Source organism: Ranitomeya variabilis, chromosome 3 (genome assembly GCF_051348905.1).
Source record: "Ranitomeya variabilis isolate aRanVar5 chromosome 3, aRanVar5.hap1, whole genome shotgun sequence".
NCBI lineage: Eukaryota > Metazoa > Chordata > Amphibia > Anura > Dendrobatidae > Ranitomeya > Ranitomeya variabilis.
Window position 1 is genome coordinate 695051380 of NC_135234.1, and position 72089 is coordinate 695123468.

The window sequence follows — 72089 nt, forward strand, 5'->3', positions numbered from 1 at the left end:
CTAGCACCTTTAATGTGTCTCAGCGTCAAGTACAAAGAATTAAAAAAAGATTTGAAGAGACTGGAGATGTGTTTGACAAGCCCAGGTCCGGCAGACCCCGCAAGACAACTGCTCGTGAGGAATGTTTGTTGGTTAGAAAATCCAAAGCAAGCCCCTCTCCACTGCAGCAGAACTCCAACAGGTCTGGTCACCTCAAGTCCCTGTGTCAACTAGAAAAGTTTGTAGGATTCTGTCTCGAAATGGCCTCCATGGTCGAATCAGTACCCAGAAGCCAGCACTAAACAAAAGGCAAATAAAAAACCGTGTGGCATTTTCAAAGTCCCACAGCCTGCTAAATAGATGGACGCTGGAAAAGTGGCAGAAGGTGGATTTCTCTGATGAATCTTCAGTAGAATTACACCACAGCTGCTGCAAATACTGCAGGAGACCTACTGGAGCCTGTATGGATCCAAAATACACACAGAAAACAGTTAAATTTGGTGGTGGAAAGATCATGGTCTGGGGTTACATTCAGTATGGGGGTCTGCGAAAGATTTTCAAGGTGGAAGGCAATATCAATAGCCTAAAATATCAAGACCTATTAGCTACCTCTTATATTCCAAATCATAAAAGGGGTCAAATTCTGCAGCAGGATGGTGCTAAATCTCATACATCCATCTCTACAACAAAGTTCCTCTAGGCAAAGGCCAGCCCAGTCACCAGACATGAACATCATTGAGCATGTTTGGAGTAGGATGAAAGAGGAAGCTTGGAAGACAAAACCAAAGAATCTAGATGAACTCTGGGAGTCATGTAAGACTGCATTCTTTGCTATTCCTGATGACTTCATTAATAAATTGTATGAATTATTGTTGAACCGCATGGATGCAGTCCTTCAAGCTCATGGAAGTCAAACAAAATATTAAATATGACTCTAATAGCACCACAACTTCATTCACCAATGTTATGCAACACATATTTGTATTTTAAGTTAATTATTTGTTTGAATATCACATTACTTTCTGTGGGCGACAAAACTTTTGTATAAGCTTTTATATACATAACATGGATAAGCGACATAACTTCTGTCAGGGAGTGTATATATATGACTATGGTGTGCATTACGCATTATGGAGGACTATGGAGAGAGCACTATACTATATGGATGACTATGGGGAGTGCATTATACTATATAGAGCACAATGGGGAGTGCGCTATACTATACCTAGGACTAAAGTGAGTGTATTATACTGTATGGAGGACTATGGGGAGTGCATTATACTATATGTAGGACTATGGGAAGTGCATTATACTATACAGAAGACTATGGGGTGCAGTATACTATATGTAGGACTATGGAGAGTGTATTATACTATACAGAGGACTATAGCCTGCATTATACTATATGGAGGACTATGGTGAGTGTATTATACTGTATGGAAGACTATAGGGAGTGCATTATATTATGTTAAGGACTATGCGGACTGCATTATATTATATGGAGGTCTACGGGAAGTGCATTATACTATTTGGAAGACTATAGAGAGTTAATGATACTATTTGGAGGATTATGGCGTGCAGTATACTATACAGAAGACTATGGGGCCCATTATACTATATGGTGGCCTATTATAATATTTGGATGGCTATGTGGGGGCGATTATAATATTTGGAGGGCTATGTGGGAGCCTTTATACTTTATGGAGGGCTATGTGGAGGCCATTTTACTGTATGCAAGCAATTATACAGTGTGAAGGTTTGTGTGGGATCCATTATGTGAGAGGCATTATAAAGTTTAGAGGGTAAGTGGGGGCCATTATACAGTGTGATGAGGTGTGGGGCCATTATACTGAATTTAGGAGCATTATACTGCATGAAGAGCTGTGTGGTGGTCAAAGATGGTAGGATCATATTGCATTGGGGTCACCATAGTTTGATGGAGGAGTTGAGGTGTGGTACAGTAGGTTCATCATACTGTGCGGGTCGAGGGTACTGTGGAGGAATTCACTGTGGGAGTATCATATAGTGTTTGTGTGGTACTTTTGTTGGCATAATACTTTATGGGTGCAATGAAAGGGGAATCTAAGGCTTCAGTATAAGTAAAATTACTTTGTAAAGGGGTGCAAAGTTATGAGATATGCTCTTCTGTGACCTCCCTGAATATTATTATTTTGCTGTTATTGGGGGAGGGGTCTAATTATAACTTATGCTATGGGGCCCCATGATTTAAATGTACGCCCCTGACTGTATATATTGTGTATGTACACTATATATTATATTTTTCAGATATTAAAAAAAGTAAACGTGTTTATTAGTTGTCTATTTAAAATTGAAGATAACTTGTAGTGAGATTGTCTACATCTAAATTATAATTCTCTTTAGTGTCAATGAAAGGGGGTTACAAAATGCATCCCCACTCTGAAGCTCAAAAAGCTTCTTGTTAGAGAATGCGTCTCAATTCAACTGGCACCCTGTACATTTTACTGTTTTAGGCCATGTTCACACATTGAGTATTTGGTCAGTATTTTTCCTCAGTATTTGTAAACCAAAACCAAGAGTGCGTGATAAATTCAGAAGCGGTGAGTGGTGACGTGTTTCTATTATACTTTTCCTCTGATTATTCCTCTCCTGATTTTGGCTTACAAATACTGAAAAAAAATACTGACCAAATACTGAACATGTGAGTGTGGCCTTAAAGGATTATTCCCATTTTGAAATTGATAGCATATCCACAGAACATAGCATACAATAGACAAATCCTAAGACAGAAACGAAATGAACATATACAGTGCTGTAAGTAAATGAGTAAAAGCAATAGTGCATATAAATAACATTGGGTACTTAGTAAACACTCTTTTTGATGAAAAAAAGCGTAAAGGCCATCTACAAACGTGAAGGTGTACCCTAATTCGTGATGGTCCTAACCTTCAATATTGAAGCCTAACCATGTGTCAAAGTGACATCAGTGTGAATAAGGGCTGAGCAGGAACGAGTCCCGAACATGGACACAAAGCAAATGGGAAGCTATAGGGAACCTGTCATGTCCATTGTTTTATTAAACTGCCACCAATGTCTTGTTAGTGATGCACATTGCATAACTGACATATTTTTCTCAAGCAAAACTTCCCGGTATTTCTTGACAAAAAAAACACTTTTTATACTTTGATGATTGCCCCACATACCACATACCAGCTAATATTTCTATGAGCCTGTGTTTGGGCTCTATCTGGTGAGTAAAATCTTATTACAGGTATCTCTTAATACCCAGATAAGACCCTATTGCGCTTTTACTTTCCTTCCAGCTTTTTATTGATTACTAAAGAAGCTGGCTGTTCACAGAGTGCTGTATCCAAGCAGAAGTATGGTAGAAAAAGGTACACAAGCAACCGGGATAACATCAGTCTTGAAAGGATTGTTAAGAAAAGGCCATTCAAAAATTTGGGGGATATTCACAAGGAGTGGACTGCTGCTGGAGTCATTGCTTCAAGAGCCATCAAACAGAGATGAATCCAGGACATGGGCTACAAGTGCCACATTCCTTGTGTCAAGCCTCTCATGACCCATAGGCACCAGAAGCGTCTTATCTGGACCACGGAAAAAAAGAACTGGACTGCTGCTCAGTGGTCCAAGGTGTTGTTTTCATATTAAAGTAAATTTTGCATTTCATTTGAAAATCAAGGTCCCAGAGTCTGGAGGAAGAGTAGAGAGGCCACAGTCCAAGCTGCTTGAGGTCTAATGTGAAGTTTCCACAATCAGTGATGGTTTTGGGAGCCATGTCATCTGCTGGTGTAGGTCCACTGTGTTTTATCAAGACCAAAGTCAGCACAGCCATCTACCAGTAAACTTTAGAGCACTTCATGCTTCCCTCTGCAGACAAACATTTTTGAGATGGAAATGTCATTCTCCAGCAGGACTTGGCACCTGTCCACACTGCCAAAAGTACCAATACCTGGTTTAAAAAAAACAGTTTCGCTGTGCTTGATTGGCCAGAAAACTCGCCGGACCTTAACCCCATAGAAAATCTAAAGGATATTGTTAAGAGGAAGATGAAAGACACCAGACCGAACAATGCAGACGAGCTGGAGGCTGCTATCAAAGCAATCTGGGCTTCCATAACGCCTCAGCAGTGCCACAGGCTGATCACCTCCATGCTACGCTGCATTGATGCAGTAATTGATGCATAAAGGAGCCCCGACCAAGTATTGGGTGTATTTACTGAACATACATTTCAGTAGGCCAACATTTCAGATTGTAAAATCATTTTTCAAGCTGGTGTTATAAAGTATTCTAATTTACTGAGATAGTGACTTTGGGGTTTTCATTGGCTGTAAGCCATAATCATCAACATTAACAGAAATAACCACGTGAAATAGATCACACTGTTTGTAATAACTCTATCTTTCACTTGTTGTATTGAAGACCTGAAATAAATTAACTTTTTGATGATATTCTATTTTTATGAGGAGCACCTGTAGCACCAGTAATTTCCACAGCAATATATAGACATACTCATCATCATCAAGGCAGCAGCTCTTACTTCCTTCAGATGTCTTGGATTGTTCGAAGTAAGGGAGAGTGAAACCAATGCTGATTAGCTGCAGGGATCACTTGACATCACACTGTCGCACAATCCCTGGGAACCAGTGCTGACATCACTGTAATGGCACCGACACCAGAGGTGAGTATAAGTGTTATTATTTTACTGAGGTTAAATATAAGGATTAAGAAGATGTTGTCAGAGTAATGGACAACCCCTTTAGGCAATATTGTTCACCTAATGACAGCTATAGGCAGTTAAATTGGTGATGGTCCTAATGCTCGCATACCCCACATACCCTAGAGTGGAAGAGCTCCTACCTACATAACTTTAGGATTTTCTGCTCTTGACAGCTACAGGACTCTTAGCCATCACATATTTTTATTTTCCAGTTTTGTAATTTCAGTTTCCCTTTCTTATTTTAACACACTGTTAACCAAAGGATATTAAAACGCTCAATGATACCCCCCTCACACCAATAAATACCAGAGCATCACATTCTTCAGCATTCCTATGTGCGATCAGAGGGGTGATTAAGTCTTGATTCACAATTTAATTGTGCTCCCACATTCCATTGCATCCTCCAAGTATAGACATTTCATTATTTTTCTAAGCGCTTACAAAATAGTAACATTAGGTCCGTGAACAAGAATAATGACACCATCCTGTCTGCATCCTAAAGCTGGGAAAGATCTCAAATATATTAAAGAGAATAGATCATCAAAGGGAATGATGCATCAAACATTTTGAAAAACTGAATGCTAGGAGTCCATGGTGCTTACTAACTCAAAGCAGTAGTAATTCAAATAAAAGTTAGAACATCAAGACATTTCAAAGTATTTTTATTTTAAATTGTAGTTGTAGATTTAAGCTTCATAGTTTCAAAAGGATGAAAGAAGTCATATGTCTATCAAGTTTAACATATAGCCTAACAAGTTTAGAGGTTGTTGAAAACCACATGAGACCGATGCTAATTGCCCCAAATTAGGGGAGAAATTCCATCCTGTCTCCACATATGACAATCAGACTAGTTCCCTGGATCTACGTCTCATCACTAAATTTATTGCCCATAACCTCTAATATTATATTTATCAAGAAAGGCATCCAGGCCCATCTTGTACTTTTGTAGTGAATCGACCATTACAACATCATGTGGCAGAGTTCCATAGTCTCATTGCTCTTACAGTAAAGAATCTGTGTCTGTGATAGCGATTGAACCTTCTTTCCTCTAGATGTAGAGGATGCCCCCTTGTCCTTATCACAGGACTAAGTGTAAAAAGATCATTAAAAGATCTCTGTACTGCCCCCTCATATATTTGTACAGTGTAATGTGATGCGGCTGCAGTACAGTTTAGCGCAACCTCCACCAGGGGGTGCAGGTGAGGGAAGAGAGGTTGCACACTAACAGCGTAGCAACACTGAACAGCCGCACAGGTGTCACAGGTGACGAAAGGTGGTCAGACAAGCAGAGTCAGAAACTGTCAGGAACAGAGGTACCAGATGTCACAGCATGCACAACGTCAGAGACAAGCCAAAAGTCAGAGCCAAACGGGAGCGTGGTATCCAATATGTGAGATGAAAGACAAAGTTGGGTTGCAAACCAGAAGTCAAAGCCGGTCGGGGAACGAGGTTTCAGAGACGGAAAGCAAGAGGCGGGGTTCAGAGATCAGGCCGAATCATACACTGTAAGGAAAAGCACCAGACAAACACTACGTCAAGAATAGGGAACGGGTCTAACACAAATATGGGAAGTCAGAGGCAGAAGGATCACCAGGGTATACGGATCAGCTGCTCTAGCCTGGAAGCATGAACTATCACTGACACTGGGCAGCAGACTGTAGAGGACTTAAAAAGCCCAGCCAACTCCAGAACGAGGCAGAAGGTGTTAACCCCCGCCTGACCAGTTCAGAGAGGCAATAACAGAAAACAAAATCTGGACTGCATCATGACATGTAATAAGATTGCCCCTAAGCCTCCGTTTTTCCAAACTGAATAGCCCCAAGTTTAACCACCTCAATTGATATTGCAGTCCACCCATTCCCGTAATAACCTTGGTCGCTCTTCTTTTCACCAGCTCTAGTTCAACTATATCCTTCTTATACACTGTAGACCAAAATTGTACACAGTACTCTAAGTGTGGCCGCCCTAGAGATCTGTATAGAGGCAAAACTATGTTCTGGTCATGAGCATCTATATCCCTTTAAATGCATCACATGATTTTATTTGTCAGCAGTGAGTTTCCAGAGTAAATTGTCATGTGTACATAAGGAATAACACAATTTCTGGTCATTATGTATACAGCACTTTTCACCATTTTTCCCCTGTGCAGCCTCTCTCTCTATTTTTCACTTGTCTCTGAGCTGGTGGGTGAAGAGTAGCTGCTATCTGTCCTATATACATCATACAACAACGTAGGAAGGCAGACGCGGAAATGCGCGTCGGGGCAATGCGCATCCAGGGGACTTCTCTTACTCCAGCAACAGGTAATTATCATGTGGCCCTAAGTCAGGATTTACCTTAAATCCATTTGTACACAATTAGTATTTACCTTGATCATTCACATAGCGGCAGCTTTGGCCACTTGTAATACTTGCACCTGTTCTTTATCTCTCTATCTATTTTATTATTTTATTTATTATACACATACCTGTTATATCATCCTCCTGGGTTGTGGTACTAGTATAATATATATGAATAAGTATCTGGCTATATAAATTTGCCAGTCTGTTAAATATGTTATAATTATTACTCATTACCACATCAATTTTGTATCCAATAATGTTTTCGTCCCCTGGTATAGTGCCTTTTCCTTGGTCTGCCCCCCCACCCTACGTTGTTGTATATTCCCAATAAATATTTTCATTTAGTGAATTATTGGACTTGTGTTCGGTCTTTTTCGTCTTTTTCTGCTTGTAATTACCGAGTGGTCCGTTTGATAGTCCACCTGGTATACATTGTGGCGATAGTTGCTATAATCTTGTTCTAATTTTGTTCTCATTTTTTTCTGACTAATTCATATGTATACCTTGCCTTGAGATTTGTATCTTCTATATACAACATAGCACAGATATGAAGGATTTATGCTCTCTAACCTTTCCGCAGTACCCTCCCAAAAGCAGCAGTAGTATGGAGGATACATTACAGAAGTGCTGAGCATTGTATGCACTGTGGCCCAGTTCTTAGCCCTGTAGCCTTACAGTGCTGGGGTCCTTGGGTCAACCCCTTGCAAGAACAACATATGAAACCAGTTTGAATGTTCTGGTATTTCTGTGAGTTTCCTCTGGGTTCTCCTGTTCCCTCCCAGACTCCAAAGACATAATGTTAGGGAATTTAGACTGTGAGTCCCAATGGGGACAGTGATGATGATGTCTGTAAAGAGCTGTAGAAATAAATATTGCTATATGAGTAAAATAAATAAATATCTATATATGTGGATCTGTTAAATAGAGATGATTTGTAACAAATACATACCCTAAAGAAAACCATCTACTATATAATTGTCTAAGGGTCACTTCCATCTTTCTGTCTGTCATGGAAATCCCAAGTCACTGATTGGTCGCGGCAAAACAGCCACGACCAATCAGCGATGAGCACAGTCCGACGGCAAAATGGGCGCTCCTTACTCCCTGCAGTCAGTGCCCACTCCAATATCCCCTCCAGTCAGCGCTCACACAGGGTTAATGGCAGTGTTATCGGACCGCGTTATGCCGCGGTGTAACGCACTCCGTTAACGCTGCTATTAACCCTGTGTGCCAAAAAGATCTAATGTTAAAATAATAAAAAAAAAAAAAATAGTTATATACTCACCGTCCGTCGGCCCCTCGGACCCAGAACAGGCCTTTCCCACTCCTCGCGACACTCCGATGACTGCTCCATGCATTGCGATCTTGCAAGATGATGACGTAGCGGTCTCTCGAGATCACTACGTCATCATCTCGCAAAACCGCAATGCACTCTTGGGACCGGAGCACGCCAGGAGCATCGATAAGCGGTTCACCTGGATCCGGGGGCCAACGGAAGGTGAGTATATAACTATATAACTATTTTTTATTTTAATTCTTTTTTTTAACAGGGATATGATGCCCACATTGCTATATACTACGTGGGCCGTGCAATATACTACGTGGGCTGTGCAGTATATTACATGGGCTGCGCAATATACTACGTGGGCTGTGCAATATACTACGTGGGCTGTGCAATATACTACGTGGGCTGTGCAATATACTACGTGGGCTGTGCAGTATACTACGTGGGCTGTGCAATATACTACGTGGGCTGTGCAATATACTACATGGGCTGTGCAATATACTATGTGGGCTGTGCAATATATTATGTGGGCTGTGCAATATATTGCGTGGCTGTACAGTATACTACGTGGGCTGTGCAATATACTACGTGGCTGTGCAATATACTACATGGGCTGTGCAATATACTACGTGGGCTGTGCAATATACTATGTGGGCTGTGCAATATACTACGTGGGCTGTGCAATATACTACATGGGCTGTGCAATATACTACGTGGCTGTGCAATATACTATGTGGGCTGTGCAATATACTATGTGGGCTGTGCAATATACTACGTGGCTGTGCAGTATAATATGTGGGCTGTGCAGTATACTACGTGGGCTGTGCAATATATTATGTGGGCTGTGCAATATACTATATGGCTGTGCAATATACTATGTGGCTGTGCAATATACTACGTGGGCTGTGCTATATACTATGTGGGCTGTGTTATACACTACATGGGCTGTTATATACTACGTGGGCTGTGTTATATACTGCATGCGTGGGCTGTTATATACTATGTGAGCTGTGTTATATGCTACGTGGGCTGTTATAAACGACATGGCTGTGTTATATGCTATGTGGGCTGTTATACACTCCGTGGGCTGTGCTATATACTACTTGGCTGTGCTATATGCTCCGTGGGCTGTGCTATATACTACGTGGCTGTGCAATATACTACGTGGCTGTGCTATTTACTACGTGGGCTGTTATATACTACGTGGCTGTGCTATATACTACGTGGCCGGCTGCGAACAATCAGCGACAGGCGCAGTCCGGCCGTGAATTGGCGCAGGATTTGAACCACGCTTCGCTAATTGGTCGCAGCTGGCCGAATCCTGTGTATTCAATGTGTTATTCTAAAATCTTCATAAATAAAGTACATACATATTCTAGAATACCCGATGCGTTAGAATCGGGCCACCATCTAGTAAAGCAATAAAAGTCCTGTATGTAACAATATACAAAAGCATTTTTTGCCTCCCCTTATTCCTAGAGCCATAACTATTTCGACATAGCTGTGTCAGGGGTTGATTTTTTTCGGGATGAGTTGTACTTGTGAATGAAATGTCACTCACTATCCATTTTGTCATGTGATGTACTGGAAAGCAGGAAACAATTCCATCTGTAGCGAAATAGCAAAAAAGCGCAATTCTGCTACTTTTTTTTACAGCATTTATTTTACGGTAAAAATGACCTGCCAATATGAGTCTACAGGTCAGTATCAGGTAGATACCAAATGTATACAGTTTTTATTTTATTTAAGTGGTGAAAAAACATTCTGAAATTTGTAAATAATAAAATAAATTTTTTTTGCTTGTGTTGTCGTTTTCGAGAGCCATAACATTTCACATTTTCCGGATATGGACCTGTGTGAGGATTTTTTTTGTCCAGAGTTGATGTTTTTGTTGACATTACTTTGGGGTAAATACAATGTTTTTATTGCCTGTTATTACATTTTTTGTATTGTGGAGGCTGCAAAAACTTAATTGTGGCGTTTTTATTTTTTTCTTGTTACACTGTTTGTGATCCGAATAATTTTTTTATGTTTTTATAGAAAGGACTTGCATGAATGCAGCAATATATAAAATGTGTATTTTTTATTTAATGTTAATGAGGGAAAAAGGGGGGTAATTTGAACTTTGTTTTTTTTTTCAGACTATATATATAAAAAAATTATTTCACAGTATTTTTTAGTCCTCTTTGGTGACTTGAATGTGTGATAATCTGATCGCTTGTGCCATATACAGCAATTACACGGCATTGCTGTGTATAGCAAAAATCAAGGTCTCCTGTGAATGCCAGAGTGACGACACAAAATTTACTTTCAATTATCCAGATGTAAATTCAATAGGCCAGGAGATATACGTTATTATCTTTATGGTGACTTATGTGTCTTTCTTTGGTCAAGAAGCAAAGACTATTGTTCGTACGAGTTTGGATGTTGACGTTTAAGTTGCTGTTTTGTTGTAAGTTATTGACTGCTTTCTCTGCAGACAGGGGTGCTGGATTATTGAGCAATCAGTGTTTGATAATATTATGATTGACCATTGTGTGGGACTCTGTGGCTTGTTGACCTGCAAAACAGAGAAGGATGAAGTATGCATAGTGAATAAATACTCAGACAATCTCATCACACCTTCCTCTTGGCCACTGGATGATGACTTGAATGACAGCAGTTGTGAACTATATAAAGGGGATATGCCTCTGTACCAAGAGATCCAAAGAACCAAAGACACTATTCAAAGCCACAGCCAGGAACACTCTATAGGACAGCAGCCAGGACATCATTGCTCTATCATGAGGGACACAGATTTGACATTCTACAGGATGTCAGCTAAGGGGACTACGGCCTCGGCTAAAAAGAATACAGATGTGCTCCACTGACCATCACTGAACCAATGGATACATTTGAGGATGCCAGGATTTCGACTCACCGGTCACCTGAGTTCCATGGGTACATTTGGGAAAGCCAGGATTGGTACCCCCAGTCACCTGGCTCCATGGAGATGTTCGGAGAAGCCAGGTTGTGACCCTTCAGTCATCTGGCCTTATACCTAAATAGACAGGTCAGTTTCCAAAGCTTGTCATTACCTCCTATCTGTGCATGCCACAGGTGGGGGTAGTCGGCCCTGGAAGTCGCAGCTTCTTTAATCTCGGAGAGTCAGCAGAAGAGCGAGACTCTGTAATTTTGCATCATCTTGGGTATTTTGCTGGGACTGTTCTATGTGTTATTGTCTGTTTGTGGTTCAATAAATTATTGCCACACTGTTTTGCCCTCACTCTATGTTGTCTGAGTTGTATTATGCCCATGATAAAAGAAGAGCGGGCATTCAGTGGGACGATCCCTGGTCTCGAGTCAGCAGACTAGAGCGCCTGCTGACCCTCGTATATCCACAGCAAGAAACTGGCTGGTTTTCATAGGAATATCGTGATGACAGGCACAGGGGTCTTCAGCAGACCCCTGAATACAATGGTAACCTATCAACGCCCAGAGATCATATCATGGGTGCATCGATAGGCATGTTGAATAATGCGCCCACCTGCCAGCTCATGTTAAATACCGATGTAAGAGACTGACAGCGACATTCAACATACTGACAGCTGAGGGAAGAGCTCTGCTCCCCTGGTGGCTAAATAATACAGCCATCATCTGCTGGGAAAGATGTGGGCTCGGCATGCAGGATTGCATGAAAGTCACGGATCCAGAAAATGACATACCAGTATAAGGATAGGCCATCAATAAAAATGTCCTGAACAACCCCTTTAAGTTAACAATATGCATTAGATAGCCAAAGACTGGCTAACAACTATCTCCCCCATGAACATGCATGTCCATATTGGTGGCTTTTCATAGTTAAGAAGTGACACTTCTGGCAGCTCTTCTGTCTCAGTTTTAAAAATGATTGTTAGGCTGGTTTCACATGTCCTGATATTTCCGGTACCAGAAAAACTGGTACCGGAGATATTAGTGCCCTTGTGTCTGTGTGTGTACTACGTGCGGCACACGTGTGGCAACCATGTGTCACCTGTGTGCTGCACCAGTACCACACGGACGGCCGCCAGGGAAATAGCACTATTGTAAGCGCTGTTCCACGACAGCTGGTGCTGAACGCGGTTGTCATCCGTTCTCCCTTGCTCGGCCAGCGAGCATCACGAGCAGGGGAGAATGTATGAATGAGAAGCAGCGGGCACAGGCTCAGTTACTAGCGCTGGCATCACTGAGTCCTCCTGTGACCCCAGAACTGTGGGAGAATGCAAGTGATGAGGTCACGGCAGTTCAAGCTCTGTCACAGTGACCTCATCACTTGCATTCTTCCACGGTCCTGAGGTCACGGGAGTTCATGCCGGCAGCTAGCACAGACTCTGTGACATCAGCACTAGTTACTGAGCCTGCGCCCGCTGTGTATCATTCATTCCCCAGTAGTTTACAGCCGGGCCGGTCGCATTAGCACCGCTCCCGGTTGTAAACTGTCTATCGCCTAGATATGGATTACGGCATGGGACTGACTGAATACCAGACAGGTATGGGTATATTATTGGTTTCTTATTTTTATTTTTTTTTACAGGATATCGAGGGCGTCGCTTGGATTACCAGTATAATAAAGATGGCAAAACTGTGTGGTGTATGATTTCATTAAAAGACTTTATTCTTACTGTGTGGTGTTTATTTAACCCTTTACCAACTATAGGATTAGTAATGGAGAGGTGACTTATTGACACCTCTCCATTACTAAGCCGGGCTTAATGTCACCTTACAATAGGTGCAAGTGGGAAGAACCCAGCAAAGCTCCAGAATTGGCGCATCTAATAGATGCCCCTTTTCTGGGCAGCTTTGGGCTGCTGTTTTTAGGCTGGGGGGCCCATATCCATGGCCCCTTACCAGCCTGAGAATAGCAGCCTGCACCTGTGAGTTTTGCCGGGTTGGTTTAAAAACAAAGGGGGACCCCACATCTGGTTTTTCATTGAATGGATGTCAACCGGCTGCAGCACCAGCCGCCAGGGAACAACAACGCTTACAGTAGCGCTACTTCCCCGGCGGCCATCCATGCACATGGAGTACAGTGTGTACTGTTCTCCGTGTGCACGTGTGTGGCACGTTTTGCGGCCCATGTGTCCAGGTGAAAACGGACATGTCTGCGTGCTTTGCACATGGACACACGGTCCGTGAAAGCACGCTGACATGTGCATTGATCCATTCATTTGAATGGGTCTACGTGTGTCAGTGTCTCTGGTATGTGAGAAAACCACATGTACCGGGGACACTGATGTGTGAAACTGGCCTTAAATGGAGTGTGCTGTAAACTACTTTACACTATTTAAGGGGGTCCCACAATTGAAGGTTATCCACAATCCATAGAATAAGAGATAACTTAATAATTGCTGGGGTCCAACCACTGGAATACTCAGCGATCCCGAGATGAACTGCTATATTACTGGCTATTGGCCATATTTGGAGATCTATCATTTTCATGGTCCCATGTACTGTGACTCGTATAAACTTTTCTGTAAAATCTTTAAAGAAGATTAATATTAATACATAAAATAATAGTCTTGTAATCTACATATACTTCATATAACTTTTCTAATAAGTAGGTCAGCAAAACTTTTTTCTAAATAAACATGTCAATCATGTTATATATATTTTGTATATTTTATATTTATTTCAAATTTTCTGTACTAATAAACTCTAGAAATAAATATTTCCGAGAACTAATTACATATAAAAAAAATAACTATGTCAAATTGTGAGCTGTTGAATGTTTCTTTGAATGCCTGGAGGGGAGAAAGTATACAGCAGTGGCAGAAGAGACTTTCAGAGGTGACAGAAGTCAGCCTCATTAGCTTCCCAAAGGGCAACATGGTACTTATTGAGATATTAATGGAAAAGGACATGTCTTAAGTTTTCAGTGCTGATGACCTATTATGAAGAAATACATACATAAAAATAATAATATATAAACCAGATATCTATTTTTTTTAGATTTCCAGTTTTCACATTTACTTATTATACAGTTCATATTTTAATTACCCATTTTTTTAGTTTAAAAAAATGCCATCAATATTGGACCTTTGACCTATGTTTCAAAAATTGTCAAGGTCTTACTTTTAAGGGTCCATAATTGAAATACGTAGTATTGGCTTCATTGTTCTGATCTTGTTAATAAGCCATAATAAGAAGATCAGACTCCATGGGTGTAAGTCATACTATTGTCAATAAAATATAACAAAAATCCATGATGATCCATGGTTGCCCATATGCAGGCTAAATTGTACAAATATATTCTACATTTTTAATAGTACTTTTTTTGTAATATTTTTGTTAGCAGAAGCCAAAAATTCAAAAGATGTCAAGGTTGTCCATTCTTTTTAAATGAAGGTTGTATCCAACTTAGACAGAAATATAAGCTTTAGGTATGAATGAGAATTAAAATGTTCGAATAGTCATTACTGGAAACAAGCAATTCTTAATGTTCAGATGCTCGTTTTGAGCAACGAATATAATGGGAGTTAATGGGAAATCCAAGCATTTTTCCTGCAGACGCTATAAGGAGGTCTGGGAGGCGGTCAAAATGTTGAAGTGGATGGAAAAAGTGCTGAATGGAAGGAGAACAGCATGGGGAAGACCCTAGAAGCATCTCTGACTCTCAGATTGCTGCTGAGAACAATGGTGTCACACTTCTACTCCACTTTAAGGACTGACAATAAAACATTCAAAATGAAAAAGAAATTGGAACCAGCTTTGGGTAGTGCTAGAACTTCCAACATGTAGAAAAGGGATGACTGCCTCTTGTGTCACATGCACCATTGTCTGCTCTCACATAGGAGGTGGGAAACCCCAAGGACAATCCAATCTCCCTGTGGTTGTAGCCCTGTCTCAAGCTGCCTCGAGGAGTGTTTCTGAGGCCCATTCATTTCACAAAAGGGTTCATTCTGCTCTCTTCCTTCTTGGATCACACCCACCGCATACCAGCGATGTTGCCCCTCCAGAGGTGAAGGCTGTATCCTGGGTTCGGGCCTTGGTGGTTCCGGGAAAGCGTCCAGTTCCGGACCATAGGCTCCTGCCACCTCTGATGTCTTGCCAGCTTGGTCTGGCTTTGTAATTTCTCCAGTTGCTCCCTCAGGAGTCTCGTGGGATTCTGCCATCTTTGTCGACTTGTCACCCACTAAGTACGTAACACTGTATGGATCACTAATTCAGTCCAGAAAAAAACTTTAACATTTTTTTGAGAGTGTTATTTCCCACAGTAATGTAACACAAATCATGTAATACTCTTTGGATAACAAATTCTATCCAGGATTTTATTTAATGCTTTTTTGGAGAGTTATATATCACTGAAATGTAACACAAAGCACATAATACTCTATTGATAATTACTTGAATCTAGAAAAAAATGTAACGCTTTTTTTAAGTATTACCTACCATCAAAATGTAACACAAAGCACATAATACTCTATGGATGACTAATTGATTCAAGAAACAATTTTCATCGCTTTTTTGGGGTGTTACATGCCACCAAAATGCAACACAAAGCATGTAATACTGTATGGATGACTAATTGAATCCAGAAATATTTTCGAACACTTTTTTGGAATGTTATATACCATGGTAATGTAACACAAAGCACATAATACTCTATGGATGACAATATAGTAATTTTTTTACTGCAAAAAAAAAGAATGTGGTCATGTGCAGCAGCTATATGTTTAGCAACGTACTGCAAAGCCCTAAGCACTGCCTAGAGGCTGTATTCTACCACTCTCCCTGCTCCTGTAACTGTCCCTAGGCTACATGCAGAATGTATTTTATACAAACTGCAAAGTACAATATTAGCCCTTAGAAGGACTGTTAGTATGATGGTTCAGCATCAGCACCAGTATTAACACTAGAGGACTCTGATTATTTAAACTGTGCACACACAGGCCTCGATAACTGCTCCCTCCCTCCAATCAGAACTGTCCCTGAGCTGTGCAATGGTGTCAGTGAGCCGAGCATGTTGGCGCCTGTTCTTTTATACCTCTGATGACTTAATTTGGCCAGCCAATCACAGTAATACCACTGCCAAGATTTCTGCGACATTACTGTGACTGGCAGGTAAACCCTGTATCCCTACTTGCTGTGTAACAGGCGCCAAACATGCGAGGTGTGAATTTGAGGTTCAAATCCAAGCACCAACAAATGCTCAGTGAGTGCAAAGCATATCTGAGCACCCAGATACTCAAGTGATATCCGAGTGTCATCGAGCATGTTTGCTCATCCACAATAACCTTCCATAGAATGAATATGACAACTATAGTCCACTATAAAATGTCTCTCTGCAGCAGAGTAAACATTCTGAAAAAGTTGAATAAGAGGAAAGAAGATCAGGGGAGGGAGAGGGAGAATGGAAAAGACGAAGAAAAGTGGGGAATAAAAGGGGAGCACAAAGCTCTAGTATGTGTTTTACCCCACCACAATGCTGGATTCACAGCTACAGTATACTGCTCAGCTGAGTATTGCTATATTTCATTCATGTTGCTTCTGAGCATGTGCTGCATAGACAAAGGGCAGTAGGACGCTCTTCTATCTCTGTATGGGAGATGTCATAGCAGTTAGTCTCCACCAGCTTTCTCAGAGACAACTGGAAACCAGAGATAAAACCTGCAAAGGGGGAAACTGATGAAAAATGCCAGATACAAGTTATGAAATGATCAGAAATAGTGTCATTCCTCACACGACAGCTTATTCTAAAAAGTCATGGGAAATGACATGTATGAGTCAATATGTGAAAAGTTCAGGGGTAAACAAGCCTTAGTATGATCTGTAGGTCCCCATAAAGTTTGCATGTTATGAGCAGCACATTCCTCGTTTACAAGTAGCAATAACGATGATCATTTTGAAGCATGTTGTAAACTACTTTACACAATTAAAGGGGTTTTGCACAATGGAAAATTATCCCCTATTCATAGGATAAGAGATATCTTACTGATCCCTGAGGGTCCTGAGTATGGGGCTCTGTGGATTGCCCCCAGGCGCAGGGCAGTGGGGTACTCGGTACCGGGTCCCTTCTGTCTCGGTTCTGGGGATGTCATGGTGGCCCGACCCGGTCCGTGGCCCTGCTAAGGGGCGCCCAATTAAAGGTGTAGTTAGTTGTTTGTACGGTGTTCGTGATGCCACCTGTGGTATTCGGTCAGGAACACCGACGCTGCTAGGGGTCCACTGGGGTGCTGGAATGGCAGCTAGATGGTACACCTTCACACAGGTGAAGTATGTCCCCAGTGCTTCCCAGTAAGGTAGATGATGATGGTGTAGGTCGCAGTAAATAATGAGGACACAGGGTTGCAGTCTCTTTACCTTTTACTGAAGACTTCAGCATCCACAATCCAGAGCACTGCTAACAGGTCTGGCTGAATCTGGTCGGTCCGAAGGCACATCCAGAGTTCCCTTTGCAGGTGGAAATCAGTAGCCTTCCTACTAGCGCCTGAGTGTTGTAGTACCTCCCTGCTGAGCACCACGGGATAGTCCTCACAACTGTCGTGTATGTTTCTGATATTCTCTCTCTCCGTCCCCCAGATGGTATGGATAGGACGACCCGTATGACGGGGTAGGCCTGGAGCTATTTTATAGGGACCCTAGAGACGCCCCTCTCTCACAATTTGCCTCCGTTGTCTTCATTAGGTTAAAGGTTGGGCAGCCAACTTGGAATTAACTGTCCTGCAGTAGTTTGAAGTAATGCGTAGAGCCTATTACTCCCTCGGTGTTCCGGCCACCGGCTACGCGCTTCAGAAGGATGTTGCTGATCTTAAGGCAGAACTCCTCCCGGTATTATCTCCTTGTGCTGTGATCTCGTTTCTCACTTCTCCACAATATACTCCGCTTCTTGTCCTTTCTTAGGATGCTGCCGCAATGGGGTGCAGGCGCAGCTCCGTAATGTTCTATCTCTTGCTAAGTCTCTGCCAGGATCCCACCCCAGACAGGGACCTCTGTCTGCAGCTCAGATGTTCCTCCTTCTCTCCCTGTCTGCCTGACAGGTCTTTCCTGGGTCTCACCCCGTAGTGTTCTCTGACTAACTTCCTATCCAACCCCCAGTTTTACCCGAGTGTGAGGAGTGGCCTAATAGATAGAGCCCTTTGCTCCCCCTGGTGGTTGGAGTGTGAAGTGTAGTGTGTGACTGTGATACCTGGTCAGGTGAACTCCTTTAGTGCCATCAGATGTACCATCACTCCCCCTAGTGGAAGAGCAACAATACTGCAATGACCAGGACTCTGGGGTGCTGCATCTGCATAGCCCCATCTAAATGGAGTAGTAGTCGAGCAAACACACCTCTACTTAGTTCATGGTCTATAGGACTTCCAGAAATAGCCAAGCTCTATTCTTGGCTTTCTCTCACAGGCTGCTCCAATTAGAAAAGGGAATTCACATTTTGGGGTTGCTGACGGATTATTTTATAAGGATCAATGTAAAATCTATATGAGCACATGAGCATTAATGGGATTTGCGGGACTTCATTCAGCTTCCATAATGTCAGCAGTGCATCCCCCATTTACACCAGGTAATGTCCTTAGCGCTGGATCAAGTTTCTGAACAACCAATCAAGAGGCATTTTGCTTGTGATCGCTAGTTGATGATGGAGATTCTTACTAATGCTGGTCTGGATGAATCGACCTATGGAATAAAACCATCACATACTGGTATTGTAATGCAATATATATGTCTTCAGAATTGCTCAGTTTATTCAGGCACCAAAACCTACCGGCTATATTTTCCAGGACAGGACAAGAAGGACATAACAGGCAATCAGTCATTTTGCCGTCTTTAGTCTGATTTTCATTAAAATACAGCTCTATGTCCTTAGCTTCAGAGCTGAGTTTCTGCATATTTGCAGTTAATCACAGAAGTGCCTGTTGAAATTACTTACATCTGAATGACACACTTGTGATTAATCAAGCATGTTAAAAATATCTGGCTTTTCTGTTACTCCTGAGACGAGGAAGATTATACATAATGAGTGAGTAATTTACTAATATAGACTGAACACTACATATGCAGTAACTGGCTCATGCCTTATGAAATACACACGCACATTATCACAATGATCCAGATGTATCTCAGCAGCTTCCATGCTCTTCACAGTTGAGTCCAAATAGTTTACTTAAAGAGGCCATATCACCAAGTCAAAAGTTGATGTTTTGTCTTATTTTACTGTATTCCTGATGCTCACCTGAGTATTCATTTTTCATTAATTTGCCATACAGTTCCAGACATATAGGCCTGTTTATTTAGTGTTAGTTTTCATTGTGGATTTTACAAGGAGGCATGGCTCATAGGATCGGCAGCTGAGTTTCTTTAAGCTGCTCTTCGTTATTACCCTTTGAACCACACACCCTTGGAAAAGACCAGTAAAATTAATACTAGATAAAAAGGCCCATATCGCAGTAACTGTAAGATGGATTTAAAATAGAGAAAAAACAATAAATAGCAGTATAGCAAGAATAAAATAACAGAAAAAATGTGATACTTTGAACCTGGTGACAGGTCCTCTTTAAAGGGAACTTGTCAGCAGGATCGTGCTGAGTAACCTACAGACAGTGCCAGGTTTTCACCATTACACTGATTAAAATGATACCTTGGTTGATGAAATCCGTCTTGTGGTTGTTGATTAATCTCTATTTTCAGTTTTGAGTTAAAGGGAATCTGTCACCTCATTTTTCGCATATAAGCTGCGGCCACCGCCATTAGGGGCTTATCTACAGCATTCTATAATGCTGTAGATAAGCCCCCGATGTAACCTGAAAGATAAGATAAACAAGTTAGATTATACTCACCCAGGGGCGGTCCCGGTTCGAGTCCGATGGGCGTCGCAGGTCCGGTGCCTCCCATCTTCATGCAATGACATCATCCTCCTTGCTTCTGTTGCGGCTCCTGCGCAGGTGTACTGATTTGCTCTGTTGAGGGCAGCGTAATGTACTGCAGTGCGCAGGCGCCAGGCCTCTCTGATCTTTCCCGGTGCCTGCACACTGCAGTACTTTGCTCTGCCCCCAACAGGACAGAGAATTACGCCTGTGCCGGAGCCGCGACAGAAGCAAGGAAGAGGACGTCATCGCATGAAGATTGGAGGCACCGGAATCGGATCTGCGACGCCCATTGGACCCGGACCACACCGGACCGCCCCTGGGTGAGTATAATCTAACTTGTTTTTCTTATCTTTCAGGTTACATCGGGGGCTTATCTACAGCATTACAGAATGCTGTAGATAAGCCTCTAATGTTGGTGGCTGCAGCTTATATGCGAAAAATGAGGTGACAGATTCCCTTTAATGATATGCTCGTGCTCCGGGGTGGCCTGTGTGGGGGGGTCTTCATGTGGTGCTCTGATTAGCTATTCATCTGTTTGGCTTCTGACAGGTCACTGATCCCTCAGTCACCTGAGCCTATTTTACATAATGAATATTATATAGTGATTGCATGTGCATTTAATTGTTTTCTTTTTAAAAACACGCAAACAGGCAAATTTAAATTTTGCCTTATCCATTCATCTCTACTATTCACCAATAATGGCACCAGTGATGGTTTTGTCACAGTTTTTGTCACATTTTCTTTGTGTGTTTTTGTAAAAATTGTAAAAAATATACATCTTCCTGCCATTTTTGCAAAAGAACAGCAAAACAAAAAAACTTCACATCTGAAGAATCTCTAAAAATGAGAGAAGCAGATGTATAAAGTTTGCAGGTTAGACTGTTTAGAAGTTGCACTTATTCCAGTGGCAATATAATTTATATATTTTTTTGACTTGGCACTGCAGTTCTTTTGAATTGGTTAACAAATACAGTGCAGTATAGGTACATTTTTAATCTAGTTTATGTGCCTTGGATACTGCGTTTTCTGGAGTTTTGCTGCTAATTTCTAGCTGAACTTGCCATCATTCGTCATCGGGCTGAGGAACTTTAAGATCGTTAATTTAAAGCTAGTGTGGTAAACTAACCAATACTTTTAACGTTTGCTTTAGTGGCAGTAAGGTAATGTCCTGTGTAATTTCTCCTACTGTACTCTGAAAGAAAAACTACATAGGACAGAAAATGAAGTGCAAAGAGCTGAAGTGGGCACTTCTCTCTCTAGTGGCCAGACCCTGCCAAGTGTTGCCCATGCCAGTCCTGCCAAGAATCATCTAGTGTGATTCCAGTTAGATGACATCACCATTGGACAACAGAGCAGTGGAAAACTGCTGAAGTGAAGAATTACTACTATCTTATCTGATAGATGAAAGCAGGTTGGTTCGGTATGTAGAGCCACAGAAGAATAGAATAAGAATAGAAAAAGCTTATTTTTCATGATTTGGTCTGGACTACATATAGGGGAGCCTGAAAGGTAAAGTCTGTGTTACTTTTTGGGTTAGGCAGCCCAAACAATGCTTGTTGAAAGGCTCCAGCGCAGCCAATCAACAAGCTTTTCTTGTGTGGGCTCCATCACAGCCAAAAAAAAGACATGAGATCCCCTCAGCTGTCTGGTTTATCTTGGCTGAGTATCAAAAATAGAGAGGCCCCAAGCTGTTTTTTTTAATTATTTTTGATAAACAGCCAAGGGAAAGCAGACAACTGAGGGCTGGTATTCTCAGGTATGGAAGGCCCATGGATATTTGGCCTTCCCCAGCTTAAAAATATCAGCCCGCAGATGCCCCCAAAAAGGTGCATCCATGTGCTATTTCTGGCACTTTGCCAAGCTCTTTCCGCTTGCCTTGGTGTATTAGCAAGCAGGATAATATTTTGGGGTTGATGTCTGCTGTGTAATGGCCGCTGACACCAAGCCCAGAGGTTAGTAATGGGGCAGCATATGTCAGACACCCCATTACTAGCAAAAGGAGAAAAAGCACACAGAATATAAATCTTTATTTGAAAAAAAACAACCCATTTATTTATAATAGATGAATAAATAAGATGCACACTAGTCTGCCGTAGTTCAAATGGAGGTCTAATGATGATCCCAGTCTGTGGAGCTCTGTTCAGAGAAGCAGCAGCTACTGCCAGGTCTCATGCTGTGCTCTGCAAGAACCTGGCTGCTGTAAACTGAGGTGATATTAGTAAGGTTACCTCAGGTTACTGGTGGTGTTTCTCACGAGGGCAGCACAAGTGCTGGACTGATGAGGGGTCGGTAGTCAGTAGTCTGGCACTCATATGTCTGGCACTCGTGCTGTCCTCATGAGAACTGGCACCTGTGAACTGAGGTGACCTCAGTAGAGTTATCTCAGTTCACAGCAAATGATTCTCATGAGAGCAGAGTGAGTGCCGGACTGTCACTCTGTCACTCATCAGTCTAGCACTCATGCTGTCCTCCTGAGAACCAGCCGCTGTGAACTGAGGTAGCATTAATGACGTTATCTTACTTCTCACGGAGCACAGCATGAGATCCGGCAGTAGTTGCTGTTCCATTCTGTAAACGGAGCTCCGTAGATTGGATGAAGAAGACTAGGATCATTGTGGGACCTCTATTTGGACCTCTATTGTGGGACTTGTATTTGGACTACAGAGGAATAGTGTGCATTTTATTTATATTTTATTTTAATTGTTTTAATAAATTGGGGAAAGAGGGAAATTGTTGGGGAGTTTTTCAAATATTTTGTATGTGTATCTTTTCAAACAAACATTTTTTTCCTGTGTGTTTTTTCTCTTTTTATTTACTGGGTCTGATAGATGCCACCCCATAACTACCCTCTGGGCTTCGTGTCAGCGGACATTACACAGCTAACATCAACCCCAAAATATTATACTGCTTGCCAACAAACCAGGACAAGCGGGAAGAGCCAAGACTAATTGCCAGGATTGGCACATCTAATGGATGCGCGATTTCTGGGATGGCTGCAGGAAATGGGCCAATATCTATGGCTCTTTGCAGCATAATAAGACCAGCTCACGGCTGTGTGCTTTCCATTGGCTGGTTATTAAAAATAGGGGGACACACATAGTTTTTTTTAATTTATTTAGTAGTATTTTTAATTTATTATATTAGTTATTTATATATTAGTAACAAATAAATAAATGAAAAAAATGACATCGGTTCACCCCTATTTTTAATAGCCACCAACGTAAAGAAGGCAGTTTGGGGCTGGTATTCTCAGACTGGAAAGGTCCATGAATATTTGACCCTACCCAGCCTAAAAATAGTAGCCCATAGCCACCCCCAGAAAAAGTGCATCCATTAGATGCACCAACTTTTGCCTGGCTCTTTCCGCTTGCTGTGGTCCATTGGCAAGTGGAGTAATACTTTGGGGATGATGTCAGCTTTGTAATCAGTGACGTAACTACAAAGCTATGGGCCCCGGTGCGAACTTCCAAATGGGCCCCCCCCCACATTCCCCTAGATACGCCTCGGACTGTTGCAGGAATCTCCTGCACTGCAACATGGTGTTGGGTGCCAGCACAGCCCGCACAGTGGTATATCCAGCACAGCCCGCACAGTGGTATATCCAGCACAGCCCGCACAGTGGTATATCCAGCACAGCCCACACAGTGGTATATCCAGCACAGCCCGCAGTGGTATATCCAGCACAGCCCGCACAGTGGTATATAGAGCACAGCCCGCACAGTGGTATATCCAGCACAGCCCGCACAGTGGTATATAGAGCACAGCCCGCACAGTGGTATATAGAGCACAGCCCGCACAGTGGTATATCCAGGACAGCCGGCACAGTGGTATATCCAGCACAGCCCGCACAGTGGTATATCCAGCACAGCCCGCACAGTGGTATATAGAGCACAGCCCGCACAGGGGTATATAGAGCACAGCCCGCACAGGGATATATACAGCACAGCCCACACAGGGGTATATACAGCACAGCCCGCACAGGGATATATACAGCACAGCCTGCACAGGGATATATACAGCACAGCCCGCACAGGGGTATATACAGCACAGCCCGCACTGGGGTATATAGAGCACAGCCAGCACGGGTATATACAGCACAGCCTGCACAGGGATGTATACAGCACAGCCGGCACAGGGGTATATACAGCACAGCCCGCACAGGGGTATATAGAGCACAGCCCACATCTCATCCCACCACCCCCGATAATGGCCCCACAGTCCGGTTAAAAAGAAAGAAAAAAAACACTCTCCTCACCTTTCCTTTTGCCCGCGCTGCTCGTCCCTGCTCCTGTCTCGGTGGCTGCAGTCTGCGCAGGACACAGCAGGTGCGCGATGATATGATGTCATCGCGCACCCGCAGTGTACTGTCAGAGGCAGAGCGGGGAATGATGGGAGAGGGAGCGTCAGGAGACGCTCTCTCCGACATCATTGCATTGAACTATACCGGTGTCATAGACGCCGGTATAGTTAAATGCGGCGGCGGCGGCACTGGCGGGGGGCGGGGGGGAACAGTACAGCGGGCAGCCCACTACTGGCACCGGCTCTTCTGGCATTTGCCAGAAGTGCCCGATGGCCAGTCCGGCCCCGCAGGTCAGGGGCCGGCCCTGGGCCCCTGACCTGCGGGGCCCGGTCGCAATGGCGACCGCTGCGACCAAGGTAGTTACGCCCCTGTTTGTAATGTCAGCTGACATCAAGCCCAGGGGTTAGTAATGAAGAGGCATCTGTAATACACCCCCCATTACTAACCCCGTAAGTTTAAAGGACTTTTCTCCGTGTTTTTTCTTTATTTATGCAAAGCACTCCCTGACCCTCTTTTACCCATTTATTACCTTTAAAAAATCCATCCCACGATGATTCCAAACTCTGCTGCATCCAGATGTAGTGCTGAGCATTGACATCAATCAGGTGACCACTCAGCATGAGAGCCAGAACACACTGAAAGAAGCATGTGAATCCGGCTGCTGTGAAAAGTGCTGACGTCAGTAAAGTTATCGCAGTTCATAGCCAAAATTTCTCATGCTACGATCAGTGACGACAGTCACAGTTCATTGTCTATGAACTGTGATAACCTTACACAGCCGGATTCACATGCTACTCTCAGTGCATTCTGACAGCTATCTAATGTGCATGGGGACCTTTAAGAGAACCCGTCAGGTTTTACTACCACAATGCAGATTAAATCCATACATTTGTTTATTTCAAACTTTTATTTAATTCCTAACTAATCGCTTTTACAATTTTTATGTGAATGAGCCGCAAGTGCACAGGGGTTGGCTCTGCTCTTATAGCTCTCTGTCCTCCCTACTTCACCACACAGACCGTCCTCCTCCGGTCACTGAATGATAGGTCACTGTTGTCTGAGTGACCGTCATACATTTTCAGTCCTTGGGATGGTGCATGCAGAGATCAAATAGTCTGCTTATGAAAATGTCATAAAGGCTTAACTGTGCATGTGCCATCCCAGGGAATGACAGCGCCGGCACGAAATCTCCAGCAGGAAGACAAGTCACTGAGACAAGTGTGACCTGTCATTCAGGGTTGAGAGGATGGCGGTAGGCGGAGAAGGAGGGAGAGATGCAGGAGAGCTGTGAGTTTAGGGCCAGTCCCCCTGCACTTGCAGCTCCTTTACAAATAAAATTGGAAAAGTCATTATTCAGGAATGAAATAAAGGAATGAAAAAACAAAGGTATCGGGCCAGACTCATCAAAGCATTCAAGCATTCTGGCTTAAAAGCTTTGACAATTTACAACATTTAGGGCCAACTTGGAGTTGGGCCAAGTTTTTGCAACTATTGTCATTTTCTCACCGTTTCTCACAGATCTGACAAAATGTGCGGACCTGGAGTGGCATCGGAATGGGTCATCACAGCTTATCTAGTTCATGACAAGCTGTGGTGTTCCCTACGCCAGAACTCGCACTACAATATCTGACTGGACTAATATTTCTGGCTTAGCGCATTGAGGCTCACGCCACTCATCATATACATCAGGTCCATGAAGACGCTTACACCTCTTCATGAATCAGGTGCGTCTGACTCCAGCATGCGCCCTCATCAAGAAGAACAGCCGGAACCACACCAGTCTTGAAGTATTAGGCCCACTGAATTAATCTCTATTAATTGGGGGCATTAAAATTTGCCATTTAACAGTAGGGAATTGAAAAACCCTACAAGTTATCAATAGCTCTCTGCAAGAAGGACCTGGCTTAACCTACTGCAGGTTTCTGTGGAATTCTGGTTGGGAAATGCCCTAGATATTTATGTAATAATGGTCTTCTGCTAAGTGATGGGGCTTATTGTTACTAATTTCATTCCATAAATTGCAGAATAGCAGAAGTAAGTAAAGAAGCTGCAAAATATCTTGGTAACTTCCTTCCCAGCTGCCATGGGCCTGGGCCAGTGGTCTTCATTATGTGGCTTTGCAGCTGATTTGAAACTCATGATATCAGTTGTAGTTTTGTAACAGCTGGAGAGCCACAAAATGGGAAGTTCAAACCCAGACAATTATTTATGATATTTATTGTAACTGTCATAGCAAGTGATTTTTTATTACAGAATTTCCATACATAAAAAAATCATGTAATTTATCATTCTAATGAAGAGACTACATCACTGATAATATTGTAAAAGCACAGGGTGGAAATAAAGTCAATCTCTGATGACAAGGCTCATAAATGAAGCTAAATCCGCAAAATGATTGCACAGACATTCAAACTGATGATTTTACTAACTGGTACAGATTACTAGTGTAATAAATACAGACAATTTTCCTGACATATATTGTGCCAAATTGGAAGGGTGCTTGGCAATGATACAGGAAAAAATTACTATCAAATAAAATCTAATAATTAGATTTAGTTTTGTCATTGTTTGATTTAGAGTTTGTGGGTCAAAAGAGACTGTTAGCCATTAACCTTTAACCAAAATAATGCAAAAGCTAACAAGAGACTGAATTCAAAAATGTCTAAAATAATAACGTCGGTCTCATTTGGCACTCATTTTCACGCTAATTGCTTCATAGATTTTAAACATAGGAATAAATATTTTTATCTTGACCCGCTAATAAAAACATGCAAATGGAGTTCCTGAGAGCCATCTGTAGTATAGATTGTTATTCTAATAGTGTCCAAGTAAGAGAACTGAGCCAATCAAAGAAATACCATAGAATATGCATAGATACATTGTATTATTTGGATGAACAATGATCATTTGTTCTACAAACTCAAGAAGTATTTATGAATGTTAATAAAAAGAAAAATTAAAGGAATTGTACTATAACTGTTCTCCCAAAAAATATTTTACGAAAAAAACTTTCCTGAAAGCACTCTGTATAGTTTAGTAGTGGGGGACTCAATTATTATTGGAACAGATAGGGCAATCTGTCCCAAAGACAGGGATCGTCGAACAGTGTGCTGCCTACCTGGCGATCGAGTCCGACACATCGCTGATTGGGTGGACAGATTACTGGGAGGGGCTGGTGAGGACCCAGCGGTCATGGTGCACATTGGCACAAATGACAAAGTTAGAGGTAGGTGGAAGGTCCTTAAAGATGATTTCAGGGAATTAGGCTGCAAGCTGAAAGCAAGGACCTCCAACGTGGTATTTTCTGAAATACTGCCTGTACCACGTGCCACGCCAGAGAGGCAATGGGAGATTAGGGAGGTTAATAAGTGGCTCTAGAATTGGTGTAGGAAGGAGGGGTTTGGGTTCCTGCAGAACTGGGCCGACTTCTCAGTGGGCTACAGGCTCTACGCTAGGGACGGGCTGCACCTCAATGGGGAAGGTGCAGCTGTGCTGGGGGAGAAAATGGCTAGAAGGTTGGAGGAGTGTTTAAACTAGGGATTGGGGGGAGGGTATTCAATTTATAGGAGGGGAAGATAGGGCAGATAGAGACCTGGGCACAAATAAGGAAGTTGGGGGTGGCGGTGGCATGGGGAGGTGGGGTTAGAACAGTTAATAATTTAAGAAAGAATAGAGGTACAGAGAGGAACATCAAGTGCATGTATACTAATGCCAGAAGCCTCGCCAACAAAATGGACAAATTAGAATTAATGTTGTTGGAGCTTAATTATGACATGGTGGGGATATCTGAAACATGGCTGGATGAGAGCCATGACTGGGCTGTTAACTTGCAGGGCTATAGCCTGTTCAGAAATGACCGTACATATAAGCGAGGGGGAGGTGTGTGTCTGTATGTAAAATCATCCTTAAAACCCATCCGGCGTGATAATATAGGTGAATTTAATGAAAATGTAGAGTCCCTGTGGGTGGAGATAAGGAGAGGGGAAAAAAATAATAAATTACTGATAGGGGTTTGTTATAAATCTCCAAAACTAATGGAAGCATGGAGAATATCCTCGTAAAGCAAATAGATGAAGCTGCGACTCAAGGAGAAGTCATTATTATGGGGGACTTCAACTACCCTGAAATAGATTGGGGAACAGAAACCTGCAGTTCCAGCAAAGGTAATCGGTTTTTGACAACTATGAGAGACAATTACCTTTCACAACTGGTTCAGGACCCAACAAGAAGGGGGGCACTGCTAGACCTAATATTAACCAACAGGCCAGACCGCATAGCAAATATAAGGGTTGGGGGTCACTGGGGAATAGTGATCACAAAATAATAAGTTTTTGTGTATCCTTTAATAAGATGTGTAGTAGAGGGGTGACAAGGACACTAAACTTCAGGAGGGCAAATTTCCAACGGATGAGAGATGATCTTGGTGCACTTAACTGGGACGATATCCTGAGACATAAAAATGCACAAAGAAAATGGGAGACGTTTATTAGCATCCCGGATAGGACCTGTGCACAGTATATACTGTGTATGGCTAAATAGAGCTGTAAGGGGTGCAATAAGTGACAAAAAGAAAGCATTTAGAGAATTAAAGGAAGTAGGTAGTGATGAGGCATTAAATAAATACAGAAAATTAAATAAATTCTGTAAAAAGCAAATCAAGGCAGCAAAAATTGAGACAGAGAGACTCATTGCCAGAGAGAGTAAAAATAATCCCAAAATATTCTTTAACTACATAAATAGTAAGAAACTAAAAAATGAAAGTGTTGGCCCCCTTAAAAATAGTCTTATGGTGGATGAGGAAAAAGCCAATATGCTAAATGACTTTTTTTCATCAGTATTTACACAAGAAAATCCCATGGCAGACAATATGATCAGTGATAACAAAAATTCCCCATTAAGTGTCACCTGCTTAACCCAGCAGGAAGTACGGCGGCGTCTAAAAATCACTAAAATTGACAAATATCTGGGCCCGGATGGGATACACCCCCGAGTACTGCAGGAATTAAGTACAGTCATTGATAGACCATTACTTTTAATCTTTAAAGAGTCCATAATAACAGGGTCTGTACCACAGGACTGGCGTATAGCAAATGTGGTGCCAATATTCAAAAAGGGGACAAAAACTGAACTCGGAAATTATAGGCCAGTAAGCTTAACCTCTACTGTGGGTAAAATCCTGGAGGGCATTCTAAGGGATGCTATACTGGAGTATCTGAAGAGGAATAACCTCATGACCCAGTATCAGCACGGGTTTACTAGGGACCGTTCATGTCAGACTAATTTTATCAACTTCTATGAAGAGGTAAGTTCCGGACTGAACCAAGGGAACCCAGTAGATGTAGTGTATATTGACTTTTCAAAAGCTTTTGATACGGTGCCACACAAAAGGTTGATACATACCGTATTTTTCGGACTATAGGACGCACCGGACTATAAGGCGCACCCAGGTTTTAGAGGTGGAAAATAGGGAAAAAAATATTTGAAGCAAAAAAAATATGGTAAAATATTTAATAACATAAATAACATACTATTATATGTGGTGTTATTATATATAATAGTATGTTATTATGTTGGAAGCTGCGGGACCAGTGTGGTGTCTGTACAGTACTATATGAAGACACTGGAGGGTGAGTATAAGAATGGGGGCACAGGGGCACAGGGCTTATAGTGAAAGCACCACTCCAGCACTGCAAAATAACACTGGAGTGCTGCTTTAAAATCCCATGGGAGAACTATAACTCCCAGCATGTCCTGCAGATCCTATGACATGCTGGGAGTTATAGTTCACCAAAGGAGTGGCAGAGTGCTTTATTGTGTTTTGTAAAGACTAACCTCTTAATTGTGGGAGCCAGCCTGTGGTGAGGTAAAAGCTGGAGCATCCCATGGCTGCACACACAGAGCCCTCTCTCTTGTTGCCTTTCCACAGCGCACGCGCAGGACATAAGAGGAAGCTGCAGATTCTAGGTGGGAGTCTGAAGGACCTATGATGATGTCAGAAGAGGGAGGGCTCTGAGCTGCCATGTGATGCTCCAGCCCGCCCACTTCTGACATCACACAGGTCCTCCTTGTGCACCACAGACAGCTCAGCGTCCAGCACAGGCAGGTATGCAGCGATCTCCTGGCCCCTGCTGCTGCTGCCTCCTCCCCCGGACACACAGATTCTCCCCAGAATCAGTGCTGGGGAAACTGTGTGTCGCTGCTTAAGTGCAGTATTCATTTGCTGCTCCCCGCTCACCGCTCAGCTGATCGGTGGGCGGGGAGCCGCTAATGAATATTCACTGCACTTAATCAGCGGGGCCATGTGGTTTCCCCAGCAGCTGATTCCGGCAGCGGGGACATCCTGAAGTGGGATATCATTGCGATCCCACTCGCTGCTGCCCCCCTCCCCACATGCTATATCCATACTATAAGACGCACCCACACTTTCCTCCCAAATTTGGAGGAAAAAAAGTGCGTCTTATAGTCGGAAAAATACGGTAAAATGAGAATAATGGGGATAGGGGAAAATATGTGTAAGTGGGTTGAGAGCTGGCTCAGGGATAGGAAACAAAGGGTGGTTATTAATGGAGCACACACGGACTGGGTCGCGGTTAGCAGTGGGGTACCACAGGGGTCAGTATTGGGCCCTCTTCTTTTTAACATATTTATTAATGACCTTGTAGGGGGCATTCAGAGTAGAATTTCAATATTTGCAGATGACACTAAACTCTGCAGGGTAATCAATACAGGGGAGGACAATTTTATATTACAGGATGATTTATGTAAACTAGAAGCTTGGGCTGATAAATGGCAAATGAGCTTTAATGGGGATAAATGTAAGGTCATGCACTTAGGTAGAAGTAATAAGATGTAAAACTATGTGCTTACTTCTAAAACTCTGGGCAAAACCGTCAATGAAAAAGACCTGGGTGTATGGGTGGATGACAAACTCCTATTCAGTGGCCAGTGTCAGGCAGCTGCTACAAAGGCAAATAAAATAATGGGATGTATTAAAAGAGGCATAGATGCTCATAAGGAGAACATAATTTTACCTCTATACAAGTCACTAGTTCGACCACACTTAGAATACTGTGCACAGTTGGGGCCGTTGGGCTTTAACGATAGATTGGACATGTCGATCTTTCTTTAATTGGTCCTCTGCTTATCTTTGATGTTTTCAATATGAGGTAACAGTGAATTCATTGCATTTGTGGTTGATCTTCCATTATTCCTAATAGGTATGATTCAGCTTCTAATAAGCTGTAAGATGTAGTACTATTTCCGAAGTAATTTTGTATAGTTTAATTGTCAGCCTTGGTGTAAGTGTTAATTTTATGGTTTTAATATGTGCTATTTTAAATGTGTGTTTTGCATGGTTTGTGGGAGGGGTTATAGCGGGGGGTGGTGTTATGGCCGGCACTACATTTCCGCTGTTTCGCCTGTGCACAAACTGACCTGTAGAAGCGCAAGCACAGCGCGAAACAGCTGTCGTCCTTATCTCTCCCCTGCTCACACGAGCTGCGGCTCCTTCTCCTCTGGCCATGATTTTTATCTGGATTCTTTTGTAATAAAGGACTGAAATCGTGAAGATTGGTGAGTGCCCTCATTTTCTCACAGATGGATAGTGTTTATGGACGTTTTTTTCCAGTGGAGCACCATCAAGTCACGTAATAGTGGGTTGTTCGTTGAGCCCATTTTCCGCACGCTGATTAGAGTTTGTAAAGAGCCTCCATATGAGGGACAGTGCCGCTCTTCCTGTTATTTTTCTCTTTTTTTGTGGATATTGTATCCATATAAATGGCCCACCCTGTATATACATATATACAGTATCTATATATATAATTGTCTAAGGGTTTTTCTGTCTGTCTGTCTGTCTGTCCCGTTTATTCATTCGCTGATTGGTCGAGGCCGCCTGGGCCTCGACCAATCAGCGACGGGCACAGTATCGACGTAGAAATCCCGCGTCTCTGATTGGTCGAGGCCGCCAGGCCTCGACCAATCAGCGACGGGCACAGCATGGCGACGATGATGTCATAATTGAAATCCCGCGTCTCTGATTGGTCGAGGCCGCTAGGCCTCGACCAATCAGCGACGGGTACAGTATCGACGTAGATGTCATAATGGTTGCCATGGCGACGATGATGTCAAAAAGGTTGCCTCGACCAATCAGCGACGGGCACAGTCGGAATCATCATTGTCCATATACTACGGGGACATGCATATTCTAGAATACCCGATGCGTTAGAATCGGGCCACAATCTATATAATATATATACTGTATATATATATATATAGTGACGCAGCAATCACTAAACGGGTAGGAGTACCCTCACTCAGGTGCGATGGCAGGAAAACAGGAGGCATGTTAGTTTAAAAGTTCATGTGGGTTTATTGCTTCATAAACCCCAGAAGCACAAACAGAGAGTAAACAGCCTTTAGATCAGACAAAGCAAAATAACAATGTCCATAGCAGGGCTCTGCTCCATCAGGCCTGTGGTAACACAGGCTTGGTTAGTGTCCAGTATTCAGGCTTGGTTTGGAGCCAAAAACACTCAGGGGGCCTTCTCCCTCCTAACACGCAGACCCTCAGCAGCTTTCTGGAATATTCAGGAAGCTTCAGCCAGCTCCAGACTTACACATGGCCTTTTTCTATTCCCTGTTCCCCATGTGGTCCAACTAGGATGCATATAGGACCTTTCTGAAATCACAAGAACACACCCCCTGGGAGGTATGTGGTTAACCAGACCCGCCCATCACTTTCTGGTTAACCCTTAAATCCAGCCCTTTTCAAATATACAGGCTTGTGGGACAACAAGACCCAGCAACCTGTCCTGAATTCATATCACAGCAGCCCTCTGTCTCTCTACCAAAACAACTAGTTGGGGGATGAGACAAAATGACAAAATACTGAAGCATATACCCATGTTTGTGTGGGAGGGGGGCATGTGAATAGACCAGATATAAAAGAAACACTGAATTTGAGTTTATGTTCCGCTGCTGCTATCCGGTAGTGTACAGAAGTTTGGCCCAATGCAGCCCTTGTTCATTTTGATAACAGTCAACTGTCCCCCAGAAGAAGCATAGGCAAAACGATGTCGGGTGTGGAGAGAACACAGCACCAGCTGTTCTCATCTGGTTCTCATTCAGGTATTACTGTCATTTTTTGTCGTTTGTGATCAGCTGCTTACTATTCTATGCACTTATTCTATTACAGCTTACAGTATTACAGATTTTACAAGATAATAAACTGAATGCTAAGATGGAAAAATGCATGTTTGCTCTACAGGATATGTATTTTTAGGATACCTGGTGTCGTCTTTGAGGTTCCAGATGAACCCTGAGAAACTCTGCGCAGTGTTGGAGTGGGAAAATCTGAAAGCCCTACAACGAGTGTTGAGCGATACCTTCCGAAATTCAAAAGTATCGGTATCGGATTTGATCGGCCGATATCCAAAAAATATCGGATATCGCCGATACCGATACCCGATACCAATACAAGTCAATGGGACACAAATATCGGAAGCTATCCTGGATGGTTCCCAGGGTCTGAAGGAGAGGAAACTCTCCTTCAGGCCCTTGGATCCATATTCATGTAAAAAATAAAGAATAAAAATAAAAAATATGGATATACTCACCCCTCCGACGCGGACCCTGAACCTCAGCGGTGCAACCGGCAGCCTCCGTTCCTAAGAATGCAGTGAGTGTAGGACCTGCGATGACGTCGCGGTCACGCGCCGGTCACGTGACCAATCACAAGACCGCGACATCATCGCAGGTCCTACACTCACTGCATTCTTAGGAACGGAGGCAGACGCTTGCACCGGTGAGAGCCAGGGTCCGTCGGAGGGGTGAGTATATCCATATTTTTTATTTTTATTCTTTATTTTTTACATGAATATGGATCCCAGGGCCTGAAGGAGAGTTTCCTCTCCTCCAGACCCTGGGAACCATACGCACCGCACACGCCTGGGAACTTATAGGAACTTCCGATTCCAATTTCCGATATCACAAAAATATCGGAACTCGGTATCGGAATTCCGATACAGCGAATATCGGCCAATACCTGATATTTGCAGTATCGGAATGCTCAACACTACCTACAACGCTTTCTGAAATTTGCTAATTATTGTAGTAAGTTTATCCACAACTTCTCATCAAATGTCAAACCACTGACGGATATGACCAAAAAGGGCACAGATTTTTCCAATTGGTCAGACCTTGCCCATCAGGCATTTGTTTCTTTTAAGAAATGTTTTTCCTTGGCTCCTGTAATCATTTAGCCTGATGTTTTACAACCATTTATTATTGAGGTTGATGCGTCTAAGGTGGGGTTTGAGGCCGTTTTATCTCAGGGGTCATCTTCTAGTAAGTGGCGCCCATGTGCGTTTTTCTATAAAAAATTTTCTACAGGTGAAAGAAACTATGATATTGTAAATGGGGAATTTTTGGCTATCAAGCTGGCTTTTGAGGAATGGCATCATTTTCTGGAGGGAGCAGCTCACCCGGTCATGGTGATAACTAATCATAAAAATCTGTTATACCCAGAATCTGCTAAATATTTCTCTAGTCTCTAGTCAATATTAGAGATGAGCGGTGATCGAGTGATGTTCGCCAATTTCAAATTCGAGCTGTTTTGGGCGGTGTTCGAGTTGTTCGTCGAACTCTAACAATTTGCTTAAAATTCGTCTGTTCGAGTTTCTGTTCGATAACTGTTCATTCACCAAAAGCCTAACTTGATTTGCACATTAAAACTGTTTATCATTGTTAATAGACTGTTTCAGTGTATAGTGGGCGGGGGATAGATCTGTGCTGAAATAATGCCGATCTCCATTTTTTTCATTTGCCTCTCGTTGCTTGACACTTCTCTGCTCTGGACTCCTCACTGTTGGCGTCTTCTTGCTCTTTGTGCTCCGACTGCTCAGTCAGAGGGCGCGCACTGGTGATGTCATCGCGCCCTCTGGCCTGAACGTCACAGTCAGATGATGAAGAAGCTGCAGCGCTGGAACTGGGAGAGGTAAGTATCGCAAGTGCCGGGGCCCTGAGCAGGCAGGGGGTCCACTCACGGGGGTCGGCACTATAACATGCCAGTGTCCCTAACGGCGATTGGGCCCCCTGCCTGCTCAGGGCCCCGGCACTTGCCCGGGTGCGCCGGGAGCTGACGCCGGCCCTGATATCAGCCCTTTTCAGGGTAGGTTTCAGCAGTTCATAGCACTTTTTGCCAGGCAGGTCTGTGCCAGCACTGTGCAAACGTTTTTCATAGCATTTGGTGTAATCTAGCTAAGCCAATCCTTTTGGGCTAGTAGCATTGTCTGGTAGTCATCTGAGTAGCCCGCCTGTGAAGCTAGCTACACCGCCTGTGTATCTAAATTTTGACTACATCTAGCCCAGGAAATCGTTTTGGGCTTAGTAGCAGTGTCTGCATGTCAGCGGAGTAGCCTGCCTTTGAAGCTAGCTACACTGCCTATGTATCTAAATTTTTACTGCATCTAACCCAGTAAATAGTTTTGGGCCTAGGAGCAGTGTCTGCACGTCAGCGGAGTAGCCCGCCTGTGAAGCTAGCTACACCGCCTGTGTATCTAAATTTTTACTGCATCTAACACAGTAAATCTTTTGGGGCTTAGTAGCAGTGTCTGCACGTCAGTGGAGTAGCCCGCCTGTGAAGCTAGCTACACCGCCTGTGTATCTAAATTTTTACTGCATCTAACCCAGTAAATTGTTCTGGGCCTAGGAGCAGTGTCTGCATGTCAGCGGAGTAGCCCGCCTGTGAAGCTAACTACACCGCCTGTGTGTCTAAATTTTTACTGCATCTAACCCAGTAAATAGCTTTGGGCCTAGGAGCAGTGTCTGTACGTCAGCGGAGTAGCCCGCTTGTGAAGCTAGCTACACCACCTGTGTATCTAAATTTTTACTGCATCTAACCCAGTAAATAGTTTTGTGACTAGTACCGCAGTTTGGCCACTCAGTTCTGCTCGGTTTTCATCTATCATTTTTTGTGCCAACAGCTACAGATACAGAGTTGCCAATTAGTTAAGCACCAAAATGAGTGGCAAAAGGCCTCCTGCTGGTGGAAAGGGAAAAAAAGGTTGTGTCCGTGGGGTAGGTGGAAAAGCAACAGTAACATCTGCTGAAGAAAGACCATCTTCCAGCCAAAGTAAGATGTCTACTTCTTTTCGTGGACAATCTGATATGATCCCTTTCTTACCACCATCGCTACAAGCATCGCTAAAAATTCCAGATGAGGCACAAAAACAGCAGGTGCTTGAACGGATATCAAGTACTCGTTCAAGTGGGCTCTCCTCCATGTCAACTTCAACATCACAACTACTCCAGTCCTCAGTGGTGTCACCCCAATGGCACTTGCTTCCTCACAGCTCCCAAGTCTCCAGCCACCCGTCTGAGTATGGGGTAACACAGATGGTTAAGTCTGCAGAGCTGTTTACTCATACTATAGCCTGGGAATCAGAGGTCTGCTCCAGAGCTTCTGTGAATCCAGACGAGGAAATGATCTGCACTGATGCCCAGAATCTTTGTGAGTCGGATCCAGGCCCAGATGAAGAAGGTTCCCAAACTGCAACCCCTGTTGGTGGAGACAATGAACAAGATGATGATGAGACTGAGATACCTGATTAGAACGAAAACTTGACTTTTCGGTCAGGGCAGGAAGAAGCTGGCTCTGAGGACGATGGGTGTGAGAACACACAGGATGATGATGACGAGGTTGGAGGCCCCACTTGCAGTTAACCCACAGTCTGCCAGTCCATGAGGTCAGCAGAGGAGGTGGAGGAGGATGCTAGTGATGAGTCTGATGACGAGGTTAGGTTGCGCCCTCCTGGACAGAGACAGAGTACTGGAAGCACGTCAACAACTGCATCCTCAACCCCAACTGTGCCTCTGAGCAGAAGTCATGGTGGCTCTTCAGGTCGCACGGGCTCTAAGCCTTGCATAGCCTGGGCATTTTTTGAGATCGCAAAGGATGACCCAACTCATGTTCTCTGTAAGATTTGTTACCAAAATCTCAGTAGAGGCCAAAAAATGACTAGTTTGAGTACTTCATGCATGAACCGTCCCATGGATATGAGGCATAAGTTGCAGTGGGAAGCTCACTGTGCTACAATGCGGCCTAGTGGGCCGGGTCAACCACCGTCTGCCCCATCAAGTGCATCCGCATCCTCTTCATCCTCTGTGACTGTGGGGACAGCAGTCGCACATGGTTTTGAATGCAGGCCTTCCACCTCTTTACCCGCAAAAGCCAGTGGGATTGGCAGGTCGTCAGGACATTTGCAAGTGGAAACACCTGCTGGTGTTGAGCGCTCTCTGACATCGAGACCACATTTTGATCAAGGCAACATAACATCTCCGCCTGAACCTTCTTCACAGACTAAGCACGGCAGCCAGCCCTCAGTCCCTCAGATGTGGACAAGTAAAAGACCTTTTCCTCCTAGCCATGTCAAAGCTAAGAGGTTGAATTTCACCATCTGCAAGCTGTTGGCTACAGAAATGCTGCCTTTCCACTTGGTGGACACAGAGGATTTTCGAGACCTTATGTCCGTCGCAGTGCCCCAGTACCAGATTTCCAGTCGCCACTACTTCTCAAAGAAAGCTGTGCCTGCGCTATACCAGCATGTCGAACACAACATCACCGCTTCCTTTAGAAACTCTGTGTGTGACAAGGTGCATTTCACCACAGACACTTGGACGGGTAGACATGGAAAGGGCCGTTACATGTCGGTGACTGGGCACTCGGTAACTATGGTGACATCAGAAGAAGGGGCTGCTGTCCAAGTCGTGCCATCCCCATGAGTTGCTCGTTGATCCTCTGTATCTAGAAGTTCCTCCACTGCTTCTGCCTCCTCAACCTCCTCTCAATCCTCCACCTGCACCCAAAGCCTGTCTGGTAATGCCACCCACTTTCTAACTGCGCAGGAGGAATCCTGCACACCTCCTTACTATGCTGTCACCAGGGCTCAATGGCATCAGGCGGTGTTTACATTGAAATGTCTTGGAAATGTGAGTCACACAGCTGAGGAGTTGTGGTAAGCTCTGGAGACCGAGTTCCATCAATGGTTGTCAACCTGCGGCCAGGGAAGGCCGTGTGCGACAATGCTGCAAACCTGGGTGCAGCCTTCGCCGGGGCAATGTCACACATGTTCCTTTTATGGCTCACGTTTTGAACCTGGTTGTCCAGCAATTTTTATCCAACTATCCCGGACTAGATGGGCTTCTGCAGACGGCACAGTCTCTGTGTGCTCACTTCCGCCATTTGCATCCCGCAGCTCAACGACTTACATCTCTACAGAAGTCGTTGAGCCTGCCAGTTCACCGGCTGAAATGCGATGTGCCCACACAGTGGAATTCAACTCTGCACATGTTACAGCGACTGTGGCAGCACCAACGAGCCCTGGTGCAATACGTTATGATGTATAGCCTGGGCAAACGAGATCCAGAGGTGGGGCAAATCACACTGCAGGATTGGTCTCAGATCAGGGACCTATGCACCCTTCTGCACAGTTTTCAAATAGTGACAAAGATGTTTAGTGCTGACGATGCCATTATCAGCATGACTATTCCAGTGATTTACATGCTGGAGCACACCTTAAACAGTATTTGGAGTCAGGTGGTGGAACAAGAGGAGGAGGAGGAGGAAAGGATAATATCTCCAAGGTCCAGATGGTCGGCAGCACCAAGGCGGCTGGCATTGGAGGCTGGGGGAGAGGGATTACCGAGGTCGCATGGTAGCAGCCAAACTGTTGAGGAAGGTGCAGGAGGTGAGGAAGAAGTGGAGGATGAACTGGCGCTGGGCATGGAAGACTCATCAGATGAGGGAGACCTTGATCAAATTTCTGTTGTGCGAGGTTGGGGGGAGAGGGCAGAGCATGATTCTCACCTCGCCACCACCAAGACAAGGACTTGGTCCTCCTGGATGCGCAAGACACATGAGTGCCTTCTTGCTGCACTACCTGCAACATGACCCTCAGATTGTCAGAATCCAAAATAATGCAGACTACTGGGTTGCCACACTCTTAGACACTCCCCGGTACAAAAGTAAATTTGCCGAAATAATTCCTGCCATAGAAAGGGATTTACGCATGCAGGAGTATCAGCAGAGACTGTTACAGAAACTTACATCTGCTTTTCCACAAAACACCAGTGGTGCACGTAGTGAATATCTGAGTTCTAACTTGCTAACCATGTAACTATTGAGTCATCACTCAAACCTTAACATCGTATCAGGTGGTAACAGCAATTTTTTCCAATCGTTTCAAGATTTTTTTAGACCATCCTTTGTAAGGCCACAGGAGACAAGAAGTTTGACTCATAGCCAACGCCTAGAGAGGATGGTACAGGAGTATCTCCAAATTAACATCGATGCCATGACTGTGGAACTGGACCATTGCTCATTTTGGGCTTCCAATCTTGAAAAATGGCCTGAGCTCGCCACTCACGCCTTGGAGATCTTGTCGTGCCCCGCAGCCAGCGTTCTCTCTGAACGTGTGTTCAGCGCTGCTGGTGGTGTGCTGACAGATAAGCGCACGCGGCTGTCCAGTGACAATGTAGACAGACGAACGTTCATCAAGATGAGCAAATCCTGGATCCGCAAGGCCTTTTCTACCCCTGTGTCATCCTGGGGAGACTAAAAGCTTGATGATTTTTGAAAATCACCTCACCAACCATTTTAAAAAACTCTGTTGAAATTGTAATGTCTGTGGCCGAATATTTGGAAAAAATGGAGACTCTTTTTGGAGTTCCCTTGCTGTGTTTTACATGACGTTGCCATCGTCAATTCCAGGTGGGTGGGGTCGTCTGCAGAGTTGTTTACTCATTCTGTGGCCTGGGATTCAGAGGTCTGCTCCAAAGCTTCAGTGTCTGCTAGTCAGCAGAGTACCCCACCCATGAAGCGAGCTACACCGCCTGTTTACCTAAGTACTATTTTTTAACGGCATCTAGCCCAGGAAATCTTTTTGGGCCTAGTAGAATTTTGTGCTACTCAGCACGCAGCAGAGTACCCCACCCACGAAGCAAGCTACACCACCTGTTTACCTAAGTACTATTATTTAATGCCATCTAGCCCAGGAAATCCTTTTGGGCCTAGTAGCATTTTGTGCTACTCAGCAGAGTACCCCACCCATGAAGCTAGCTACACCACCTGTTTACCTAAGTACTATTTTTTAATGGCATCTAGCCCAAGAAATCCTTTTGGGCCTAGTAGAATTTTGTGCTACTCAGCAGAGTATCCCACCCATGAAGCAAGCTACACCGTCTGTTTATCTAATTACTAATTTTTAACTGCATCTAGCTCAGGCAATACTTTGGGCCTAGTAGCAATTTCTGCTACTCAGCAGAGTACCCCACCCATGAAGCAAGCTTAACCGCCTGTTTATCTAATTACTAATTTTTAACTGCATCTAGCCCAGGAAATCCTTTTGGACCTAGTAGCATTTTGTGCTACTCAGCAGAGTACACCACCCATGAAGCAAGCTACACCACCTGTTTATCTAAGTACTAATTTTTAACTGCATCTAGCCCAGGAAATCCTTTTGGGGCTAGTAGAATTTTGTGCTACTCAGCAACAGAGTACACCACCCATGAAGCAAGCTACATCGCCTGTTTATCTAAGTACTAATTTTTAACTGCATCTAGCCCAGGAAATCTTTTTGGGCCTAGTAGAATTTTGTGCTACTCAGCAGAGTACCCCACCCATGAAGCAAGCTACACCGCCTGTTTATCTAATTACTAATTATTAACTACATCTAGCCCAGGAAATCCTTTTGGGCCTAGTAGAATTTTGTGCTACTCAGCAGCAGAGTACACCACCCATGAAGCAAGCTACACTGCCTGTTTATCTAATGACTAATTTTTAACTGCATCTAGCCCAGGAAATCCTTTTGGGCCTAGTAGAATTTTGTGCTACTCAGCAGAGTACCCCACCCATGAAGCAAGCTACACCACCTGTTTACCCAAGTACTAATTTTTAACTGCATCTAGCCCAGGAAATCCTTATGGGCCTAGTAGGATTTTGTGCTACTCAGCAGAGTACCCCACCCATGAAGCAAGCTATACCGCCTTCTTCCTTTCTCAATCTAACCCCTTGGCTCTGGGGTGTCCACTCTCCCTCCAGCTCTCTCCTTCTCACAGGTGGACTACCGCATGTTTCACACTGTGGCGAATCTTTTGGGCCCAGGCATAAGAAGTCATCGAGGTAATGGATAATATGTGCCCCCTTAGAAATGTCCATGACGACCCATTCGATGAAGCAACTAAACGCTTCAAATAGTAAGCAGGATATGGAGCACCCCATGGGCAAACAGCGATCTATGTAGTATGCTCCTTCACTGAAGCAGCCCAATAGGAGGACACTATTCGGAGACACAGGTAGTAACCAGAGTGCCCCCTCAGTGTCTGTTTTGGCCATTAGGGTGCCCCTTCCCAACTTCTTGACCCGCATAATTGCCTCGTCAAAGGAGGTACAGTACATAGTACTGTACTTGGTTCCGCGTTGATGTTGTCGTTTACTGACCTGCCCCTTGGATATGACAAATGGTGGATTAGTTTGAATGTAGTGGGTTCCTTTTTTGGCACAACTCCCAATGGGGATACCACTACGTCTTCTAAGGAAAGTGTTCTGAATGGACCCGCTGCCATTCTACCTAAAGATATTTCTGCTTTAAATTTTTTGTCACGACGTCTGGGTGTTGGTAGGGTGATTTTAGATTTTTACTCCAGCCTTTCTTGATTTTAGAAGGGCATGACATGCCTTTATCTGTTGTTCCTCCTCCTTTTACTCCTTCACCTCTTTTCTTTTCGCATGACTATATGTAGTTGTGACTTTTCCATGTGTTTGTTGTGTCTTCTGAGCAGTTTGTCAGCTTTTGGACACCTTTTAAGGTGTTTTCTATGTGTTTTCTATGTGTTTGTATGTGTTTGTGTTTGCCTGCCATTGGTTTCAATGGCGTTCGACAGTGTTCGTCGAACGCCCGACGAACATTCGTCGAACATGCCCCAATTCGATGAACCGATCTCGAACACTAGGGGGGTGGCTCAACACTAGTCAATATTTCTCGAGTCAAGCTAAGTGGTCATCTTTATTCTTCACCAGGTTTATTTTCTTTGCATCTATTGCCATGGGGATAAAAATATCAAGGCTAATGCATTATCGTGGAGTTTCCCTGGGGGAGTAGTACTGTCGACTCTTTTCCTATCATTCAAGCGGGAATGGTAATTTCTACCCTATCTTCAGATCTTGAGGGTGAGGTATTGAAGGCTCAGGGGGATGCTCTTGCTTTCTGTCCTTCAGGGAAATTATTTGTACCCTTACATTTGCATCTTAAAATTTTAGAACATCATCACTGGGTTCTTGCAGGTCACCCTGGTAGCAATGCAAGTTTGGACCTCCTCTCTCGTCTTTTTTGGTGGCCTATTTTGCATCAGGACTGTGTTGACTTTGTGTCTACCTGCAATATTTGTGCACATTCTAAGCCCCCGAATACTCTTCTGTCTGGGTCTCTCCTACCATTGGTTGTTCCTAATAGACCATGGACGCATTTGACTATGGATTTTATGACCAACCTTTCTTCATTTGATGGAAAGAGAGTGATTTTGGTGGTGATGGCTAGGTTTAGCAAAATGACACACTTCATTGCGCTACTGGCTCTTCCAGTTGCCAAAACCTTGGCTCAGGTATTTATCAGTGATATTGTGAAGCTTCACGGGATTCTCTACGATGTGATCTCAGATTGGGGGACCCAATTTGTGTCTAAATTTTGGAAGGCTTTTTATTCTTGTCTAGGGATGCATTTATCTTTTTCCTCAGCTTTCAATCCACAATCTAATGGTCAGACCGAATGTATAAGTCAAAGCATAGAGACGTACCTTAGGTGTTTTGCTTCTGAAAACCTAATTGATATATTTATTCTGTGGGTTAATGACAATACCAAATATATGTGCTTTTTACATTTTGTTACAATTACTTTCTGAAAAAATCTTTTATCAAAAAGCAATTTTTGACATATTCTGATACCAAAACTTTCAAATTTTTCCATCATGGATGGAGAAGCATGAGACCTTTTTTATGAAGGACAAGCTATTGTTTTTACTGCTATCATTTGTGGGCATATAAAACATTTTCAATGCTTATTAATATTTTTTTGGTACTAAGCATTGATATGATTCTAATGCAACACAATTTATACTTTTTTCTTGTTTTACTACTTTTTCATAAGAACAATCCCTTTAAAAATTTCTTTTTTTGTCTACACAACTGTGTAAGGGTTGTTTTTTGTGTAACAAGCAGTAGTTTTTATTGGTATCATTTTGAAATACATAGAACCTGTTGATCCCCTTCTTATTACATTTTACATGAGTCAAGAAGAACAAAAACAGCAATTATGACATCCGTTTTCATTTTTTTTTTAACTGTGTTCGCAAAATGGAATGAATAAAAATATAGTTTTACAGTATGTGTAGTATGAATGAAGTGATACTAAATTTGGTGGAGGGTTGTTTTTTTCACAAACCATTTTTTTATTATTAAAACTGTGATTTTAGGATATTATATTTTTACATTTTTTGCAATACTTATTTTTTTTTTTTACAATTACTAATGTAATATAAGGTCTTGAACATTTGATGCTTTGATACACTGTACGACCTATGTAATGCAGTCTATTATCCCAACTGTCAGTATTTTATACAGTTCACATGAGCATTTGAAAAATCGTCCTAGCTTCATAAGGAAAACGCAAAGGATCTTCATCTATATTCTCATTTTCATGCCATCTGTGTTCCTGTTTTTACGTCTGTGTGACATGCATGTACAATCTATTTTACATGTGCATAATCAACTACAGTTTCCTAGGTTAATAATTGCAATGTATCCATAAAAGTGCAATATGGATGGGATCCAATTTTGTTTTGCTCGCTCATACACTGTAATAGTCTCAGCCAATACATGGATGAAACTATCGTATGCTGCAATGTTTTTTCATGTGTAGATTCAGTCCATAAAGAAAAGTTCATCTGAACAGTCCAATGGAATAACATTGGTCCCAGTGTGTCCCTGAGATGTCAGTTTCTTACTTTGGACTGAAAATACTGTTGTGTGAACTAAGCCTTAAAGTTAGCCTATCAGGCCCTGCCTCCAGCAGAACCTGGTAAGCTAATGGATATGGCATTGTTAGGCCTCCGGTTGCCATAGCAACCCATTGGCACCCCGTGATCACGCTGTGAAGGTGCCACCTATCTCCCTCTGCTAAATATATATACCTCACATGCCGCTGTCACTATTTTTGATAACATCTGGGAGGTTAAAGTGCTTTGATTTTAGCTAGGTCCGGGGTCCCATCACACACAGCAGCATCTCACTTCAGGAGTTGTGCCAATGCCATCCTTGAGACATTACTGTACACTCAATTGTGGGAAATCAGCTGCAATCTAGACATATAGTTATGGCCATTTTTGAGAGGGTGTACATTTTCAACATTTTTTTTTCACATCACAATATATACGGTATTTGTCATAAGAAAATCATTTATTGGTTAATTCAGGTTTTTGTGTTAATGTATTAAAAAAATTGACAATGTTATTTTCTTTCATATAGCAGTCTGTTTTAAACAAAATTTTGAAATCTTACAATTGTCACATTATCACACTAGACTAGACTAGAAATTACCAAGATTACTCCTTCTTTGGTAATATGAAAATATTATTATTATTATTATTTATTTATATAGCACCATTAATTCCATGGTGCTGTTACGTACAGAGTTATAGATATCGTTTACAGTAAACAAATTTACAGTGACAGACTGGTACAAAGGGGAGAGGACCCTGTCCTTACGGACTTACATTCTACGAAGTTATTCTACCAATCAATAACTTGATCTCATCAGTTACTTCGATCTAATTTTGTGTCACATTTAAATAATTAACACTGAGAAATACATAAAGAAATGTTCTTCGTGTGTTTTAGATGAGCCACCTTCCCTTATCCTTACTTACTGTCCTGTAAGACCTCCAGACTAATAGCTCATGCACATGACCATATTTCCAGTCTGAGTGCTGTCCATGGAAAAAAAGAACAGCACTGAGGACAATTTTATTCAATGGGACAGTGCAGATGAGTGATCTTTTTCACTGACCGAATCTGCATGTAAAAAATACCCCACGGTATGCACTAGTTTCTTCTGTAAATCGGACCAAATACCGTAAAATGGACCAATTCAAATCTATGGATGCGTCAAAAAATCAGATGCCGTTCAGAGCTACAGTATAGAATCCGATTTGTAAGGATTCATTGAAATTCTGTAACATAGGAAATTACAAATGGTCTTATAAATGATTAATAACTGCTGCTGTGAAAAAAACTGTTTGTATACAGACAGCACACTGATGACAAATGAGAAAAGATCGTCCCACTTTTCTGGATGAAACGATTTTTTATACGCTTGTGTGAAAGTGGCCTAACAGTGAGATCAACTATCTTTCTTGTATATTTCTTACACATGTAGTCTTCCTTTTACCATCAGGTGCAGCTTTACAGTGACCAGACACAAGTTAGTAAGTCTTGAGCTCAGGCCCCTACAGGGATTACGATGGGTGCATGGGCGGACACACACAGTTAGGTTAACACCAAACTCAGATAGGCAGATACAGACATTTGATATCACTAGTATCCAGCAGACTCAGCTTTCTGCTTACAGAGACCACAACAGTAAAGCAGAATCTACCAGAGTATACAGAGGTGTTCCGGAGAGAAACCTCATCATGCCCATGTGGTTCTTAAAGTGAACACCAAGGTATATACAGTAAATCATTCTTGATGTGAATTCAACCTGACTTAACATGATGTTATAATAATAATAATTTTATTTCTATAGCGCCGACATATTCCGCAGCACTTTACATTTTAGAGGGGACTTGTACATACAATAAACACATAGATCAAAACAGATACCAAGAGGAATGAGGGCCCTGCTCGCAAGCTTGCAATCTATGAGGAAAAGGGGAGACACAAAAGGTGGATGGTAACAATTGAACAATTGCTTTCATTGTTCGGACCAGCCAAAGTGTAAGGATCGGGTGTTCATGTAATGCTGCATGAACCAGTTATCAGCCTAAGTATGTAACAGTACAGACACAGAGTGCTATTACATTCATGAAGCATGTGAGAATATGATGCGAGGAACCTGATTATGGTAAAAATTTTGAATGGGCAATGCAGGGATAGTTAGGTTAATGTGTTGAGGCGGTAGGCCAGTCTGAACAACTGCGCTTTTAGGGCATGCTTAAAACTTAGAAGATTGGGGATTAATCGTATTAACCTGGGTAGTGTTCTTCATTGCGTTACACAGTTTAGTGTAGAACTAAATAATTGGATTCTATCTAGAAAGGTTCCCCCCTCCACCACTCTTGCCAACTAGCAGTACTCGTTTACACACCAATGGGAAGTGTGTTTATAGTCATAGTGGGTTTATAGTCATTTCATTAAGTTCTTGAGCTGCTATCCCTGACATTCATTTGATTGTTCCAGAGATACACACTCATAGGTGGGTGCACGATTAGGTAAATTATAGCACCAAACTACTTCCAGGCCTACAGAGTTGTGCAGCACAGTGGTTGTGGTCAGTCTTGGCTGGGTGTGTGTAAGTTAATTTGGTTCACTTTATTCTTTCTGTTAGAAAAGTATTTTATCTAAATTTGTCAGTAAAAGTTAGGCTAGGTTCACATTGCGCTAGGGGAGTCCGTCAATCGGACACGTTTTTAAGTAGTGAAAACGCAATGTAACGGACATTGTAACGCACCCATAGACTTGCATTGTCTAACGCATCGTGACGCATGCCTAAATTGGCATACGTTTGCCACATTATGTTTTTTATGACAGACCTTGGAACGCGGCTTGCAGCGTTTTCGGGTCTGGTCAAGCTAACGCAAGACTAACGGAAAGCGTCTATTCTGCCATTGAAGGCTATTGCAAACGCAGCCAGACGCAAATCATGCAAAATCTCCAAATAAAACCATACGTTTGAATTGCGTTAATGAGGGTGGTCCATGTGGTCATGTGACAGGAAATACGATTTCAGTCATTTTTAGGAGAAGGGACACAACAACACATTGTCAACACGCCTGCAGCACAGTGTGAGTGTCTTGCAAGCGATCAGAGGCAATGTAAGTACAATTCTATGTATTATTATATTATATATCTCTGTATACATCATATGAGTGTGTAGTGCACGTCGGATGTGTGTGCAAAAAAAAAAAAGACAGAACAACTTTATTGACAGTGCCTAAATTGTCACTATTCTGGTGGTCTCTGAAATGTTGAAGAGATCCAGTGGAAATAACAGCACGTAGATTTCAGAGATCAAGGAAACAACAACATTGTAGATTTCTCTAAGATTGAGTAGCGTACATATTTATTTTTTACATTTCTTCTTTATAATATGTTGATAATCTAATTATTCTGCTTCAGTCTTTTTGCTTTGCTCATGTTTTCGTGCTCTTGTGAATTGAAAGTTGTTGATCAAAATGCAATTTCGAACACTCTCCTAATGAGTGACTCCACTGTGGTTAAATTATTAAAACTATTCTCTAAATATAGTAATATTTATTTATCCAGTAGACTGAATAACATAAATTAATTTTAGGTACCGGTTGGAAAGCTTATTATCTTTTCCATGTATTGTTCAACTTGTTTTGATACAGAGTCTAGTGAATGGTCTCCTCAGCTTGAATTCTTTGTGACATGATCTGATCATTATCAGCTCATTAGTAATCAGTCCTATAAAAGAGCAATAGATTGAGCCAACTTTTCTGTGACTCAGGAACCAGTTTCCTGTCTGAACAAATATCACATTTTTCCACTATGCCTACAATCATAGGATCTAAAGATGGGTATTATGCTTGTATCTAGGAAACAAAAACAGCTCATGCAGCTTCTCATTGCTTAGCATCCTCCATGGTTTGTGGTACTTGTTTGTTGCCTAAATTTGCTGTTTCAGCAGGTTGTAAATATGAATCGTGGATGTGTTTTTATAGTTAAGTTCAGAACACAAAAGTTCAGTGTTATGTCTCATCTGGTAAGGTGGAACCAATTTTTATGCATCACAAATAGGTGTCCTTGCAGCTGGCGGTTTGAGACGGGGTTATATAGTGTCAAAAATGTAGAGGGCTGTAGAAGAAACTCCAAACAGGGAGAGCAGACGTGGAACAGCAATGGCTGAGTAGCAGAGCTAGGACTGGGGTGACCGATGTAGCAGAATTAGAAAAACATGGAATGAAGTAGCAGAACTGGACCAGCGATGACCGATAAAGCCTAACTGGAGTATTGATAGCTGAGGTAGCACAACTGGCTCAGCAATGAACAGGATAGCAGAGTTGTAACAGCAGTGGTAGATAAAGCAGCATTATAAAAATAATGACAGAATAGTAGATGGAAAATGATGACTGGTATATCAGTGTTGTAGAAGCAATAACTGATCAGCAGTTGTGGAACATTAATGACTGTAGTAGCAGACCTGTTGCAGTGTTGGCTAATGTAATGTGGAAAGAGTTTCTAACACTGAATAGTGGTAGGTGTTATGCCGGAGGCGGCAGACTGTTATGCCGGAGGAGGCAGATACCAAGAGTTGACCCACTGGACCATGATACCGAACCTCCCCCCAAGCATGCGCACCAGATTGGACCAACCTATATACAGGGATAGTTTGGAAGCAATCTCAGAGGCCTCGAGTACCATGGATGCCAGGATCAGGGGTCGGCTCGAGGATAGCGAACAAACAGAGACGGGACTGGGGCGCGGGAAGAGAGATAGAGCCGTGCAGGTAAGGAGCAGGATAAGTGACCACAAAAAGAGGAAACAGGGCAAGGGAGACCAAAGAGAAGAAGGTCAGAAGACTAATGAGGAGACTGAGGAGAAGAAGGTAACAGGTTCCAGGAGGGCAGAACCAGACACTGAAAAGGTAACAGGGAGGCAAGGAGTTAAGACACAGAGATACTGGGCAAGAAGAAACAGGGAGGAAAGGCGTTAACACACAGAGATCAGTATCAGTATGGACATAAGCAAGGAGCAGAGGGACAGGCCTGGTAATGGGAGAGAAACTCAACAATCAGGCGCCTCCACAATGGGAGGGTGGCCTGAAATACCTCATGCCAGCCCCCTATTGGCAATACTGCCGGGTCAGGTCACAGTGCTGGATAAGGGGGAGGAATGTGCGTACACTCGATCCCTAAGATGCATATGGGAAGAGACAGAGCGCGTGGCTGGCAGCAGGGAGGAAGCGTGCCGTCGCACCCGAGCAGGCACGCGCTGGGAGCCAGACCTGAGAGAAGCCCACAACAGCGCGGGAGCAATGAAGGAGAAGGAGGAATCAGTGAGCACAGCACCAGCAGCAACAGTCCTGGGACCGGAAAGCATGGTGCTAACAGTACCCCCTCCCTTACTCCCCCTCCTCTCTTCTTGGACAAACATTTTTTAAGAATACAGGATGCATTAATGTTCTCCCGAGGTTCCCAAGACCTTTCCTCAGGACCAAACCTTTTCCAATCAATTAAAAAGAAGGTCTTGCCCCTGACTCTCTTGGAGGCTAGAATATCCTTCACCTCAAAAACGTTATGAGAACAGACCAATGGAGGAGAAGAGCCAGGAGCAGGATGAAAATGGTTCAGAATGACTGGTTTTAGGAGAGACGTGGAAGACGTTGGGAATGCGGAGCGAGGCAGGCAACCTCAGCTTGTAGGCTACGTTATTGATGCGCCGGAGGACTTCAAAAGGACAGATGAAACGAGGACCCAAGTTGTAGGAAGGCACCTTCAGTCTTATATATTTAGACGAGAGCCAAACCTTCTCGCCCGGCAGATAAGTTGGGGCATCCAAGCGCCTCTTGTCGGCGTGTCTCTTCATACGCTCTCCAGCTTTTTCGAGCGCCTTTTTAGTCTCTTGCCAGATTCTGGAGAATTCCAAGATTTCGGAGTCGGATGCAGGAACCCCGGGGCAGGGCAAGCGTCAGCACCCAGCGCATCCGGGCAAGTGCCGGGGCCCTGAGCAGGCAGGGGGCCCACTTGCTGTTGGGGAAACTGGTGCGCTATAGTGCCGGCCCCCGTGAGTGGACACCCCGCCTGCTCTGGGCCCCGGCACTTGCGATACTTACCTCTCCCGGTTCCAGCGCTGCAGCGTCTTCCATGCTCTGACTGTGACGTTCAGGTCAGATGGTGCGATGATGTCACCAGTGCGCACCCTCTGCCTGAGCAGTCGCAGCACAGAGAGCAGGAAGACGCTGAGGAGTCCAGAGCAGAGCAGCGTCAAGCAACGAGAGGTATTTCATTTTTTTTTTATATTTGGAGCAATATATTGGGACCATCAGAAGAGGCCCATATATGGAGCATTATATGGGGCTAATTCTATATGGAGCATTAAATATGGGGCCAATAATATAGGGAGCATCTTATGGAGCCAATAATATAGGGAGCATCTTATGAAGCCAATTCAATATGGAGCAGTATATGGGGCCAATTACATGTGTAGCAGTATATGGGGCCAATAATATATGAAGCATCTTATGGGACTAATTATATATGGAGCATTTTATATGGCCAATTATATATGGAACATTATATAGGGCCCATTATACATGGGGCATCTTATGGGGCCAATTATTTTTGAAGCATTATATGGGACCCATTCTGTAAGGAGTATTATATGGGCCCATTCTGTATGGAGCAATATATGGGACTCACTATACTGTATGGGGACGATCATATACTGTATGGAGCATTTTGTGAGGCCCATTATTTATGGAGCAATAGTTGGGGTCCCTCATCTACTGTATGGAGAATTATATGTGGCTCACTATACTGTATGGAGCATTATATGGGACCCATTCTGTAAGGAGTATTATATGGGCCCATTCTGTATGGAGCAATATATGGGACTCACTATACTGTATGGGGACGATCATATACTGTATGGAGCATTTTGTGAGGCCCATTATTTATGGAGCAATAGTTGGGGTCCCTCATCTACTGTATGGAGAATTATATGTGGCTCACTATACTGTATGGAGCATTATATGGGGTCAATTCCGTATGGAGCAGTATATGCGGCTCATTCTGTATGGAGCACTCTGTGGTGCCCATTATACTGTATGGAGCATTATATGAGGCTCATTACTCTGTTTGGAGCAATATATTGTGCTCATTATTCTGTATAGAGGACTATGTGGTGCCAATTATACTGTATGGGGCAATATATGAGGCTCATTATTCTGTATGGAGCAATATATGGGGCTCATTATTCTGTATAGAGGACTGTACTGTCCGGTTTCTGAGCTAATGTAGAATGTACAATAGATATCACTCATGTAATGTAAGAAGTAAGTGAAATCTTTGACATTGTACTATACCTCTATTTCTCTGCCGTATCGGTGCATTATGAATTGTGATATGTGTTAAAGGGGCCCACTGGGACTCTTTCGCCCAGGGCCCATGAAAACCTGGAGCCGGCCCTGGTACTTGCACTGTACTGGGTAATGACATTGCTTGCATTACTATAGATCTCAGGTGGAAGAGGCAGGTCACGGAAAGAAGAGTGATCTGTTAAATATTGACAGGAGAAGGGCAGGGAAAAGAGGCAGCAAAGCTGTAAGTGCAGTGCCCACCCCGCTGCACTTGTGGCTCATTAGTATAACAACCGAACAATAAATTTCTCTGCAAGGGAACCCAGATTTCTAACATGAAGGCATGGATGTAGTTAGCATGTCAGCACCTTTACGCAGGTGGAATGGGTTCCCTTAGGCTATGTTAATTCTTGTGTCAGATATATTTGGACACCTGATAGATTTCTTAGTATATAAAGAAGTACGTAGACTCTGCTATAGCACATAAAACAATGCTAAGAAAAAGAGATGCCCCCTATAAAGTAAAATTCCTTTCCTAGCATTGAGCTTTGATTGAAGCTTTTAGAAAGTTAAAAATGAAAAATGAAACTACCAGTGGAAAAAATAAATTTCCAAGTGTGTACTTTGTTCTTAACTATTGTTCAATGAGTCAAGTTAAAGAAGACATAACGAAACAAGTCCAAAACTATTGTGTAGTTTTATTCTATTTTAGCAGTATGAGGCTGGTCAATTCCCACCCACCATCACCAAATGGATTTCTACAGCTCCTTAGCGTCACTTTCTGCTACCAGTTATATAGTACTTGCGCTCTGCTCCCATCTAATTGTTTCAGAACAAGAGTTCTAAGTGCTAGCGTGGGCTGGTCAATTTTGCATGCCATGTCCTGCAAACTGACATAAAAGAGTTGGACAATAGATTCAATTTGATTTTCTGTATCATAGACCAATTTTGTACACAGATTGCAGAATGACTTCGCACACAATATATTGTTATATCTCCCATCAGACTTTATAATGAACAAGAATTAGCTCTCCAGCTTTTGATTTCCCAAACAATGCCTCAATCTAAAATTTGCCAGGTTCTTGGCATACTACATGAGCACATTATTGAAACTATTCAGGTTGTAGAAATCATAGTATTTAAAGGAAACGTGTCATCAGAAAATAACCTATTGTTCAAATCAGGTTTTTGTAGCCAAATCAGATCTGCTTTGCATTAAGGTGTGGCAAAACCCCAAAACACGTGGCAGCAAATTAAGTTTCTGCAAATTAAGTGTGGACTTTATTCAGACCCACATGGCGTGACCATGCCATGTGGGTCTGAATAAAGACTACATTCTTTCATCACAAATCTATGGATTGCTGCCTTCATTTTTTCTTTATCTGGATTGGGGCAAGTATTGGATGCTTTGCTGAGGAGGCCTATGCACCTGCTTATTGGTATTGTGCTGTTTCATTTCTTCTTATATATATTACATAGATAGATAGAAGAAAAGCCAGCAATTCATGTGCCGTGCACTGTGAAATCACAGCAGGAGCCGACAGGATAGAAGAGATGGACTACATACAGTAAATGCATATAGAATAGATAGATATATAGATGTCAGTGACAAATACAATTAGTGCAGTGTGTGTGTAAATTACTGTACATGTATTTAATTAATAAAAGATTAATTTTTGCAAAAAAAGTGAGTGGGCTCCAGTGCAATTTTGGTAACCAGCAAAGGGAAAGCTGAAGCTGGTTATTAATTATAGTGGGATCCTACATCATTTTTTTTAGGGTCCCCCATTTTAATAGCCAGTAAAGGCTAATTTTACAGCTGTGAGCTAATATTAATAGCCTGGTAAGCTCCATGGGTATTACCTCCTTCCCAGGCTATAAATATCTGCCCCCAGCCATCGGCTTTCCCTCTGCTGGTTACGAAAATTGCGTGGGAGTTGATGCTATTTTGTTCCAAAAAATAATCTTTTATTAATTATTTACATGTCCAGTAAGCTGCACACACACTGTACTAATTATATTTGTCACAGACATCTATATATCTATATATCTCTCTCTATATATACTGTATATATACATCTATATATCTATATACACTCACTGGCCACTTTATTAGGTACACCTGTCCAACTTCTTGTTAACACTTAATTTCTAATCAGCCAATCACATGGCGGCAACTCAGTGCATTTAGGCATGTAGACATGGTCAAGACAATCTCCTGCAGTTCAAACCGAGCATCAGTATGGGGAAGAAAGGTGATTTGAGTGCCTTTGAACGTGGCATGGTTGTTGGTGCCAGAAGGGCTGGTCTGAGTATTTCAGAAACTGCTGATCTACTGGGATTTTCACGCACAACCATCTCTAGGGTTTACAGAGAATGGTCCGAAAAAGAAAAAAAATTCAGTGAGCGGCAGTTCTGTGGGCGGAAATGCCTAGTTGATGCCAGAGGTCAGAGGAGAATGGGCAGACTGGTTCGAGCTGATAGAAAGGCAACAGTGACTCAAATCGCCACCCGTTACAACCAAGGTAGGCCTAAGAGCATCTCTGAACGCACAGTGCGTCGAACTTTGAGGCAGATGGGCTACAGCAGCAGAAGACCACACCGGGTACCACTCCTTTCAGCTAAGAACAGGAAACTGAGGCTACAATTTGTACAAGCTCATCGAAATTGGACAGTAGAAGATTGGAAAAATGTTGCTTGGTCTGATGAGTCTCGATTTCTGCTGCGACATTCGGATGGTAGGGTCAGAATTTGGCGTAAACAACATGAAAGCATGGATCCATCCTGCCTTGTATGGAGCATCTTTGGGATGTGCAGCCGACAAATCTGCGGCAACTGTGTGATGCCATCATGTCAATATGGACCAAAATCTCTGAGGAATGCTTCCAGCACCTTGTTGAATCTATGCCACGAAGAATTGAGGCAGTTCTGAAGGCAAAAGGGGGTCCAACCCGTTACTAGCATGGTGTACCTAATAAAGTGGCCGGTGAGTGTATATATCTAATATCTACCTATTCTATTTGAATTTTTGTATTTAGTGTATGTAATCCATCTCTTCTGTCATGTCAGCCCCTGCAGTGATTTTACAGAACATGGCAGATGAATTGTCCGCTTTTCTTCTATTCATGTAATATAAATATAAGTGAGTATGTCACTGACATCTATCTATGTATACGCCGCACATGAATTGCTGGAGTTTCTTCAATCTGTCTATTATATGTGTGTGTGTGTGTGTGCTTTGACGAATATTTCCTTTGAAAATGATGTGTAAATGACATAGATAATTGCTGTATGTAAAAGCTCATGTAAAGGCCCCGTCTCACATAGCGAGATCGCTAGCGAGATCGCTGCTGAGTCACCAGTTTTGTGACGCAACAGCGACCTCAGTAGCGATCTCGCTATATGTGACACGTACCAGCGATCAGGCCCCTGCTGCGAGATCGCTGGTCGTGTCGGAATGGCCTGGGCCGTTTTTTGGTCATTGAGGTCCCGCTGACATCGCTGAATCGGTGTGTGTGACACCGATCCAGCGATGTCTTCACTGGTAACCAGGGTAAACATCGGGTTACTAAGCGCAGGGCCGCGCTTAGTAACCCGATGTTTACCCTGGTTACCAGCGTAAATGTAAAAAAAAAAAAACAGTACATACTCACCATCTGATGTCCGTCAGGTCCCTTGCCGTCTGCTTCCCACACTGACTGAGCGCCGCAAAGTGAAAGTGAAAGTACAGCACAGCGGTGACGTCACCGCTGCGCTCTGCTCTCACTGTACGGCCGGATCTCAGTCAGAGCAGGAAGCAGACGGCAAGGGACCTGACGGGCATCAGATGGTGAGTATGTACGGTTTGTTTTTTTTGGTAACCAGGGTAGACATCGGGTTACTAAGCGCGGCCCTGCGCTTAGTAACCCGATGTTTACCCTGGTTACCCGGGTGCTGCAGGGGGACTTCGGCATCGTTGAAGACAGTTTCAACGATGCCGAAGTCGTTCCCCTGATCGTTGGTCGCTGGAGAGAGCTGTCTGTGTGACAGCTCCCCAGCGACCACACAGCGACAAAACAGCGACGCTGCAGCGATCAGCATCGTTGTCTGTATCGCTGCAGCGTCGCTGTGTGTGACGGGGCCTTTAAAATCACATTGCAATCGGATAGCAATCGCACTTCATTCTCACAGTGACTGGCGGTGACGTCATCAAGGTTACCTCTGGTCACTGACGCTGCGTTCGCAGCAGCTCATTTACCAGTGGTTCTCGGCTTGGACAGTCGCATCTTAGCACCATCCAGGTTGAAAGTTATTAATCTCCCATACATGGATTACGGCATGGGATAGAACGACAGATAGGTGAGGGATATTGTTGTTTTTTACTTTAGTTTTATTACAGGAGAACGAGGGCTTCAGTGAAATTAGGCGTTAGGTGAGTATAACTGTGTTTGTTATTTTTAAATAAAATACATTTAAAAATAAATAAAATAAATTTAAAAATAAATAAATTTTAAATAAAATGGAAAACTGTGTTTAGTCTTATTTCTAATAAAGGACTTTATTCCGGCTGTGTCTTTATTTACCATACAGCTATAGGATTAGTAATGGATAGGTGTTGTGAATTCCGTTCTCGGACTCCCTCCTGTGGTCATGAATGGTACTTTGGTTAGTTCTGCTCTTGGGCTCCCTCTGGTGGCTTCGAGCGGAACTGCTGATCACTAGTTTGGCTTTATCAGCTGCTCTCGTTATGTTGCTATGCTGCTTCCCTATTTAACTCCACTCAGATCGTTACCTGATGCCAGCTGTCAATGTATCACAATTGGTTCAGATCTCTCTTGGACTTCTCTGAGGACCTGTCTACTCCAGCAGAAGCTAAGTCCCTGCTAGTTCATTTGTTGTTACTGCTGCCTGAATATATTTCTTAGCACTGCTAAATTCTAGTCCAGTTTGCTATCATGATGTTTCCTTGCTAGCTGGAAGCTCTGGGGTGCAGTGTTGCACCTCCACACCGTGAGTCGGTGCGGGGGTCTTTTTGCATACTCTGCGTGGTTTTGTAGTTTTTTATGCTGACCGCATAGTATTCTTTTCTATCCTCTGACTATTTAGTAAGTCTGGCCTCCTATGCTAAAACCTGTTTCATTCCTGTGTTTGTGACTTTCCTCTTAACTCACAGTCAATATATGTGGGGGGCTGCCTTTACCTTTGGGGAATTTTCTCTGAGGCATGGTTAGGCTTCTATTTCTATCTTTAGGGGTAGTTAGCTCTTACGCTGTGAAGAGGCGTCTAGGGAGAGTTAGGTACGCTCCACGGATATTTCTAGTGTGTGCGATAGGAGTAAAGTTTGCAGTCAGCAGAGTTCCCACTTCCCCAGAGCTAGTTCCGTTTTTTGAGTTTACTCATCAGGTCATTCCAGGTGCTCCTAACCACCAGGTCCATAACAGATAGGTGTCTTATATATGTCACCGGGCAATACAAAGGTGACATCAACCCCACAAATATGAATCCCACTTGCCACCACTACAGGTCAAGTAGGAAGAGCCGGGCAAAGAACCAGAATTGGTGCCTCTAATAGATGTGCCTTTTCTGGGCATCTGCAGGCTGCTATTTTTAGGCTAGGGGCCAATATCCATAGCCCCTTACCAGCCTGAGAATACCAGCCCCCAGCTGTCTGCTTTAGCAAGGTTGACTTCCAAAAATGGGGGGGACCCCATGCTGTTTTTTTAAATTATTTATTTAAATAATAAAACAATATGGCATGTGGACCCCTCTATTCTTGATAACCAACCATATTGAAGCTGACAGCTGAGGGTTGCAGCCCCCAGCTGTGAGTTTTGCCTGGCTGGTTATTAAAAATACAGGGGAACCCATGCTGTTTTTTTTAAAATTTATTTACAGTGCAGGAATCGGCAAATGAATACACTCATCAGCCGCTCCTGCTCTCACTGTTATTAGTGGCAGAAGGTGTCGGATGATGGGCGATGTAGTCCCATCAGCTGACACCAGTGACCGGAGGTAAACTTTATACCTCCGATCACAGCTGAGCACTCACGCTGTCTTTTGACAGCGTGGGTACCGCGGATCTCTGACCAGCGGGGATGCTTTCACCGCCAATCAGAAGCGGTGTTTGCCATACTGTCATGCACATGACACCGTGACAAACACCCAATGTTCAGGCAGTCGAACTCCAACAGTAACACGGACTTTCTGGTGAAGTCTGTGTTCGATGTCCATGCCGAACAGTAGGTGTTCGGTATGGGCGCCGAACTTCACTGCTCAGGTTCGCTCATCACTTTTAATAATATCAGAAAAAAAACTAAAGGACTAATAATAATAAGGAACCCCTAATTTTTGTTAGCCCTGACCGTGTCAAGATCACAAAAATGTTCACATCATAATGCACATAGCACTTTAATACAGTTCAACATCTAGCAAACAACAACCTTGTGAGAAAAACTCACTATAATGGAACAGTATAAGTCTTGGATATTGACAGGTTACAGTACACAACCTACTCAAAAAGTGAATATACCGAAAAAAGTTTTTTACAAAGAAAAAAAAATCCAAAGATGGAAAATTTTAAATAATTTTATTAATCACAATGTTAAAAACAAGAGGAAACTGACACCGTTAACAAAAAACGTAATTATGAATGATCCCTTTTAAAAAAAAAAAGAGTACGATAATGAAGTAATGTATGTTTAAAGGTTTATTTTATTTATTTCAGATTCAAATTTTTTCTGTCCATTAACTTTTTTGCACTTTATAGAGATTTTTTAAGCGATCATTCATATTTATGATTTTAGTCAGTTTCCCAATTATTAATATATTATATTATCTCTTTGTACTATGATATTTTGATGTTGACGTCAGTTTCCTCTTGTTTTTAACATTGTGATTAATAAAATTATTTAAAATTTTCCATCTTTGGATTTTTCTTTCTTTGTAAAAATAGTTTTGGGATATTTTCACCTTTTGAGTACGCTACGGGTGTCCGATGCTTGCCGCCACACTATCCCCGATGCTGCCGTGTGCTGTTGCTGCCGCCGCGCTGTGTCCCCTGTGCTTCTGCCGCCGCGCTGTGTCCCCTGTGCTGCTGCCACGGCACTGTGTCACAGGTGCTTGCTGCCGCTCTCTGTCCCGTGCTGTGTGGGGGGGCTCTGCAGTTCCATCCATGCCTTCCTGTGCAGTGGATTCTTTCCAGAAAAATGGCCGCCGGGACATCTCGGGAGATGAGATCTCAGTGCTGAAATCTCATCTCCCGAGATCTTGTTGCCGAGATCTTCATCTGCGCATGCGCCACCTCCCGGCGGCCATTTTCCTGGAAGGAATCCACCACACAGGAAAGCATGGATGGAAATGCAGAGCTCCCCCATACAGCACGGGACAGAGAGCAGCGGCAGCACCCGGCAGCATTGGACAGACCATGGTGTCAAGCATTGGGGACACAGCACGGCAGCATCACCCGGTAAAAGAGCGTGGCAGCAAGCATCAGGGATACAGCGCGGCAGCAGCACCCAGTAAAAGAGTGTGGCAGCAAGCATCAAGGACACAGCATGGTGGCAGCACCCGGCAGCAAGAGACAGAGTGCGATCGCAAGCTTCGGGGACACAGCATGGCGGCAGCACACGGCAGCATGGGACAGAGTGCGATGGCAACACCCACCTTCTGCAGCAGCAACGCTGAGATCCCACTTCACCACAGCCACCACCCCGGTAAGCAATAAGATGCATGGATTATAACCCCTCTCTGACCTTAGACGTACTATCCCGTCAAGGTGACCTGGGCCTATCTGACCCTCAACGGGATAGTACGTCATAGCGATCGGCCGCACTCACGGGGGGGAGCGCGGCCGTTTGCGGCTGGGTGTCAGCTGACTATCGCAGCTGACATCCGGCACTATGTGCCAGGAGCTGTCACGGACCGCCCCCAGCACACTGCGATCAAACATGATTGCAGTGTTCCGGCGGTATAGGGAAGCATCGCGCAGGGAGGGGGCTCCCTGCGTGCTTCCTTGAGACCCTCAGAGCAATGTGATCGCGTTGCTCCAAGCGTCTCTTACCTTCTATCCCTGCAGGCCCCAGATCCAAAATGGCCGCGGGGCTGCATCCGGGTCCTGCAGGGACTACTTCCGGGTCCAGAGCAGGCGCTGGTAAGCCTGCAGCGCTGTAAGTCAGATCGCTGATCTGACAGAGTGCTGTGCAAACTGTCAGATCAGCGATCTGTGATGCCCCACCCTGGGACAAAGTAAAAAACTTTAAAAAAAAAATTCTACATGTGTAAAAAAAAAAATTAAAAAAAAATTCCTAAATAAAGAAAAAAAAAATATATATATATATTATTCCCATAAATAAATTTCTTTATCTAAATAAAAAAACAATAAAAGTAATAAAAGTACACATATTTAGTATCGACTGCCTCCGTAATGACCCAACCTATAAAACTGTCCCACTAGTTAACCCCTTCGGTGAACATCGTAAGAAAAAAAAAAAAAAACGAGGCAAAAAACAACGCTTTATTATCATACCGCCGAACAAAAAGTGGAATAACACGCGATCAAAAAGACAGATTTAAATAACCATAGTACCGCTAAAAACAACATCTTCTCCTGCAAAAAACGAGCCACCATACAGCATCATAAGCAAAAAAATAAAAAAACTTATACTCCTCAGAATAAAGCGATGCCAAAATAATTATTTTTTCAAAAAAATAGCTTTTATCGTATAAAAGAGCCAAAACATAAAAAAATGATATAAATGACATATCGCTGTAATTATAGCATAGATGGTTAGCACTCGACCATGTAGAGAAAAGGTGCTAGTGAAAAGGAACCAAAGATTCCGTAAGTCCAAAATAGATATAGAATCACTGCACTCAATAGATAAGTATGCTTTCAAGTGAATAAATTTTATTTACGGTGGTGGATGAAGCGACAGTATTTTGACGTTTCGGCCGAACTCCGGCCTTTATCACATAGTCGCCTTTAAGGTCACCGAAAGGTTATTGGCACCGTTTATTGGGATATCTCAAATTGCTGATATATATCCAGTTTAGTGGATGATCCAGGAGGGGTTTGCAGCAAGCCAAAGGAGCGCTGTCCTGACTGTGGTGCTTGAGAAGAAATAGGAGGCGCAGTAGTCTTGCTGGAGCCACAGCGTGCTCGTGTAGTATATGCGTACTGCACTTGGAGGAGGAACAGGAACGGCCAGCCAGAGGAGCGCTGTCCTGACCGTGAACACTGAGTAGGATTGGTGGCGCAGTGGTCCTGCGGGCACAACGGCGTGCGTGCACCAGCACGCCGTTGTGCCCGCAGGACCACTGCGCCACCAATCCTACTCAGTGTTCACGGTCAGGACAGCGCTCCTCTGGCTGGCCGTTCTTGTTCCTCCTCCAAGTGCAGTACGCATATACTACACGAGCACGCTGTGGCTCCAGCAAGACTACTGCGCCTCCTATTTCTTCTCAAGCACCACAGTCAGGACAGCGCTCCTTTGGCTTGCTGCAAACCCCTCCTGGATCATCCACTAAACTGGATATATATCAGCAATTTGAGATATCCCAATAAACGGTGCCAATAACCTTTCGGTGACCTTAAAGGCGACTATGTGATAAAGGCCGGAGTTCGGCCGAAACGTCAAAATACTGTCGCTTCATCCACCACCGTAAATAAAATTTATTCACTTGAAAGCATACTTATCTATTGAGTGCAGTGACATATCGCTGTAATCGTACTGACCTGAACAATAAAACTGCTTTATCAATTTTACCAAACATGGAACGGTATAAACGCCTCCCCCAAAAGAAATTTATGAATAGCTGGTTTTTGGTCTTTCTGCCTCACAACAATCGGAATAAAAAGCAATCAAAAACTGTCACGTTTCCGAAAATGTTACTAATAAAAACGTCAACTCGTCCCACAAAAAACAAGACCTCTAATGACTCTGTGGACCAAAATATGGAAAAATTATAGATTTCAAAATGTGGAGACGCAAAAACTTTTTTGCTATAAAAAGCGTCTTTTAGTGTGTGACAGCTGCCAATCATAAAAATCCGCTATAAAAGTAAATCAAACCCCCCTTCATCACCCCTTTAGTTAGGGAAAAATAACAAAATAAAAAAAAAATATTTATTTCCATTTTCTCATTAGGGTTAGGGCTAGGATTAGGGTTAGGGCTAGGGTTAGGGTTAGGGTTAGGGCTAGGGATAGGGCTAGGGTTAGGACTAGGGTTAGGGTTGGGGTAGGGTTGGAGCTAAAGTTAGGGTTAGGGTTGGGGCTAAAGTTAGGGTTAGGGTTGGGGCTAAAGTTAGGGTTAGGGTTGGGGCTAAAGTTAGGGTTAGGGTTGGGGCTAAAGTTAGGGTTATGGTTTGGATTACATTTACGGTTGGGATTAGGGTTGGGATTAGAGTTAGGGGTGTGTCAGGGTTAGGGGTGTGGTTAGGGTTACCGTTGGGATTAGGGTTAGGGGGGTGTTTGGATTAGGGTTTCAGGTAGAATTGGGGAGTTTCTACTGTTCAGGCACATCAGGGGCTCTCCAAATGCGACATGGCATCCAATCTCAATTCCAGCCAATTCTGCGTTGACAAAGTAAAACAGTGCTCCTTCCCTTCCGAGCTCTCCCGTGCGCCCAAACAAGGGTTTACCCCAACATATGGGGTATCAGTGTACAAATGGGATAACAACTTTTGGGGTCCAAGTTCTCTTGTTATTCTTGGTAAAATAAAAATTTGGGGGGCTAAAAATCATTTTTGTGGGAAAAAAAAATTTTTTAATTTTCACGGCTCTGCGTTGTAAACTGTAGTGAAACACTTGGGGGTTCAAAGTTCTCACAACACATCTAGATAAGTTCCTTGGGAGGTCTAGTTTCCAATATGGGGTCACTTGTGGGGGGTTTGTACTGTTTGGGTACATCAGGGGCTCTTCAAATGCAACGTGACGCCTGCAGACCAATCCATCTAAGTCTGCATTCCAAATGGTGCTCCTTCCCTTTCGAGCTCTGCCATGCGCCCAAACAGTGGTTCCCCCCACATATGGGGTATCAGTGTACTCAGGACAAATTGGACAACAACTATTGGGGTCCAATTTATCCTGTTACCCTTGTGAAAATACAAAACTGGGGGCTAAAAAATCATTTTTGTGAAAAAAAAAAAAATTTTTTTCACGGCTCTGCGTTATAAACTGTAGTGAAACACTTAGGGGCTCAAAGCTCTCAAAACACATCTAGATAAGTTCCATAGGGGGTCTACTTTCCAAAATGGTGTCACTTGTGGGGGGTTTTAATGTTTAGGCACATCAGGGGCTCTCCAAACGCGACATGGCGTTTCATCTCAATTCCAGTACATTTTGCATTGAAAAGTCAAATGGAGCTCCTTCCCTTCCGAGCTCTGCCATGCACCCAAACAGTCGTTTACCCCCACATATGGGGTATCAGCGTACTCAGGACAAATTGCACAACAACTTTTGGGGTCCAATTTCTTCTCTTATCCTTGGGAAAATAAAAAATTGGAGGCGAAAAATCATTTTTGTGAAAAAATATGATTTTTTATTTTTACGGCTCTGCATTATGAACTTCTGTGAAGCACTTGTTGGGTCAAAGTGCTCACCACACATCTAGATAAGTTCCTTAAGGGGTCTACTTTCCAAAATGGTGTCACTTGTGGGGGGTTTCAATGTTTAGGCACATCAGGGGCTCTCCAAACGCAAAATGGCGTCCCATCTCAATTCCAGTCAATTTTGCATTGAAAAGTAAAATGGCGCTCCTTTCCTTCCGAGCTCGGCCATGTGCCCAAACAGTGGTTTACCCCCACATATGGGGTATCAGCATACTCAGGACAAATTGTACAACAACTTTTGGGGTCCATTTTCTCCTGTTACCCTTGGTAAAATAAGACAAATTGGAGCTGAAATAAATTTTGTGTGAAAAAAAGTTAAATGTTCATTTTTATTTAAACATTCCAAAAATTCCTGTGAAACACCTGAAGGGTTAATAAACTTCTTGAATGTGGTTTTGAGCACCTTGAGGGGTGCAGTTTTTAGAATGGTGTCACACTTGGGTATTTTCTATCATATAGACCCCTCAAAATGACATCAAATGGGATGTGGTCCCCCAAAAAAAGGTGTTGTAAAAATGAGAAATTTCTGGTCAAATTTAACCCTTATAACTCCCTAACAAAAAAAAATGTTGGTTCCAAAATTGTGCTGATGTAAAGTAGACATGTGGGAAATGTTACTTATTAAGTATTTTGTGTGACATATCTCTGTGATTTAAGGGCAGAAAAATTCAAAGTTGGAAAATTGCAAAATTTTTAAAATTTTTGCCAAAGTTCTGTTTTTTTCACAAATAAACGCAAGTTATATCGAAAATTTTTTACCACTATCATGAAGTACAATATGTCACGAGGAAACAATGTCAGAATCGCTAAGATCTGTTGAAGCGTTCCAGAGTTATAACCTCATAAAGGGACAGTGGTCAGAATTGTAAAAATTGGCCCGGTCATTAACGTGCAAACCACCCTTGGGGGTAAAGGGGATAAGAAGCACAACCATTTTATTAAAAATGTTTTTTTCCTATTTTTCTCCTCAAAATTTGGGGTGCGTCTTATAATCCGGAGTGTCTTATAAAGCGAAAAATACGGTATATCAAAATCATCAAGTGCTTGCTGAGAGAAACTTTAACTCATTTCTTATATGTTTATGGGATTTTTAGAGAAAACAGTAATAACATTTACATTTTATATATTAACTACTCCAATTGGAATTTTCAGTGAATTAATTTGAATATTTTTGGAAAAATCAGTTGAATAACTCCCTTAATGACCAGCACCAAATGTCCCAAGAATTAACCAAAACTGCCACGTTACTGACTCGTATTGCCAGCAACAAAAAAGTGGTGCAGACTCACAACCAAAGTGGAAACAGAGAGCTCTTGCCTGGATGTTAAAACCTTTAAACATACATTACTTCATTATTGTACTCTTTTCTCCCTAAGTATGTATTAAGAATTCACAAAGACTGAATGAATATTACAGCATTCGCATATATTTTGGATCAGATTCAATGAAAGCGAACCTACAGTTAACCACTTGAAAACCTCCTTTGGTATGCACCTGTGTAAATTAAGGTTTATAGGCTTAAATAAAAAAATAAAATGCTGCATGTTGCTTATTAACTATGTCACTTATAGGCGATATTTTCCAATGATGTTTACGCCATGTTTTTGCCATTTTATTGAGACAAACATTTTCAGTCACTGGAAAAAAAAACTGCATACCGCTAGCAGGTTATAACATAGATTAGGCAGTGCCATGGTTTTTTGTTTTTTCTTTTTGTAAAATGACAATTATGTGTATGGGAACCAAACATACCCTGTTATATTTATTTGCAGTTCATCTTGTCTTGCACCAATTGTGTCTCTCATAGGAGGGAGCAATTTCTTGCAGGGATTCCATTTTCTTAACCCCTTCATGACCCAGCCTATTTTGGCCTTAATGACCTTGCCGTTTTTTGCAATTCTGACCAGTGTCCCTTTATGAGGTAATAACTCAGGAACGCTTCAACGGATCCTAGCGATTCTGAGATTGTTTTTTCGTGACATATTGGGCTTCATGTTAGTGGTAAATTTAGGTCGATAATTTCTGAGTTTATTTGTGAAAAAAACGGAAATTTGGCGAAAATTTTGAAAATTTCGCAATTTTCACATTTTGAATTTTTATTCTGTTAAACCAGAGAGTTATGTGACACAAAATAGTTAATAAATAACATTTCCCACATGTCTACTTTACATCAGCACAATTTTGGAAACAAATTTTTTTTTTGCTAGGAAGTTATAAGGGTTAAAATTTGACCAGTGATTTCTCATTTTTACAACAAAATTTACAAAACCATTTTTTTTAGGGACCACCTCACATTTGAAGTCAGTTTGAGGGTTCTATATGGCTGAAAATACCCCAAAGTGACACCATTCTAAAAACTGCACCCCTCAAGGTGCTCAAAACCACATTCAGGAAGTTTATTAACCCTTCAGGTGTTTCACAGCAGCAGAAGCAACATGGAAGGAAAAAATGAACATTTAATTTTTTAGTCACAAAAATGATCTTTTAGCAACAATTTTTTTATTTTCCCAAGGGTAAAAGGAAAAACTGGACCACGAACGATGTTGTCCAATTTGTCCTGAGTACGCTGATACCTCATATGTGGGGGTAAACCACTGTTTGGGCATACGGCAGGGCTTGGAAGGAAAGGAGCGCCATTTGACTTTTTGAATGAAAAATTGGCTCCAATCTTTAGCGGACACCATGTCGCGTTTGGAGAGCCCCCGTGTGCCTAAACATTGGAGCTCCCCCACAAGTGACCCCATTTTGGAAACTAGACCCCCCAAGGAACTTATCTAGAAGCATAGTGAGCACTTTAAACCCCCAGGTGCTTCACAAATTGATCCGTAAAAATTAAACAGTACTTTTTTTTCACAAAAAAATTATTTTAGCCTCAATTTTTTCATTTTCACATGGGCAACAGGATAAAATGGATCCTAAAATTTGTTGGACAATTTCTCCTGAGTACACTGATACCTCACATGTGGGGGTAAACCACTGTTTGGGCACATGGTAAGGCTCGGAAGGGAAGGAGCGCCATTTGACTTTTTGAATGAAAAATGATCTCCATCGCTAGCAGAGACCATGTCACGTTTGGAGAGCCCCCGTGTGCCTAAACATTGGAGCGCTCCCACAAGTGACCCCATTTTGGAAAGTAGACCCCCCAAGGAACTTATCTAGAAGCATAGTGAGCACTTTAAACTCTCAGGTGCTTCACAAATTGATCCGTAAAAATTAAAAAGTACTTTTTTTTCACACAAAATTTCTTTTAGCCTCAATTTTTTCATTTTCACATGGGCAACAGGATAAAATGGATCCTAAAATGTGTTGGGCAATTTCTGCTGAGTATGTTGATACCTCATATGTGGGGGTAAACCACTGTTTGGGTGCACGGCAAGGCTCGGAAGGGGCCATTTGACTTTTTGAATGGAAAATTAGCTCCAATCGTTAGCGAACACCATGTCGCGTTTGGAGAGCCCCTGTGTGCCTAAACATTGGAGCTCCCCTACACGTGACCCCATTTTGGAAACTAGACCCCCCAAGGAACTTATCTAGATGCATAGTGAGCACTTATAACCCCCAGGTGCTTCACAGAAGTTTATAACGCAGAGCCGTGAAAATAAAAAAATAATTTTTCTTTCCTCAAAAATGAGTTTTAGCCCAGGATTTTTTAATTTTCCAAGGGTAATGGGAGAAATTGGACCCCAAATGTTGTTGTCCAGTTTGTCCTGAGTACGATGATACCCCATATGTGGGGGTAAACCACTGTTTGGGCACACGGCAGGGCTCGGAAGGGAAGGCACGCCATTTGGCTTTTTGAATGGAAAATTAGCTCCAATCATTAGCGGACACCATGTCACGTTTGGAGAGCCCCTGTGTGCCTAAACATTGGAGCTCCCTAACAAGTGACCCCATTTTGGAAACTAGACCTCCCAAGGAACTAATCTAGATGTGTGGTGAGCACTTTGAACCCCCAAGTGCTTCGCAGAAGTTTATAACGCAGAGCCGTGAAAATAATAAATGTGTTTCCTTTCCTCAAAAATATTTTTTTAGCCCAGAATTTTTTATTTTTGCAAGGGTAACAGGAGAAATTGGACCCCAAAAGTTGTTGTCCAGTTTCTCCTGAGTACGGTGATACCCCATATGTGGGGGTAAACCACTGTTTGGGCACATGCCGGGGCTCGGAAGGGAAGTAGTGACGTTTTGGAATGGAGACTTTGATGGAATGGTCTGCGGGCGTCACGTTGCATTTGCAGAGCCCCTGATGTGCCTAAACAGTAGAAACACCCCACAAGTGACCCCATTTTGGAAACTAGACCCCCCAAGGAACTTATCTAGATGTGTGATGAGCACATTCAACCCCCAAGTGCTTCACAGAAGTTTACAACGCAGAGCCGTGAAAATAAAACATCATTTTTCTTTCCTCAAAAAAGATGTTTTAGCAAGCAATTTTTTATTTTCACAAGGGTAACAGGAGAAATTGGGCCCCAATGTTTGTTGCCCAGTTTGTTGTGAGTACAGTGATACCCCATATGTGGGGGTAAACCACTGTTTGGGCGCACGTCAGGGCTCGGAAGGGAAGTAGTGACATTTGAAATGCAGACTTTGATGGAATGGTCTGCGGGCGTCACGTTGCATTTGCAGAGCCCCTGATGTGCCTAAACAGTAGAAACACCCCACAAGTGACCCCATTTTGGAAACTAGACCCCCCAAGGAACTTATCTAGATGTGTGATGAGCACATTCAACCCCCAAGTGCTTCACAGAAGTTTACAACGCAGAGCCGTGAAAATAAAAAATCATTTTTCTTTCCTCAAAAAAGATGTTTTAGCAAGCAATTTTTTATTTTCACAAGGGTAACAGGAGAAATTGGGCCCCAATGTTTGTTGCCCAGTTTGTTGTGAGTACAGTGATACCCCATATGTGGGGGTAAACCACTGTTTGGGCGCACGTCAGGGCTCGGAAGGGAAGTAGTGACATTTGAAATGCAGACTTTGATGGAATGGTCTGCGGGCATCACGTTGCATTTGCAGAGCCCCTGATGTGCCTAAACAGTAGAAACACCCCACAAGTGACCCCATTTTGGAAACTAGACCCCCCAAGGAACTTATCTAGATGTGTGATGAGCACGTTCAACCTCCAAGTGCTTCACAGAAGTTTACAACGCAGAGCCGTGAAAATAAAAAATAATTCTTCTTTCCTCAAAAATTATGTCTTAGCAAGTAATTTTTTATTTTTGCAAGGGTAACAGGAGAAATTGGACCCCAACAGTTGTTGCCCAGTTTGTCCTGAGTACGCTGGTACCCCAAATGTGGGGGTAAACCACTGTTTGGGCACACGTCGGGGCTTGGAAGGGAGGGAGCACCATTTGACTTTTTGGATGCAAGATTGGCTGGAATCAATGGTGGCGCCATGTTGCGTTTGGAGACCCCTGATGTGCCTAAACAGTGGAAACCCCTCAATTCTAACTTCAACACTAACCCCAACACACCCCTAATCCTAATCCCAACTGTAGCCATAACCCTAATCCCAACCCTAACCCCAACACACCCCTAACCACAACCCTAACCCCAACACACCCGTAACCCTAATTCCAACCCTAGCCCTAATTCCAACCCTAACCCTAAGGGTATGTGCCCACGTAGCGGATTCGTGTGAGATTTTTCCGCACGACTTTTGAAAAATCTGCAAGTAAAAGGCAGTGCGTTTTACCTGCGGATTTACAGCAGATTTCCAGTGTTTTTTTGTGCGGATTTCACCTGCGGATTCCTATTGAGGAACAGGTGTAAAACGCTGCGGAATCCGCACAAAGAATTGACATGCTGTGGAAAATACAACGCAGCGTTTCTGCACGGAATTTTCCGCACCATGGGCACAGCGGATTTGGTTTTCCATAGGTGTACACGGTACTGTAAACCTGATGGAAAACTGCTACGAATTCGCAGCGGCCAATCCGCTGCGGATCCGCGGCCGATCCGCTGCGGATCCGCGGCCGATCCGCTGCGGATCCGCGGCCGATCCGCGGATCCACGGCCGATCCGCTGCGGATCCGCGGTCGATCCGCTGCGGATCCGCGGCCGATCCGCTGCGGATCCGCTGCCAAATCCGCTGCCAAATCCGCACATGCCATAACCCTAACCCTACCCGTAACCCTAACCCTAGTTCTAACCCTAACCCTAGTTCTAACCCTAACCACAGTGGGAAAAAAAAATAAAATATATTTTCTTTATTTTATTATTGTCTATGGGGGTGATAAAGGGGGGGGTTTATTTATTATTTTTTTTATTTTGATCGCTGTGGTAGAACCTACCACAGCGATCAAAATGTACCTGTAAGGAATCTGCCGGCCGGCGGGCGTACTGAGCATGCGCCCGCCATTTTGGAAGATGGCGGCGCCCAGCGAGGAGACGGCCGGACACCGGGAGGATCGGTAAGTATGAAGGGGTGGTGGGGGGGTGGATCTGAGCACAGGGGGGGTGATCGGAGGACGGGGGGAGCGGACAGCAGGACGGGGGAGCGGGCAGGAGCACGGGGCAGCGGAGCACAGGACGGAGGGGACCGGACCCCATAACGGAGCGGTGGGGGGGCGATCGGTGGGGTGGGGGGTGGTCACTTCAGGTTTTCCAGCCATGGCCGATGATATTGCAGCATCGGCCATGGCTGGATTGTAATATTTCACCTGTTTTTTAGGTGAAATATTACAAATCGCTCTGATTGGCAGTTTCACTTTCAACAGCCAATCAGAGCGATCGTAGCCACGGGGGGGTGAAGCCACCCCCCCTGGGCTGAAGCACCACTCCCCCTGTCTCTGCAGATCGGGTAAAATAGGAGTTAACCCCTTCACCCGATCTGCAGGGACGCGATCATTCCATGACGCCACATAGGCGTCATGGGTCGGATTGGCACGGGTTTTCATGACGCCTATGTGGCGTCATGGGTCGGGAAGGGGTTAAATAGAACAGAAAAGAGAATTTCAAGTGTTAGACCATGCTCACACATTCAGTATTTGGTCAGTACTTCACATCAGTGTTTGTAAGCCAAAACCAGGAGTGGGTGAAAAATGCAGAAGGGGTGACGTGTTTCTATTAGATTTTTCCTCTGATTGAACTGTATATCAAAAATGTGATGTCTTCAGAGTTGGATGTGGGACAGAGTAGGAGCAAGCCTAATTTACTGCAACTTTTTCCTTCTTCCCTGTTGATGTAGAAGATAAATGAGTAAATAGATAAATGCAAAAATACAAGAACTACCAATACCAAACTCAGCTTATGTAAAAAAAATATATCATGTAAACATGTTTCCGAGATTTGGATGACACTGAGGGATATTGTCCACTTTGTGGAGATCCAAAATTTTTTATTTGGAACAAAAAATTAATTATCTTTTGGAAGAAGCAACGTTTAATGGGGTTATTGATGATGATATGTTAGATTTTCTTTATTATGAAATGCAATGGCCTCAATGTTGATTTTAAATTACATACATCGGTATGAGGTATCTCCTTCTATATAGGATTTTCTCCTTGTAGCATAGTAAATTGTGTTTTTGTGTCATCGCGCTCAACTTTTTTAGTAGTATATTTTATAATATTTTACCTGTTATCACAGATTTTTTTCACATCAAGGAAGTATTGAAAATCAAGACTCATTCCATCATATAATGGATCTGTCATGTCGGACACTTTTCAGACCAGGTTGTCTGACAGACAGCGGTAATTCCGCGTTTGACCACTGTTTGCTCATTGGCGTCGGCTAGTTTTCGTCTGGCTGCTCCGGGGTTAATTTATCTGATCCTCGGATTGGAAGCTGGGCCATGCCCATTTCCTTTAAATGGTTCTCCTGATCTTTGGGCGTCGCCGATTATAGCTTCTGTCTTATCCGTAGTTATCTCGGTCCGGAGTGGAGAGCTGGTTGTTGGAGAATCGTTGCTGGTGGTGTATTTTCCTTTGTCTTATTTACTCCTTCCTATATTTGTATTTATTTTGCCCTGCACCTTTATAGTGTATCCCTGATTGACTGCGGCGTGGTGTATATTTTCCTTTATCCTTGTTTGTTATAACTGTGGGTATTGGTCTATTGCATTCACTGGGTGGTGGGCGGTGGTGTTCAGTCTAGGGCTGAATCAGGAATCAGGGTGAGGGTGGAGGCCTGAACATGCACACCTTCAGTGTAAACTTCAGGTAGAGGGTCAGACAGGGTTACCCTAGTCTGAGGGAAATTGCAGGGGGCCGGGTTATTAGCTCTCGCCCTCCTTGTATCCCCGTGACTAGGGTTGAGCGAAACGGGTCGATCATTTTCAAAAGTCGCCGACTTTTGGCTAAGTCGGCGTCTCATGAAACCCGATCCGACCCCTGTGCTTGTCGGCCATGCGGTACGCGACTTTCGCGCCAAAGTCGCGTTTCAATGACGCGAAAAGCGCCATTTCTCAGCCAATGAAGGTGAACGCAGAGTGTGGGCAGCGTGATGACATAGATCCTGGTCCCCACCATCTTAGAGAAGGGCATTGCAGTGATTGGCTTGCTGTCTGCGGCGTCACAGGGGCTATAAAGGGGCGTTCCCGCCGACCGCCATCTTACTGCTGCTGATCTGAGCTTAGGGAGAGGTTGCTGCCGCTTCGTCAGAAGCAGGGAGAGCGTTAGGCAGGGTCCACTAACCACCAAACCGCTTGTGCTGTAGCGATTTCCACTGTCCAACACCACCTTCGGTGTGCAGGAACAGT